Source organism: Callorhinus ursinus, unplaced genomic scaffold, assembly GCF_003265705.2.
Source record: "Callorhinus ursinus isolate GAN/ISIS: 27379988/994484 unplaced genomic scaffold, GSC_fseal_2.0 scaffold3, whole genome shotgun sequence".
NCBI classification, from domain to species: domain Eukaryota; kingdom Metazoa; phylum Chordata; class Mammalia; order Carnivora; family Otariidae; genus Callorhinus; species Callorhinus ursinus.
In genome coordinates this window covers 44,724,070-44,791,468 of record NW_027397065.1, presented here as the reverse complement: position 1 = coordinate 44,791,468, position 67,399 = coordinate 44,724,070, and the positions used below count along the sequence as shown (strand labels likewise).

The 67,399-nt window shown below is 39.8% G+C and overlaps 2 protein-coding genes across 6 annotated transcripts; both read left to right on the top strand.

Moving 5' to 3' along the window:
* Positions 1-30,541: 30,541 nt before the first annotated feature.
* THG1L (tRNA-histidine guanylyltransferase 1 like) lies at positions 30,542-37,831 on the top strand. 5 transcript variants are annotated; one of them, XM_025867135.2, is made up of 6 exons: positions 30,543-30,767; positions 31,591-31,767; positions 32,494-32,663; positions 33,443-33,531; positions 34,900-35,007; positions 36,014-37,810. In XM_025867135.2, exons 1-6 carry the CDS (start codon positions 30,577-30,579, stop codon positions 36,173-36,175), a joined length of 897 nt encoding a protein of 298 aa, XP_025722920.1. In that variant the 5' UTR covers positions 30,543-30,576; the 3' UTR covers positions 36,176-37,810. The 5 variants fall into 5 exon arrangements, with proteins under 5 accessions (XP_025722921.1, XP_025722920.1, XP_073746615.1 ...); XM_073890514.1 differs by having other exon boundaries at positions 30,634-30,767; positions 32,589-32,663; positions 36,014-37,829; XM_025867137.2 differs by lacking the exon at positions 30,543-30,767 and adding an exon at positions 30,981-31,037 and having other exon boundaries at positions 36,014-37,814.
* Positions 37,832-39,197: 1,366 nt separating this feature from the next.
* On the top strand, positions 39,198-53,698 carry LSM11 (LSM11, U7 small nuclear RNA associated). The gene is made up of 4 exons (XM_025867133.2): positions 39,198-39,944; positions 45,680-45,819; positions 47,726-47,809; positions 48,273-53,698. The coding sequence occupies exons 1-4, from the start codon at positions 39,506-39,508 to the stop codon at positions 48,681-48,683; spliced, it is 1,074 nt and encodes a 357-aa protein (XP_025722918.1). The 5' UTR covers positions 39,198-39,505; the 3' UTR covers positions 48,684-53,698.
* The last annotated feature ends 13,701 nt before the right edge of the window (positions 53,699-67,399 follow it).

Sequence of the window (67,399 nt, the reverse complement as noted above, 5' to 3'; positions counted from 1 at the left end):
CATTCTTAATGGTGTCTTTTGAAGAGCAAAAGTTTTTAACTTTAATGGAGTCTAGTTTATCAATATGCCTGTCATCATATCTAGGAAATCTTTGCCTAACCTAAGGTTAAAAAGGTTTTTCTCTCAGGTTTTTCTCTGGAAGTGTTATGTCGCACTATCTTGATTACTACAGCTTTATGGTAAATTTTGCAATTAGGTCAAGTAAGTCCTCAAACTTAGTTCTTTTTCAAAACCATATTAGCTGTTTTTGGTCTTTTGGATTTCCACATAAATTTTAGCGTTAGATTATCAGTTTTCACCAAAAAAAAAAAATCTATCGGTATTTACATAAGAACTACATTAAATCTGTGGATCAATTTGGGGAAAAGAGATATCTTAACAATATTGAGTCTTCTGATTTGCAGATTTGGGGCATATCTGCATTTATTTTGGTCCTTAATTTTTCTTGATACTGTCCTGTAATTTTCAGTATACAGTCTGCACTTCTTTTGTTAAATTTATTCCTGAATATTTTTATACTGTTGTAAATGTAATTTTTCTTAATTTCATTTCTAGTTGGTTGAATATTGATATTATATTTTCTTGCCTATTGCACTGGCTAGAAGCTCCAGTCCAATGTTGAAGAGAAGTGGCAAGAGTGGATATCCTTGTTTTGTACCTAATATTGAGGGAAAACATTGTCTTTTGTCTTTAAGCATGATGTTAATTGTAGGTTTTATATAGCTGCCTTTTATCAAATTGAAGTTTTATTCTATTCCTAGTTTGTCAAGAGCTTTATTATATTTGTTGGATTTTATCAAATGAATTTTCTACATCTATTGAAATGATCATATGACTTTATCCTTTATTTCAGGGGTCAGCAACATTTTTCAGAAAGGACCATATAGTAAATATTTTTGGTTTTGTGAGCTATATGATCTCTGTTGCAATCAATCAACTTTGCTCTTGTAGCATGAAAGCAATTATAGACAACATATGAATGAATGGGCATAATTGTATTCCAATAAAACTTTATTTTCAGAAACAAAAGACATACCAAATTTGGTCTGTGGATGGTAGTTTGCTGACTCCTGCTTTATTCTATTAATATATGCATTGCATTAAGTGATATTTAGATGTTAAGCTAATCTGGGTAAACCTTACTTGATCAAAATATGTAATCCTTTTTATATATTACTGGATCCAAATACTATTCTTTTAAGAATTTTAACATTTATATACATGAAGGGTATTGGTCTGTACTTTTCTTATATCTTTGCAGCTTTGATGTCAGGGTAAAATGAGCTGGAAAGTGTTCCCTTCTCTTTTTTAAAGGGTTTGTATTTAATTGCTATTATTAATTCCTTAAATGTTGATAGAATTCACCAGTAAAGGGGCATCTGGGTGGCTCTGTCAGTTGGGTGTCCAACTCTTGATTTCAACTCAGGTCATGGTCTCAGGCTCCTGGGATTGGGCCCCACATCAGACTCAGCACTCAGTGGGGAGTCTGCCTGAGGATTTCTCTCCCTCTCCCTCTGCTCCTCCCCCTGCATACTCCCTCTCTCTCTTTCTCACTGTCTCTCTCTCTCAAACAAATAAGTGGATCTTTAAAAAAAAAAAAAAAAAGAATTAACCTGTAAAGAAAGAAATAAGTGGATCTTTAAAAAAAAAAAAAAAGAATTAACCTGTAAAGAAAGCCATCTGGGCCTCAACTTGCCTTTATTTTTCAGTAACTCAATTAAATAATTTAATGTCTTTACTTGATATTGGCCCGTTCAGATTTTGTATTTCATCTTGAGTCAATTTGGTCATTTCTGTCTGCAAATTTGCCCATTTCAACTAAGTTGTTAAATTATTGGCATAAGGTTGTTTATGGTATTCATTTATCATTTTTAATTTCTGTAGGGTTCAGAATGTTTCCTCTTTCATTTCTAATTTTGGTAATTCGTACCTTTTCTCTTTTTTTCTTGCTATTTTACTAAAATTTGATCAATTCCATAGGTTTTTTTCAAAGAACTAACACTTTCATTGATTTTGTCTATTGTTTTGCTGTTTTTTAAAAAATTGATTTCTGCTATGATCTTTATTATTTCCTTCATTCTACTTACTTTGGGTTTGATTTGCTCTTCTTTTCTAATTTCTTAAGTTGAGAACTTAGTTAATTGGATTTTTTTAGATTATTGATTTTAAATCTTGTTTCCTTCCTAATACAAGCATTTAAGGCTATAGATTTCCTGCTATGTACTGCTTTACCCATATACCATTAGTTTTGATATATCATGATTTTATGTTCATACAGTAGATATTTTTTCTTGTTTATTTAATTGTATTTTTATTTAAATTCAGTTAATTAACATAGTGTATTATTAGTTTCAGGGGTAGAATTCAGTGATTCCTTTTTTGTTTCTTTTGTTTCTTTTTATTTAATTCAATTAATTAACATATAATGTATTATTGGTTTCACAGGGAGAGGTCAGTGATTCATCAGTCTTATATAATACCCAGTGCTCATTACATCACGTGCCCTCCTTAATGTCCATCACCCAGTTACCCCATCCCTCCACCCTCCTCCCCTCCAGCAACCCTCAATTTGTTTCCTATGATTAAGAGTCTCTTATGGTTTGTCTCCCTCTCTGGTTTCATCTTGTTTTATTTTTCCCTCCCTTCCCCTATGATCCTCTGTTCTGTTTCTTAAATTCCACATATCAGTGAGATCATATAATTGTCTTTCTCTGATTGACGTATTTATACCATCTAGTTCCATTCACATCATTGCAAATGGCAAGATTTCATTTTTTGATGGCTGAGTAATATTCCATTGTATATATATACCACATCTTCTTTGTCCATTCATCTGTTGATGGACATCTAGGCTCTTTCCATAGTTTGGCTATTGTAGACATTGCTGCTATAAACGTTGAGGTGCAGGTGCCCCTTTGGATCACTACATTTCTGTCTTTGGGGTAAATACCCAGTAGTGCAATTGCCGGGTCGTAGGGTAGCTCTATTTTCAACTTTTTGAGGAACCTCTATACTGTTTTCCAGAGTGGCTGCACAAGTTGCATTCCTACCAACAGTGTAGGAGGGTTCCCCTTTTTCCACATCCTCGTCAACATCTGTCGTTTTCTGACTTCTTAATTTTAGCCATTCTGACTGGTGTGAGGTGGTATCTCATTGTGGTTTTGATTTATATTTCCCTGGTGCTGAGTGATGTTGAGCATTTTTTCATGTGTCTGTTGGCCATTTGGAAGTCTTCTTTGGAGAAATGTCTGCTCACGTCTTCTGCCCATTTCTTGATTGGATTATTTGTTCTTTGGATATTGAGTTGGTAGGTTCTTTAAAGATTTTGGATACTAGCCTTTTATTTGATAAGACATTTGCAAATATCTTTTCCTATTCTGTCAGTTGTCTTTTGGTTTTGTCGACTGTTTCCCTTGCTGTGCAGAAGCTTTTTATCTTGATGAAGTCCCAATAGTTCATTTTTGCCTTTGTTTCCCTTGCCTTTGGAGATGTGTCTAGCAAGAAGTTGCTGTGGCCAAGGTCACAGAGGTTGCTGCCTGTGTTCTCCTCTAGGATTTTGATGGATTCCTGTCTGACATTTAGGTCTTTCATCTATTTTGAGTCTATTTTTGTGTATGGTGTAAGGAAATGGTCCAGTTTCATTCTTCTGCATGTGGCTGTCCAGTTATCGCAACACCATTTGTTGAAGAGACTGTCCTTTTTCCATTGGATATTCTTTCCTGCTTTGTCAAAGATCAGTTGACCACAGAGTTGGGGGTCCATTTCTGGGCTCTTTATTCTGTTCCATTGATCTGTGTGTCTGTTTTTGTGCCGGTACCATACTGTCTTGATGATTATAGCTTTTGTAATATAGCTTGAAGTCCAGAATTGCGATGCCCCCAGCTTTGGCTTTCTTTTTCAACATTCATTTGGCTATTCAGGGTCATTTCTTGTTCCATACAAATTTTAGGACTATTTGTTCCAGCTCTATGAAAAAAGTTGATGGTATTTTGGTAGGGATTGCATTGAATGTATAGATTGCTCTAGGTAGCATAGACATTTTAACAATATTTGTTCTTCCAATCCATGAGCGTGGAATGTTTTTCCATTTCTTTGTGTCTTCCTCAATTCCTTTCATGAATGTTCTATAGTTTTCTGAGTACAGATCCTTTGCTTCTTTGGTTGGGTTTATTCCTAGGTATCTTATGGTTTTGGATGCAATTATAAATGGGATTGACTCCTTAATTTTTCTTTCTTCTGTATCATTGTTAGTGTATAGAAATGCAACTGATTTCTGTGCATTGATTTTATATCCTGCCACTTTGCCGAATTCCTGTTTGAGTTCTAGCCCAAAGACTGTAATAAGAGATGAGAAAGGACACTATATAATAATTAAAGGGACTATCCAACAAGAATACCTAACAATTGTAAACATTTATGCCCCTAATAGGGGAGGAGCCAATTATATAAACCAATTAATAACAAAATTAAAAAACACATTGATAATAATATAATAATAGTAGGGGATTTAACACCCCCCTCACTGCAATGGACTCATCTAAGCAGAAGATCAACAAGGAAACAAGGACTTTGAATGACATACTGGACCAAATGGACTTCACAGATATATTCAGAACATTCCTTCCTAAAGAAACAGAATACACATTCTTCTTGAGTGCATATGGAACATTCTCCAGAATAGATCACATACTGGGTCACAAATCAGGTTTCAACTGGTACCAAAAGATTGGGATCATTCCCTGCATATTTTCAGACCACAGTGATTTGAAACTTGAACTCAATCATAAGAGGAACTTTGGAAAGAACTCAAACACATGGAGGCTAAAGAGCATCCTACTAAAGAATGAATGGGTCAACCAAGAAATTAAAGAAGAATTTAAAAATTCATGGAAACAAAGGAAAATGAAAACACAACTGTTCAAAACCTTTGAGACACAGTAAAGGCAGTCCTAAGGGGGAAGTATATAGCAATACAAGCCTTTTTCAAGAAACAAGAAAGGTCTCAAATACACTACCTAACCTAACATCTAAAGGAGCTGGAGAAAGAACAGCAAAAAAGCCTAAACCCAGCAGGAGGAGATATTTAATAAAGATTAGAGCAGGAATTAGTGAAATAGAAACCAAAAGAACAGTAGAACAGATCACTGAAGCTAGGAGCTGCTTCTTTGAAAGAAGTAGTAAGATTGATAAACCCCTGGCCAGACTTATCAAAAAGAAAAGAGAAATGAAGGCCCCAAATAAATAAAATCATGAATGAAAGAGGAGAGATCACAACTAACACTGGCGAAATACAAACAATTATAAGAACATATTATAAACAACTATATGCCAACAAATTAGGCAATCTGGAAGAAATGGAAGCATTCCTAGATACGTGTAAACTACCAAACCTGAAACAGGAAGAGATAGAAAACCTGAACAGACCCATAACAAGCAAGGATACCAAAGTGGTAATCAAAAATCTCCCAACAAACAAGAGCCCAGGGCCAGATGGCTTCCCAGGGGAATTCTACCAAACATTTAAAGAAGAATTAATACCTATTCTTCCGCAGCTGTTTCAAAAAATAGAAATGGAAGGAAAACTTCCAAACTCTTTCTATGAGGCTAGCATTACTTTGCTCCCAAAGCCAGACAAAGACCCCACTAAAAAAGGAGAATTACAGACCAGTATCCCTGACGAACATGGAGGCAAAAATTCTCACCAAGATACTAGCCAATAGGATCCAACAATACATTAAAAGGATTATTCACCACGACCAAATGGAATTTATTCCTGGGCTGCAAGGGTGGTTCAACATCGCAAATCAATTAATGTGATACACTACATAAATAAATGACAAGAACCATATGATTCTCTCAATAGATGCAGAGAAAGCATTTGACAAAGTACATCATCCTTTCTTGATTAAAACTCTTCATAGTGTAGGGATAGAGGGAACATACCTCAATATCATAAAAGCCATATATGAAAAGCCCATAGCAAATGTCATTCTCAATGGGGAAAAACTGAGAGCTTTTCCCCTAAGGTCAGGAACACAACAGGGATGTCCACTATCACCACTGTTGTTCAACATAGTACTAGAAGTCCTAGCCTCAGCAGTCAGACAACAAAAAGAAATAAAAGGTATCCAAATCGTCAAAGAAGAAGTCAAACTCTCACTCTTTGCAGATGACATGATATTCTATGTGGAAAACCCAAAAGACTCCACCCCAAAATTGCAGTAGAGATATTTTTGAATTTCCCTTGTGATTTCTTCTTTGATCCATGAATTACTTAGAAGCATATTGTTTAATTTCCAACTAGATAAAGATTTTCCAGATTTTCTTCTATTATTGGTTTCTAATTTAATTCCACTATGGTGAGAGAACATACTTTGTATGATTTCAATCTGTATAAATGTATTGTGACTTGTTCTATCACCTAGTATATGGTATATTCTAGAGAATCTTTCATGTGTACTAGAAAGAATGTATATTCTACTGTTGTTGGGTGGAGTGTTCTAGTTGTTTAATAGTATTGCTCAGGTATTCTATATCCTTTCTGATTTGCTGTCTAGTTTATTACCAATTACTATTATCAGTTAGTGAGAGAGAAATATTGAAATATCCAACTGCAATTACTGAATAGTCTGTTTCTCCTTTCAAAGGTATCAATTTTTGCTTCACATATTTTGGGGTTCTCTTGTTACATGCAAGTATATTTGGAATTGCTCTATCTTTTTGATGAATTGACCCTGTTATCATTATGAAATGTTCCTCTGTCTCTAGTGATTTTCTTTTTTTTAAGTTTTTTTTTTAAGATTTTATTTATTTGAACAGATACAGAGAATGCAAGCAGGTGGAGCGACAGGCAGAGGGAGAAGTAGACTCTCGCTGAGCAGGGATCCCGACATGGGGCTCGATCCCAGGACCCTGGGATCATGTCCTGAGCCAAAGGCAGCCGTTTAACTGACTGAGCCACCCAAGCGCCCCTCTAGTGATTTTCTTAAAGTCTATTTTAACATAGCCTCTCCAGCTTTCTTGTGACTAGTGTTTTCTTGGTATACCTTTTCCCATCCTATTACTTTCAATCTATTGTATTTTTTAATGGTTCTATCCTATTTAATAATTTTTTCTTAACCTTAAAGGAATGGTACATGTTGGGACAAAGGAAATATGTATTTGAAATTCAGCAGTTGCTCCAGTTTGTCCTCCTTATAGTTTCAGTGAACTTGCATTTAATTCATTTTATTACATTTTTATAAAATGTCATCTCAGCTCCTTTTGAATATGTATCTATCTGCACACTTACAAACTTACAAATTTGTCTGAAATCATGCATACTTAATATAGAGATTAGTCAATTTCTTTTTTTTTAATTTTTTTAAAAGATTTTATTTATTTGAGAGAGAGAGAATGAGAGACAGAGAGCATGAGAGGGAAGAGGGTCAGAGGGAGAAGCAGACTCCCTGCTGAGCAGGGAGCCCGATGCGGGCCTCGATCCCGGGACTCCAGGATCATGACCTGAGCTGAAGGCAGTTGCTTAACCAACTGAGCCACCCAGGCACCCGAGATTAGTCAATTTCTAAAATTTTTATTTTATCATTTTTAAATTGTTATTTTAATTCCAGTGTAGTTAACGTACAGCATTATATTAGTTTCAGGTGTACAATATGGTGACTCAACAATTCCATACATCACCCAGTGCTCATCGCGACAAGTGCATCACCTTAACCCCCATCACCTATTTCACCCATTCCCCTCCCACCTCCACTCTGGTAACCATCAGTTTGTTCTCTACAGTTAAGAGTCTGTTTCTTGGTTTCTTTCTTTCTCTTTGCTCATTTGTTTTGTTTCTTAAACTCCACATATGAGTGAAATCATATGGTATTTATCTTTCTCTGACTTCTCTTAGCACTATACTCTCTAGCCCCATCCTTGTTACAAATGGCAAGATTTCATTCTTTTCTATGGCTGAATAATATTCCCTTGTGTATGTATACCACCTTTTCTTTATCCATTCATCTGTTGATAGACACAGGCTGCTTCCATAATGTGGCTAAGATAAATAATACTGCAATGAACATAAGGGCACATGTATCTCTTTGAATTAGTGTTTTTGTATTTGTTAGGTAAATACCTAGTAGTGCAATTACTGGATGAAATGGTAGTTCTATTTTTTACTTTTTGAGGAACCTCCATACTGGTTCCACAGTGGCTGCATCAGTTTACATTCCCACTGACACTGCAGGAGGGTTCCTTTTTCTCCACATCCTTGCCAACACTTGTTTCTTGTGTTTTTGATTTTAGCCATTCTGACAGGTGTGAGGTGATATTTCATTGTAGTTTTGATTTGTGTTTCCCTGATGATCAGTGATGTTGAGCATCTTTTCATGTGTCTATTGTCCATCGCTATGTCTTCTTTGGAGAAATGTCTATTCATGTCGTCTGCCCCCTTTTTAATTGGATTATTGGAGGTTTTGGGGGTGTTGAGTTATATGAGTCCTTCATGTATTTTGGATACTAACCCTTTATTGGATATGCCATTTGTAAATATCTTCTCCCATTCCATAGGTTGCCTTTTTGTTTTGTTGACTTTCCTTCACTGTACAGGAAATTTTTATTTTGATATACTCTCAATAGTTTATTTTTGCTTTTATTTCTCTTGCCTCAGGAGACATATCTAGAAAAATGTTGCTACAGCCTATGTCAGAGACATTATTGCCTGTGCTCTCTTCTAAGATTTTTATAGTTTCAGGTTTCACATCTAGATTTTTAATCCATTTTGAGTTTATTTTTTGTGTATGGTATAAGAAAGTAGTCCAATTTCGCTTCCTTCCTTCCTTCCTCCCTTCCTCCCTCCCTCCCTCTTACCCTCCCTCCTTCCCTTCCTTCCTTCCTGTTGTTTTACCTGTGAAAAGTGGATTTTAAGGTTTCTATAGACAGTAAACCATTGCTACTTTTCTGCTTTCATTATCTAGAATTCCTTTCAGAAAAACAATGACAATCGCAACAGGTAACTGGACCCAGGGCTTCTCCAAGATCCCTAGTAATGAGTGTGTGATGGTAAAAGCCAAACTCGGGGTGCCTCTCTGATCTCGGTACCAGGGATGCAGGCACTCAGTGGGTGCCGAGAGTGGGTGCAGAGTTAAGCAGCCCGGATCCTTACCTCAGGACGGAGGCCCTCGCTACCCCGCTGCCAGGAGCGCTGACCTTTGGGGTCTGGCCAGGAGTCAGTCTCTGAGAATGGCCCTTAGGGGAAGGATGCTGCCCTGCCCACAGCCACACCCTCCCTGCCTTCAGCAGCTCACCCATCTGGCTTGGTGAGGATGACTCTGATGGCTTTCCCAGCTCCGGAATGCTCCACAGGATGGCCTGAGGCCTTTATCACGACTGCATTGTAGGTCAGCTTCTCCCTCCTTGGACCCCCTTTTCTCTTACTTCCTTATAGGTAGAGATCTTGAGAGCACGCCCCAGTGAAAGCCTTGCGTGTAGATCTCCATCTCAGTTTGTGCTCCAGAGAAGCATAGCGAACCACTGGTGCCAGGAATGGTCCAAGGACGGAGATTCTTACCTGGGTCACCAAGTGGCCCGCTGTCGGGACTCCATTAGTACCACCATCTATGAGCTTATGAGATTAGTTGATAAACTGACATGAGGTCCTGCATAATGTTACCCTGGGCCAAGGATCCCATTTTATAGCAAAAGAAGAGCTATGATGGGCCCATATCCTTTCATTGATGTAAAAGCTTTATATTTTAGTGTGGTATCAATAGTTTATTTTTGCTTTTGTTTTGCTTGCCTGAGAAGATGTATCTAGAAAAATGTTTCTATGGCTGATGTCAAAGAAATTGCTGCTTATGTTTTTTTCTGGGAGTTTTATGGTTTCACGTTTAGATCTTTAATCAATTCTGAGTTTGTTTTTGTGTATGGTAGAAGAAAGTGGTCAAGTTTCACTCTTTTGCATGTAACTGTCCCATTTTCCCAGCACCATTTGTTAAAGAGACTGCCTTTTTCCTATATATATTCTCACCTCCTTTGTCATAGGTTAATTGACCATATAAGTATGGGTTTATTTCTGGGCAATTTATTTTATTCCACTGATCTGTGTGTCAATTTTGTGCCAGTACCATACTGTTTTGTTTAATTAAAAAATGGGCAGATGACCTAAATAGACAAAGATGACATACAGATGCCAAACACATGAAAAGATGCTCAACATCACTCATCATCAGGGAAATGCAAATGAAAATGCAGTGAGATATCATTTTACACCTGTCAGAGTGGCTAGAATCAAAAAGACAAGAAATAACAAAGTATTGGTGAAAATATGGTGCACTGTTGGTGGAAATGCAAATTGGTGCAGCCACTGTGGAAAACATTATGGAGGTTTCTCAAAAAATCAAAAAATAGGAATACCTTATAATCCAGTAATTCCACTACTGGGTATTTACCCAAAGAAAACAAAAACACATATTTAAAAAGATATATGCACACCTATCTTTACTGCAGCGTTATTTCCAGTAGCCAAGTGATGGAAACAACCTGTGTCCGTCAACAGATGAATGGATAAAGAACATGTGTTATATATACAATGGAATATTACTCAGCCATAAAAAGAATGAAATCTTGCCATTTGCAACAACATGGATGGGCCTAGAGGGTATGATGCTAAGTGAAATAAGTCAGACAAAAAAAGACAAATACCATATGATTTCACTCATATATGGAATCTAAAAAACAAAATGAATAAACAAGCAAAGAAAGAAAGAGACAAACAACAACAACAACAAAAACCAGACTTTTAAATACAGAGAACAAACTGGTGGTTGCCAGAGGGGAGGTAGGGGGAGGGGGAGGGGGCGAAATAGATAAAGGGGATTAAGAGGTACAAAATTCCTGTTACAAAATAAATAAGTCACAGAGATGAAAACTACAGCAGAGGGAATATAGTCAATAAGATTGTAATAACATTGTTTGGTGACAGATGGTCACTATGCTTATTGTGGTGAGTGCTGAGTAATGTATGGAATTGTCAAATTATTATGTTGTACACCTGAAACTAATATAACACTGTATGTTAATTATATTTCAATTTTAAAAGCTGCTAATCAATTATCCTTCCAATCAAGGTACATCAAAGTGGAATAGTCACACATAACAATTTGAAAAAATATGTCATTAATAAGTGATTTTTCTGGGAAAAAAAAGTAGTCCAATTTCATTCTTTTGCATGTAGCTGAACAGTTTTCATTTGTTCAGCTTTTTGAGACCAAGACAATTTGTTGAAAAGATTGTGTTTTCCCATGGATAGTCTTTCCTACTTTGTCAAAGATTAATTGACCATATAATTGTGGGTTATTTCTGTTCTATAGATCTATGTGTCTACTTTTATGCCAGTACCATACTGTTTTGATTACTGTAGCTTTGTAATATAACCTAAAGTCCAGAATTGTGATGCCTCCAGTTTTGCTTTTCTTTTTCAAGATTGCTCTGGCTATTCAGGGTCTTTTGTGTTTACATACAGCTTTTAGGATTCTTTGTTCTAGTTCTGTGAAAAATGCTGTTGGTATTGTAGTGGAGATTGCATTGAATGTGTAGATTACTTTGGGTAGTATAGACATTTTAACAATATTTATCGTCCAGTCCGTGAGCATGGCCTGTTTTTCCATTTCTTTGCATCCTCTTCAATTTCTTTCATCAATGTTTTATAGTTTTCAGAGTACAAGTCTTTCACCTCTTTGGTTAGGTTTAAGTATCTTACTATTTTTGGTGCAGTTGCAAATGGGCTTGTTTTTGAATTTCTCTTTCTGCTACTTCATAGAGTATAAAAATGCAACAGATTTCTGCACATTGATTTTTGTATCTTGCAACTTTGCTGAATTCATTTATCAGTTCTAGTAGTTTTTTGGTGGAGTCCTTTGTGTTTTCTATATATAGTATCATGTCATCTGCAAATAGTGAAAGTTTTACTTCTTCCTTCCTGATCTGGATGCCTTTTATTTCTTTTTGTTGTTTGATTGTTGTGGCTAGGACTTCCAGTACTATGTTGAATAAAAGTGGTGAGAGTGGATATCCTTGCCTTGTTCCTGTCCTTAGGGGTTAAGTTCTCAGTTTTTCCCCGTTGAGTATGATGTTCACTGTGGGTTTTTCATATGGCCTTTATTTTGTTGAGGTATGTTATCTCTAAACCTACTTTGTGGAGGGCTTTTATCATGAATAGATGTTATACTTTGTCAAGTGCCTTTTCTGCATCTATTGAAATGATCATATGATTTTTATCCTTTTATTGATGTGATGTATCATGTTGATTGATTTGTAAACCAGCCTTGCATCCTGGGAGTAAATCCCGCTTGATTGTGGTGAATTATTTTTTTAATGTATTATTGGATTTGGTTTTATTTTGTTGAGGATTTTTGCATCTGTGTTCATCACAGATACTGGCCTTTTGTTCTCTTTTTTTGTGGTGTCTTTATCTGGCTTTGGTATCAGGGTAATGCTGGCTTCATAGAATGAATTTGGAAGTTTTCCCTCCGCTTGTATTTTTTGGAACAGTTTGAGAAGAATAAGTATTAACTCTTCTTTAAGTGTTTGGTAGAATTCACCTGTGAAGCCATCTAGTTCTGGACTTTTGTTTGTTGGGAGTTCTTTGATTACCAATTCAATCTCCCTGCTGGTAATTAGTCTGTTCAAATCTTCTGTTTCTTCCTGCTTCAGTTTGGTAGGTTATATGTTTCTAAGAATTTATACAATTTTTCTAGATTGCCCAATTTGTTGGCATCTAGTTTTTAATAATATTTTCTTACAACTGTTTGCCTTTATGTGGTGTTGGTTGTTACTTCTCTTTCATTTGTGATTTTGAGTTCTCTCTCTCTCTCTTTGAGTCTGGCTAGAGGTTTATCATTTTGTTGATCTTGTCAAAGAACCAGCTTCTGGTTTCATTGATCTGTTCTATTTGTTTAGTTTCTGTGTCATTTATTTCTGCTCTAATCTTTATTATTTCCTTCCTTTGTTGGTTTTAGGTTTTGTTCGTTTTTCTTGTTCTAGTTCCTTTAGGTGTAACATGGTTAATAGGTTTCCTAAAGATAGGTTAATACTGCCTAATTCTGATAAAATATATTTCACCAGGAGAATTCCATTTCCTCCTCTTTGCTTTATGCTATTATTATCATATATATTATACCTATATATGTTATAAATGGAATAATACAATAATATATTTATTGCATTGAACAAACATGTTTTTCTAAGAAAAGAGAGAAAAATTACATGGTCTTTTATGCTTACCCACATATGTACTATTTCCCATGCCCTTTTTTCCTTCCTGCAAATCAAGTTATTGTCAAGCATCATTTCCTTTAGTATATCTTGGAAGACAGGTCTGCTAACAACAACTTGTCTCAGTTTTTGTTTCTCTGTAAATGTCTTTATTTTACCTTCATCTTTGAAGACTAGTTTCATTGGATATAGAATTCATAGTTGATCTCTTTTGTTTTTTTCTTTCAGCACCTTGAATCTGTCATTCCACTACCCTCTTTTGTTTCTGAGAAGTCAGCCAGTAGTTATATTTTTATTTCCCCCATACATAATGAGTCATTTTTCTTCTGAAGCTTTCATAATTTTTTCCTTGTTTTTGGCTTTCAGGAGTTTGGCTATCATGAGTTTAGGTGTGGTTCTCTTTATGTTTATCTTATTTGGGGTTTGTTGAGATTCTCTGTAAGTTTTTTGTTTGTTTCTCTTAAATCAAATTTAGGAAGGTTTCAGGCATTATTTCTTCAAATATTTTTCCTACTCCTTTTCTTTCTCTTTTCCTTCAGGGACTCCCATTAACACATGTTTGGATCCTTACTATTATCCTGCAAGTCTCTGATGCTCTGTTCATTTTCCTTCATCCTTTTTATCTATATCTAGTCTTTGGATTCAATCATTTCTTTTGATCTGTCATGAAGCTTACTGATTATTCTACCATCTCAATTCTAATGTTGATCTTATCTAGTGAAATTTTCATTTCAATTGTACTTTTCAACTCTCATATTTTAATTTTTAATAATTTTTACTTATTAATATTTCCAATGTGTTTGTTATTATCATATATTTAATTCTTTGAACATATTTATAATACTTTCTTTGAAGTTTTTGTCTGTGAAATCCAACATTTGGACCCCCTTCACAGTAAATTTCTATTCACAAAAAAGCTATCTTTTGATTTGCTAGTGGGCCTGATAGATTTTTGCTCTCATTTCTCATCTTTCGTGAAAGGGTATCAGTAATTGTCAAATAATATATGGACTTCCATAGTTGTTGTTTTGACAATTTATGTAAGGTATAGCGGGAGGTGTTATTTATTTACTTAATGATGAAAATCTATCTGCAGTGACTGTTTCAATCAGATCCTTGTTGTGGGTTAAGTAGTGTATCCAAAAATTCATGTCCAGAACCTCAGAATATGACCTTATTTGGAAATAAGTTCTTTGAAGATGTAATTTCTTAAGGATTGAGATTAAATCATACTGTTTTTGGGTGAACCTTAAATCCAGTGACTGGTGTCCTTATAAGAAGAGGAGAGGACACAGAGACAGATAGAGATTATGTAAAGTTGGAGGCAGAGATGGATGAGAGATGCCTCTTATAAGCCAAGGGATGCCAAGGATTCCTGGGAACCACCAGAAGCTAGGAAGAGGCATTGGACTGATATTTCCTCAGAGCCTCCAGAAGGAATCAATCTGCCTCCATCTTGATTTCAAAGTACTAGTTTCCAGAATCAAGAGAGAACAAATTTCTTTGTTTTAAGCCACCCAGGTTGTGGTACTTTGTTACAGCAGCCTTGAAAACTAATGTATTCCCTTTTCTTCTCTCTCTTTTCTTAATATAGAATGTGCAACAGAAAATTCTGGGATTGGTCATTTTCTGTGACTGCTACTGTCCATTGACTGAAAGCCTAGAGGAGAGTTTCCAGTCACTGATTAATTAATTTATTCATTCAGCAAATATTTAATGAACCCCTAAAATGTGTTAAGCTCTGTGCTAGGTACTAGGAATATAACGGGATAAAACAATTTCTCTTCCCTTATACAGCTTACCTTTTAAACAGAAATTTTAAATTAATAACAAAGCTGTCTAAGGTCACAAATGTCCCTTAAGAAGTTTACTTAAAATGAATTCACTGAAACAGTATTATAGACTGTATATTTGTGACCTCCTCCCCCCCAAATTCATATACTGAAGCCCTAACTGCCAGTATAGCTATGTTTGGAGATAGAGTCTCTACAGAAGTAAATAAACTTAAATGAGGCCATAAGGATGGGGCCTTGATCCAGTAGGATTAGTGTCTTTTTGAGAAGAGACACCAGAGAGCTCTCTCCTCTTCCCTACCCTCTTTGAGAACACACCTGGGAAAGGCCATATGAGAACATAGCAAGAAGGTAGTCATCTACAAGCCAGGAAGGGAGCTCTCACCAAGAATAAACCCTGTCAGATCTTGATCCAGGACTTCTAGCCTCCAGAACTGTAAGAAAATAAATGTGTTTTTTAAGCCACCCAGCCCGTGGTATTTTGTAAGGCAGCCCAAGGAGTTAATACAAACAAGAACCAAATATCTATGGTAATTGGTGAGAAAGGGGTACTTTTTATCCTTATAAAATTGTGAAATGGACAAACTTACATTTTAGAAAGATAGGTATAATTGCCTCCACATGCTAATTCTTACAACAAACACAGAATGAACCAAGTACTAATTGTTTATGGGGGAAGATGGACATTTTTTTTCTTTTTGGACTTTTAGTATGGATAATTGAGTTCATTATTCTCTACAGTTTCAGCAGAATATTAGCTTTGCTCTGGGCAAGTCCCTGTATAAATTTTCCAATGCTGTTGTAGTCATAAATTTAATGACTTAAAAAAACACAAATTTATTACTTTATAATTCTGGAAGTCAGAAGTCTGAAATAGGTCACATGGAACTAAACCTAAGATGTCAGTAAGGCTGCTTTCCTTCTGGAGGCTCTAGGGAAGAACCTGTTTCTTGATTTTCCCACTGTTGAGAGGCTGCCCACATTTCTTGGCTCATGGACCTCTTCCATTTTCAAAGCCAACAAATGCATCACTCTGACCTTCTAGGCCCCCCTGCTTCCATTGTTACATCATCTTCTCTGGCTCATTTATCTCTCTTTTCCATCTTTTAAATGTCCTTATGATTGCATTGGGCTTACCCAGATAATCTACGATAATATTCCTATTTTTAAATCTTTAACTTAATCATATCCACAAAGTCCCTTTTGCCATGTAAGGTAACATATTCACATGTTGCTAGGATTAGTACATGGATATCTTTGGAGGGGCATTAGTCTGTCTACTTCAGTCCATATTCCCGTTTTATTATTTTATGACACTTCCTTATTCACCATTTTCTATTCCCATTCCAATTCTACTTTCCCTTACCCCCATTCCCAGGCACCCACTTAATCTATTTAGTGTGTCTTTGGTTATATAAGTATCATTGAGTGATATATACAGTGTTTGGTGAATACATGTATTTGTTTTTTTGTGTTTTTTGGTAAAGATTTTATTTATTTATTTATTTATTTATTTATTTATTTATTTGAGAGAGAGAGAGAGAGAATGAAAGCCAGGGGAGGAGCAGAGGGAGAGGGACAAGCAGACTCTGCGCTGAGCATGGAGCCCAACACAGGGCTGGATCACATGATCCTGAGATCATAATCTGAGATCATGATCTTGGTTCGTCCGGAACCAAGAGTTGGACACTCAACCAACTGAGCCTTCAGGTGCCCCACATGTATTTGTTTCTTAGTTTACACATTTCATCTTAGATACAGACTCAATTTGTTTCTTTTTTTTTTTCATTTAGCATAATTTTTTTAAAATTTCTTTTTGGTTATCTGTATTTTCTCCAGTGGATGTGTTTACTGATTTTTTTTAGCTTATTTTTTAAGTGTATACTTTAGTGGTTTTTAGTATGGTCACAACATTGCACAACAATCACCATTTGATTCCAGAATATTTTCATTATCCCAAAAGGAAACCTCAAACCCATTAGTAGTTACTCCCCATTTTCCCTTTCCCCAGCCCCTGTAAACTACTGATCTACTTTCTGCCCTTATGAAGCAGAAAAATCTGTAGAAAGATCTGTCCATGTCATACTGGTACGTCTGGTTCTGAGCTCCTGAATTCTGTATTCTGTCAGGCACTTTTTACTTCTCCATTGCTCTGATTATGGACTCCTAGGATGCCTCCAGCAATTTCCTACCACAAGCAGTGTTATCATGGACGTGTCCCCCATAAACCTGTATAGCAGTTTCTCTGTAGATATACCCAAGAGTGGGATTGCTAGGTTCTAGGTGTGCACATGCACACTTCACTAACAGATTGCTCTCTCAGGTGGCTATTCCACTTCAAACTCATAATGGCAGTGCACAAGGATTTCCTGTTTTCCACTTTTTTACCAACACTTGGTTTTATTCAACACATTTTGCCAATCTTATTGGAGTCTAGAAGTATCTGATGGTTGTTTTAATTTTCACTTCTCTGATCATTAGAGAGATTGACCATTTCATCATAAGCTTACTAGTCTTTCAGCCTTCCCAATTGGTAATTATGCATATTCAGATCATTCATAATTTTATCATTGTTTCTTGCTTTTTTCCATGTTGAGCCATGGGAGTCCCTTGTTTATTATAGATATTCAAACATTGCAAACATCTTTTCTGTGAGCCATCTGTTCATTGATATCCTCTGTTGAACAGAATCCTTAATGCAGTTGCATCCATCGTTTTTGTACCTTATAATTTGTACTTTTAGAGTCTTGTTTAAGAAATATTTTCCCACCCCAAGTATCTCAAAAGAATTCTTTTATATTTTCTTTCATTAGTTTTATAGTTTTACCTTTTATGTTTAGGTCTTTATGAGAGATTTTCCTTTATATATGATGTAAAATAAGGATCCAAGTTCACTTCCTATCTAGTTATCCTAACAATCTGTTTTCTCTGCTACTGAATCTTCTGCCTCCATATACCAAGTATCCCTATGAAGAGGACACAGGGAGAGGACTGCAGCTTCCTGCCAAAAGCCATGTAAGTGAATTATGTTGGAAGTAAATCCTCTAGCCCCATTCAAGCCTCTTCTGATGACTACAGACCCATCTGACCTCTTAATTACAACCTCATAAAAGACCCTGAGCCCAAACCAGCCCACTAGGCTACTCCTGAATTCCAGACTTATAGAAACTATGTGAGACAATACATACTTGTTGTTTAAAGCTACTAAGCTTTGGGATAATTTGTTACACAGCAAAGGATGACTAATACAGTTTTAATCCTGAATAAAGAGCAAATGGAGCTCTTTGGTCTCTATTACATGGTATCCTACAGTTTCTGTTCCATTACTGTCAGAAGAATCAAAGTTCTAGCTTTTCAATTTGAGCTTTCCCTAAAGTAAGATAATTAACAAAGGGGGAAGATGGAAAGAGAGAGAAAGGGAGCTGGGAAAGGAACAAATATCTGAGGTCCCTTACAGTGTGCATACCATGTCTTTTATTATCTTATTTGGTCAAAAGGGCATTTGGTCAGCTGGTAAAAATGTGGTTCTTGCATTTATATTATCTTGGACCTCCTACCACATAAAATCACTATTGACTGAAGCAAAAAGGCCCAAACACTACTGGCTTTGACTTGGTAAGAAATGGAGGTCATAAAAAAGAATGAGGCAAATTTGGAAAATACTGTGAAAGAGACGTACATACATGTTGAATGAAAATTTTTTTCTAATATTCTTTAAGGTCTTTTATCCCTGATATTCTGAGATATAGGTCCTTTGTCTGGGATACATACTTCTATCTACCCTTCAATAGTCAGCTTAAATGTACCATTCTTTAAAAAGCCATCTCTAGTTCTCATAGGCAGAGTGAAACTTTTTTTTTTTTTTGGTCTATTTTTTCCCAGCACTTTCCGTATACCTCTATTTTGGAAGAGGGGTGTGGTAATCAATATTGGTTGCCTACCTTTTAACCATTCTCCTTTTTTCCTTACTAACAAAATCCTGCTTTTGTTTAGAAGACACTGTGCCAAGTACTGTTCTCTTAGTCTGAGATAAGTCTAGAGGTGAGCATGTGACCCAGGTTCTATCCCCTGAGACATAAGGAGCAGTCTATTTGATGCTTCTGAAGGAACCATTTTCCCTAATAGAAGAGAGAGCAGATAAACTAAGAAAGCTCTTTCCTGTTCATCTCCTTTCTGCTTTAGATGTTATAGTATGAGGACATGATGTCTCATGTCCTCATACTATAGTAGCCATTTTGTGAACATAAGGAACGATCTCTTTGATACGGTATGAACTGTGAGGCAGAAGTATTAAGTGTTCGAATGCTTAATGGCATCATTGAGCTACTGCATGGGCCCTGGAACTTCCAAACTCAACTTCCCTATGTGATATAAGTAAATTTTCATATTCTTGAAGCTTCTCTTAGGCTCCTAGTTATTTACAGCAAGAGCATCCAAATTAATAAAAAAGGAATGAAAGTAACATTTGCTGAACATTTGTAATATACTTTAATTTTTTTTAAGATGTTTTTCCCCCCAAAGTTGTTGGTATAGGGACCTTGTCTTTATTCCTAGCACCTTCTATAGCTTCTGATTTAGAATGGCTGCTTAAGAGGTATTTGTGCAGCGGCGCCTGGGTGGTTCAGTCAATCCTCTGACTTTTGATTTCGGCTTAGGTCATGATCTCAGGGTCATGAGATTGAGCTCTGGGTCAGGCTTTACACTGAGTGTGAAGCCTGCTTAAGATTGTCTCTCTCCTTCTCCACTCTGCCCCTCCAATCCCGCCCCTGCTTGCTCTCATAAATAAATAAGTAAATAGAAGAAGTGTTTGTGCCATGAATAAATAAATTAACAACTAATTGAATGGATAAATCCATAAACCAATGTTATGGTGTTATTAGGAGGCAGTATAGGAAAATTGGTTAAGAGCATAAGCTCTGGCATTACATTTCTGGCTTCCCATCCTGGCTATACCATTTACTAGCTATGTGACCTTGGACAAATAATTTAATCTCTATGTGCTATGAAATGTGTGTAACAACAGTATATACCTAAAAGAACTGTTGGGAGTATATTAAGTGTTTTTTTTTTTATTTATTTATTTGAGAGAGAGAGAATGAGAGATAGAGAGCACGAGAGGGAGGAGGGTCAGAGGGAGAAGCAGACTCCCCGCCAAGCAGGAAGCCCAATGTGGGACTCGATCCCGGGACTCCAGGATCATGACCTGAGCCGAAGGCAGTCGCTTAACCGACTGAGCCACCCAGGCGCCCGGGAGTATATTAAGTGTTCTATGTAAACGGCTTGATAAAGTATTTGGCACCTAATAAGCATGTTAGCCATTATTAGAGGAAAATAGAGAAGAGCCAATAATGATTCCAAACTTTCAAGCCTGTTGACTGGGAAAATGAAGATAAATCTGGCCAAAATTCAGTGTGGAAATGGAAAAGATGATGTTCATCTTCAAACATGTATAAAGCAAAGCCTAAATATAGTTCAAGAGTGAAGATACTTTGGTTGTATTTATATAGTTGGTCGATTCTGATTTATACTCAGTGACTCATCATTAAATTCTGTAATTACAGAATTGTACTTTTAAATGTAATTTAAAGAGGCGATAACTCCCAGACTACATCTACGATGAGTCAGAAGGGGGTAGTTATTTGTGAGGTTTTGCCTAAGAACATGTTTTTGTTTTTTTTTTTACTTTACCCACATTTTACTGAGATATTTGTATTTTTTTATTTTATTTTTTTAGTACATTATTAGTTTTTAATGCAGTGTTCAGCAGTTCATTATTTGTGTATAACACCCAGTGCTCATCACAACATGTGCCCTCCTTAATACCCATCACCTGGTTACCCATCCCTCCACCCCCTCCCTTCTATAATCCTTAGTTTGTTTCCCAGACTCCAGAGTCTCTCATGGTTTGTCTCCCTCTCTGAGTAATAATCTTCATAAACAAAATGTCACAGAGAGAAAAAATTTCCTTAAATGGCATGAATGCATGCAGTGTCGGTGATGCAGTACGGTTCAGTCTCTGAAATCCTTTGAATTCTCTTCTAATTTTATGTTTCTTCACATAAGAAGGCACATGGGAATCAATCAATAAGTGTTGAAAGATTAAGATAAACAGAAGCTACATCAGAAATATTTAGGGGTAAAATTCTGGGCATTTGTGCTCAAGAAACCACTTCTGTTCCCCAGTTAGCCAGAACCAGTAGTAAAAATCAAGCATGGGTAGTTTGTTATGCAGAGCTTTGCTTTTTTTTTTTTTTTCATTGTTAAAATGAAAAAGAAGATCTCGTTGAACTCAGATTAGGAAATAATTCTTCCCAAGCAAATTACTCAAAAATTACTTACTGGATTTTCTTTTATCTTTAATTTCCATCACTTAGGAATGAGTAACAGGGTAAGCTAAAAAGAAAGTTCACATTCCAGATTCCACTTTTAGATAGGCATGAAGATTTCAAATTCTTTTTTTCAATAAAGCAGCCCAGCCACTGGAAAAAATTAAATTGAAATATATCTGTCTGTATCAACTCACTACCAACTTACGGCCCATTCAGGCCCAACTCATTATGGGGCACTCAATATGCAGCCTTATAAATAACTCCTAGTTATATGGTAGAATTTATACTTCAGTGAGCACAACTCTGTCTCTGTATCAATAATAATATCTGTAATTATTTCAAGATATCTTAATGTCTTGGCTTTTCTAAAAAGGATTAAAGATCTTTATGATTTAGGACCTCAAAACATTTAATGGATGCCAAATTATTTTTTTTTATCCATCTCTTTCTTTTAGTCAGCACTGTATATCTGAAATATTAAAATAGATTCTCAGTTGGCTTAGCTGCCTCCAGGCTTTTTCACTCTCATTTATCCTTCATGCCATAGCCAGATTAATTTTCCTAAAACACCATTAGATAGATCAAGGCCAAAGTCCTTACCTTGTACTTAATATCCTCAAGTCTGATTTGTCTCTTGTAAGATTTTTTTCCCCCACTCCCTACTTTCCATCTCTCTCTTTTTTTTTAAGGATTTTATTTATTTGAGAGAGAGTGTGAGCTGGGGGAGGAGCAGAGGGAGAGGGACAAACAGACTCTGCACTGAGCACAGAGCCCAACATGGGGCTTGATCCCAGGACCTTGACATCATGATCTGAGCCGAAATCAAGAGTCAGATGCTCAACTGACTGAGCCACCCAGGTGCTCCCCTTCTTTCCATTTCTTTCTGGGTCTCCTCATGTACCTCAATCTACTTTGCATATATTACTCATGCTCTTGAATTTACCCAAAGTGTGATCCTATTCTTCCAAGTTCATCTCTTCTATGTGAATTGCTTTTGATCTAACTCGAACCGATAAACAAGATACTGAGTGGGATTTTCCTGTTGTTCTTAAATTATACCAAAGGCCTAAAGCCTAGAACATAAAGTGTGAAGTAACCCACTTCAAAGTTCCAGGAGCCCCTACTAAGCCAGGTACCTCCCTGAAGGGCTTGCTGAAAAAAGCCAAAACCAGACCTGCTATGTAAACTACCTCTCCGCCCTGAGTTGGCAGAAGAATAGGACTGGGAGGGGGAGAATTGCCCGCATTTGGAGGAGCTCAGTGCTCTTGACCAACATTTGAATACCAACACTAACATGTTTCACCTACTGGGAAGTTTCTTTGAGACACAGAGAGAGAACACAAGCAGGGGGAGCAGCAGGCAGAGGGAGAGGGAGAAGCAGTCTCCTCGCTGAGCAGGGAGCCTGAGGTGGAGCTCAATCCCAGGACCCCGGGATCATGACCTGAGCCGAAGGCAGACACTTAACCAACTAAGCCACCCAGGCGCCCCTGGCCAAGATTCTTTTTTTTTTTTTTTTAAGATTTTATTTATTTATTTGACAGAGAGAGACACAGCGAGAGAGGGAACACAAGCAGGGGGAGTGGGAGAGGGAGAAGCAGGCTTCCCGCCGAGCAGGGAGCCCGATGCGGGGCTCGATCCCAGGAGCCCGGGATCATGACCTGAGCTGAAGGCAGACACTTAATGACTGAGTCACCCAGGCGCCCCTGGCCAAGATTCTTTAAGGGAGTTCCTAACCATCAGTAAAAGAGAACATGAGAGAGCAGTTATTGGGGAAAATGAAGTTATTTATTTACACCCCAATGAATTGAGACTTCTAAAAACCGAATTCCATATACAAAAAAGGAAATTATTGGCTTAATATTTCAAAACTTATTTATTGATTGCTTCCCCAGTGCCAGGCACTATTCTAGGCACAGAGGGTAGAGCTTTGAAAAATATTAGGCAAGGCCCCTGCCCTCCTAGAACTTGTAATACGAGTCTGGGAGCAGCACTGGCTCCAGACCCAATGCTCAACTCAGTGTCATCAGAAATCATTTTCTCTATCTCTTAGATTTTTTTCCTTTTGTATAGGCCTAATTCATGGGCAGGCTCTTCCCTCTTGAAGGCAGTGTGGTCATTTCTAATAGGAAGCAGCATTTCTAATAGGAAGAGAATCTGTTTTTCCTAGTCATTCTAGAAGCATGTCAGACTGTCTTATTGACCTGGCTTGGGTCAGATGCACATCTCTGAACATTACTGGCCAGGTCTCAGTTATTAGTGGGGCCATCATATTTGTGCAGGTTGGTCATTGCAAAGAGGACAAGCAGGGGCTGAAATCTGGTGTGGTCATACTTACCAAAGCTTTGTCTGGTACACAACTATATCTGCTGGAAACAGGGGCCTTTTTCTAATTCACACTGAAACATTACAGTAGTCTTGGTCATGTGCTTACCTTGGAGCAAAGGTCATATGAGGTATTCCCCACATAAACCAAATGGTCTGGCAGGGGAAGGACAGTTGGAGTGCCATTGCCATAACACAGAAAGAGGGATGCTAGGATGCTAGGCAGGTAAAAACAATAGCTATTCACTTTGTTTCTTAAAAACATAGCAAGGCAAGTTGGTAGAGTGGAGATACTAGACGTGGCATCAGAAGGACTGGGTTCTATTCCTAGTTCTGGAAGCCCTTAGATACTGGGCAAATCACTTAACCAGTTCCCAAAAAGTTTGTTTCCTTTCTTATAAAATGGAGAGAATTATTGTTCTGCCTCCCCCACAGACTCATTGAAAGGGAAAAATAGGATAATAGATGAGAATATGGTTTGGAAACTTGGTAAGCTTCTTACACTTGGAAGGCATTTTTAAAAAAATATTTATTTATTTATTTATTTATTTATTTATTTAATCCTCCCAGTCAGTACCTTGTCCAGTGCCCTTATGCATTGAAGGTGCCCAATAGGTGTTTATTAATTGGCTGATCCATGGTATGCAAACTCACATTATTTTAGGTTTTTTCCAAAATTTTATACAAGCAAAATATTTTGGCAAAATATTTATTCAACATTAAATTCAACAATTCCAGGAAGATATGAAGCAAGCTGTCTTTTGACTTCATTATTCAGGTCAGAATTTAAACACTGTTTCCTCAGGGAAAACTTCATGGACCATCCCCAGCTGCCCAATCAGGGCAGGGCCTCCAACCCATTTCACAACACTTAACACAATTCTAGTCCAACAGTTAACTTGTGAAACTCTTTGTTTAATGTCCATCTTCCTCAGCTGGCTATGAACTCCATTGTGGAGGCACCGTGGCTGTATTGTTCGCTGTTGCATCCCATTGAGCATAGTACAAAGTAGGAAATTAAGAAATACCTGCTCAATGAATGAGTAAATTTGCAGGATTAAGTGGTAACAAGGTCAAGTGGACTAGGAAACATACATCTCAATCCCCCTTTCTGTTCCCTAATGTCTTTTTCCAAGCCCTCCAAGTGGCCATATCCTCATGACTTCTGGAACTTCTATTAAGTAGAGAAAGAATGGGTAGTTGACAAAAAAGTCCATTTTAGGACACAATTGATGATTATTTAGAAATAAAATCCATTTACTCTGACTTATGTGAGCTACATTTCAAAGTACAGAACTAATGTATTATAGCAATTTCAAGGCCCTGTAATCATTAATTTATCCTAGAATAATAGTTCTAAATTTTATACCCATGTATATCCTGGTATATGCTAATGTTTTAACGGCCTCAAAATCATGACAGAACTATCAGTCCATTCCTGGAAGTGTATACATTGCTCCCAGCCAGAAATTTGATTAGAGTCGTTCAGAGCAGGAAGGAGACTTTAGAGACAAATTATTCCTTCTTCTTACCCCTCTCCACCCTGAATTTCATTTACATAATGTAGCTCTTAGTACAAATGAAATGAGTCAGCATCAGGGAAGACAAACTGAAATATGACTTCCACACCAAAGGTAATTATTTTTTTCTGTGTCAGTCTCAGTGATAAGTGATCTTCTAAGTAATAGAAATTTTTGGAAATAGAGGTCACTGTCCAGTTAGGTCATAAATATCTGTTGTATGCAGGATTTTAGTTATTTTTAATTGTGGTAAAATACACGTAACATAAAATTTACCACCTTAACCATTTTTAAGTGTACAGCTCAATAGTGTTGTGCATCATTTACACTGTTGTGCAAACAATCTCCAAATTCTTTTTGTCTTACAAAATTGAAATTCTATATCCATTAAACAATAACTCCCCTTCACCCACTCCCCTTATTCCCTAGCATGAGTATGACTACACAACTATTGAGTTTCCAGAATCATACATTATTTGTCTTTTTGTGACAAGTGCCCTCCCTGCAGCCCCAGCACTGGCCAGGCCTATTACTGAAGGGGCTTAGAGTAGGAGACCCTGGGTCTGCTCTTTCACTCTGCTCCCACCCCAACAATCTGAAATGGAGGTAGGAGCCACAGTCTGTTTCTGAGATCCTCTGCATCACCTGGGTTGAAGTGTAGGCAAAGCAGAGGCCTTTTTGTGTAATTGGCCTTCCACCTGGTGCTGGGAAGTCTTCTCTCTTCCTGCATTGGCATGGTACATGGTTATCCTGGGGCCATTTTTAGCACCAGACTAATCTCCAAGGATCCCTTACAGAGGAACAGCCATAGCTGCCTTTGGCCCTTCCAGCTCACTCTGTCTCCAAATCTTCTGCAGGAGGGATGACTTTTATTTGCCCAGTGGTCTCAGAGGCAACTCCCAGCTCCTGCCTTCCCCCACCCCCAACCTCTGAGCTCCTTCTTATGGAACTAATGATGATGATGACCTTTTTCAGGCCCTAAAGGCTGAGGGGGACTGCAGTGAGTTATCCTCATCCTTTACTCAGGCATACCACATTGCTGATCCTTCTCATCTACTGGTCTAGGCTGCCTCAGAAACCTCCAAGTATCATGCAGTCACTGGTGTCTACATTCACATACATCCCCAAACTCAAGGGGAGCAGAAGAGGTAATACCTATCAGGATCTCCCAGTGACTCTCCTGGTACCCTGCTACAGTGACAACACCAGGAAAACTCTGCAGGTCCCCAGCTGGTAAGTAAGGAAGTAGTCCTCCCTTCTTGCCTGCCTTTGAAGCCTCCCCGCTCCTGCTACTACCTGTTCTGGGGGTGGGAGGTGGAGGGACTCAAGGCAGGTGGTGGAGGGCAGTATGGGAAGGGAAGAAAGTAACATCGCCCCTGGAATTTCCAACCAATGCTCTGTCTCTCCTTTTCCTTCTCTAACTTCTTTTCTTATAGACTGGCTGAAGGTGGTAGGAAGAGCAGTCTGGGAGTTAGAGTTCAGGGTACAGGGCCTGTTAGGCTGTGCTTTATTACTCTTGTTGGGTTTTGTGGCAGAAACTTCCAGTTGCCCATGCAATAGCATTCTCCCCTCTTTCTTTTTTTTTTTTTAAGATTTATTTATTATTAATAGTTATTTATAGAGCATTCACATGCATGCTCTCAAGTGGGGGGAGGGGCAGAAGGAGAGAGAGAATCCTCAAGCCCACTCCCTGTTGAGTGGGGAGCCTGATACGGGGTTCGATCCCAGGACCCTGAGATCATGACTTGAGCTGAAATCAAGAGTTGGACGCTTATCTGACTGAGCCACCCAGGTACTCCTCCCTTCTTTTGGAAGGAAGGAAGGAAGGGAGGAAGGAAGGAGGGAAGGGAGGGAGGGAGGAAATATCCTGTATTATTGGAGTGGCCAAGTGCCCAGATAAAAGAACTACATTTCCCAGGCTCCCTTGCAGTTAAGGAAGAAGGAAGGCTCAAAATACATATGCAGAAGTTGTGTAGCTTTAGTAAAAACCTGATAAAGAGAGATGATTTGGCTTGGAGGTGTGAGCTTTGCTCTCTTCCCCTTTCTCCTTTTTCCTTCTTGGAACAGGTAATGCAGTGGCTTGATAGCTCCAGCTCTCAAGGATAGGAGCCACACTCCATTGTTGGAAAATCCAACCTCGATAGGCAGCTATGCAGAATAAATGAGATAGTCATGTAATGTTGCTAGTACAGTACAATATAAAGTTGCTAGTATTTAATGAATGGTACCTGGTATTAAATTCTAAACCTGGGGGGGATCTCAGAGTAGCATTTTTCGTAATCACCCCCAAAATGTAAGCAACCCAAATATCTATTCAACAATACAGTGGATAAACTGGTATGGTTATACTATGGGATACTACAGAAGAATGAAGACAAATGAACTACAGTTACACTCAACACTTGGTTGAATCTTCCAAACATAATGTTGATCCAGAGATCAAATGCCAAAGAATATGTACTGAAGATTTCATTTATATAAAGTTTAAAAATGAACATAACTAGGGTGCCTGGCTGGCTCAGTTGGTAGAGTGTGCAACTCTTCATCTTGGGGTCGTGAGGTCAAGCCCCACATTGGGTGTAGAGATTACTTAAAAAAAAAGAACATAACTAAGTTATAGATGTTAAGAAGGCCATTACCTCTGGAAAGGAGAAGAAATAATTGAAATGGACTCCTGGAAACCGACAATGTTCTCTTTTTTGAGTGGGTGCCGGTTACATCGTGTTTTGTGTACTTTTCCATAGGTATGTTCATTTTCAATAAAAATATTTTTTCCAATAAAAGGATTTAAAAAGAAGAGAGTTGACATAACGAAAAATATTTTAAAAATAAGGTAGCATATGCAAATGACAAAATTCACAGAGGCTGTATATGAATAAATTATGTTTGAGAATTAAGGGATTGGATGACCCATGTACCTGTATGATTTGAGGATTCAGTGAAGTACTCAATAATTGGTACAGGTAGAAACTACTGTGTAGCTGGTGAATAAAAACAGAGAAAGAGAGAGAGAGAAGAGGAGGTAGTAGTAAGGAGTGGCTAAGAGCATAAGCTCTGTAATTAAAATGCCTGGTTTGGAATTCTCACATCACCACCTGTTGGTTCTGTGACCTTAGGCAAGTTACTTAACCTCTCTCTACTCAATTTCCACATCTGTAAAATGGTAATAATGATAGCACCTATTTCTATGCTTCTCTCCTAGCTTCTGGTGATGGCTGACAATCCTTGGCCTTTCTTGGCTTGTAGATGCGTCACTCAAATCTCTGGCTCCTTCACTCAGATCTCTGCCTCCTTCTCCACATGGTGCTCTTCTGTGTGTTTCTGTTTTCTCTGTTCACATGGGCACTCATCATATTGGATTAAGGATCCACCCTAATGACCTCATCTTAATTGATTACATCTGCATTCACTGTACCTTGGGTTAGGACTCCAACTTACCTTTTGGGGTGACACAACCCAGAACATGTAGAAAAATTGGAAAAATAATAAATACCCATATGACCACCACTGGACTCAGTAATTGTTAATATTTTGCCACTTTTTCTTCATGTATCCCCTAAGATTAAAGTTATTCTTCTGCCTAACCACACTGCTATTGTTGTGCCAGTAAAATTAACAATAATTCCCTATTATCAACTAATATACAATTGCAGTAGATTGCACTATTGTTCAAAATTACTCACTTTTTACTTCCCTGTGGGAAGACAATACATCCCTGCCCTATAATCTTTGCAGTTGACTATATTGTAAAACTGTTTTAGCAAACATAATGTGAGCAGCAAGATGTACCCTGTAGTGCAGAAGCCATTTGAATCATTGCCTGGGTTTTGGAATGAGAAGACACATAGTTCAGAACATCTGCCAGGAGCATAGCAGTAGCCAGCTAGGAGCCTATGAATGACTTGAGCAAGAAATAAATATTTATTTTGTAAGCACTAAAATTTAGAGCTGTTTGTAATTGCAGGTTTTCCTGGTGCATTTAGAGCTAATTTTAATATTTTTAGGGCCAGTATGCATTCCAGATTTTCACATTGTATTTGGTTTTTATGTCTCTTAAATCCCTTTTATTATGGAACAGTGTCCTACCTTTTCCCATCCTTCCTTCATTTCACTTTTTTTTATTCTTAATGAAATTTATCTTTTTAAGTCAGGTTAGTAATCTTATAAAAGACCTCACACTGTGAATTTGTGTGATTATTTCCTGTTGGTGTTTTTTAACTTTTCCCTCTAAGTACTTCCTGATCTTGGTTGCAAATTGACATCACCTTGGAATATTATTTTATCAGTGTGTGTAGTATATCCATACCACAAATGGCAGCCATCATGTCCTTTGATGCTCACATTAACTTTAGAGGGAAGCAAGGGAGGAATTGGTGTCTCCACGTAACAAAGGGATCTGAGAGAAAAGTAACTTATGTTAGGTCACCTAGTAAGTGGCAGAGCCAGGGCATAAATCCATGACATTCCCATCCTGCCTTTATTCCTGTTGTTTTGAAGTAGTTTGAGAGAGATAGATATAGATGTAGATATATGTATCTCTCTATCCCTGATTGGATATACAAGCAACTAGTAACAGCGATTGTCTGAAGTACAGAGTTAGGAGTCAGCGAGAGACTTTTCATCATATATTCTTTTATATTATTTGAATAATTTTCGTGAGGGTAAAAAAAATAAGTAGGTACTGAATTCAAAAGAGCTTTATAAATCATAAAGCACCATTAAAATACTAGGGTTTAATGTTACTATTATCTACCAGCAAAAAGAAATAAAAAATTGGGTGTTTGTGAAAAAGTTGAGTAAATTAATTTGGTACGTCCATGTGTTCGAATAAGAGTCCATTTTTCTTTTTAAAATCGGCCTTCGGAATATTTAATAACATTGGAAAGTGCTCAAGGTAAGTGGAAAAATATACAAATTACATAGGTGTATGATTACAATTTTATGTGTTCCCTGTGTAAACATAGATACACAAAGAGAAAAGAGACTGGAAGGAACCATCCACAATGCTTCTAAAGGAGAGGGGTGATAGGAAGTATTTTCTTATATTTTTCGGTATATTCCACATTTTCTTCTTTAGGAAGAAAAAAAATCACAACTAAACTTTCAAACTTGGTTAGAAAGGAATTTTTTTATAACTTCGTAGGCTGACTTGCTGCACGACGGGAGGAGAAAAGCGAAAAATCGTGTGTAGAGCGAAAGGAAAATTGTAACCCTCCTTCCACCCTCGGAAGTGGATTAAGGACTACAAGGAGAGTCGAGAGAGATGCCGGCCTCCACTATGGCTAGAGCGGCCACTAAGAGACAGCGGAACTTCCGGGGCGGGGCTCTGTTGGTCGTTCACCTTCCGCGGGGCGAATGTGGCCCTCTTGCAACGTTAAAGTTCGCGATTTCTGGGCCGGTACTTCCGTCACTCTGAGACGGTGTTTGAAGGTGGGGGCTACTATGGCAAAGAGCAAATTCGAGTACGTGCGGAACTTCGAGGCTGACGACACCTGCCTGGCCCACTGCTGGGTGGTGGTGCGGCTGGACGGCAGGAATTTCCATCGGTGAGTGATTGCGGCTCGCGGCCACATGTTGCGCCCGCGCTTTCTGGGACTCAGACACCGCTCACCGCCTCGCTCACGGTTACCGGATAACGCGGCAGCCAATGAGCGCGCGGCACTGAGCATCACCCGACGTGCTGGCTACTACGTGCCTGAACGCCAGCTGGTTTGAGTAGTTAAACTGAGGCCGAGTGCGCGCGTGGTGAGCCGCCGGCCTGCGTGCCGGTGAGCAGAGACCTGTTAGCAAGCCGTGATGGAAAACGTCACTCCCTGGTGCAGTATTTCATCTCTAGCCAAATGCTTGGCTATTTCGTTAGCTGTCTTTGAGGGCCGACTGTTCAGAGGCCTCTTTAGGTCTTGCTGTGGGCAATACTTTACAGTATGTTTTTGTTTCATTATTAGTAACTGCATCGACTGGACTCGAGGAAACGAGTCAGAAAAAAGGGAGAAGTGTAACACAAATATGGGAATTTAATTCTTAAAAGTGTTATTTTAATAATGGTTATTATAACTAACATTTATTGAGCACTTCCAAGGAGCTAGGCGTAGTTACATTTTTTACCTCTCTAATCTTCAGAACAGCCCTATGAAGTAAGTATACTTTTATCTCCACTTGACAGAAAAGGGAATGGAGACTTAGCATTTATACCCCTTTTCCTCAGGGCAGGAAAAAACTAGAGTTCTTAAGGAAATGAGTCAGGTTGTGGCTAGTAGACTCACAGCACTTTACATATCTTCATCTGTATGCAGTCTTTTTGATATCTGGTGTTAAGGACAAACTCTCTTCCATTCATGCCCGTTTCCCTCTTCTCTTCCCTCTGTGAAGGTTTGCTGAGAAACACAACTTTGCAAAACCTAATGACAGCCGTGCTCTCCACCTAATGACCAAATGTGCCCAGACTGTAATGAAAGAACTGGAGGATATTGTGATTGCATATGGACAGAGTGATGAGTACAGCTTTGTGTTCAAGCGGAAAAGCAATTGGTTTAAAAGAAGAGCGAGGTAATTCCATGGCCTAGCTCCTTCAGAATATTTCCTACCAGCCTTTGCTTTTGCTCTTTTTAATTTCTGACTTACAGACTGCAGATAGAGTCTGCAGTATTTGCAACTGCAGAATGTCTATTTTCTGTTTAGACTGTTGTACTTCGTCTGATATTTGAACATTACATACGCCTCTTTATGTTTCTTTCCCCTCCATTCCTCATCACCTTAGCTTCTAGATAGATCTGGCACTTAATATTAAGACTAGAAACAGAGACCATTAGAATATTATAATATTAATGATTCATAGGTTGGCTCTAGCCAGTGACAGCCTATATGTGCATTACAGTATTGTTTACATTTTTAATTGAGGATCTCAAAATAGACAAATTAGATTTTTCATTTGGCAGTATATTGAAACTCTCACAGAAAACAAAGCATATAATGAATTGGTATGTTTTTAAAACAATGGTTCCCTTCCTTCCAAGACTAAAAGAACCCAAAAACCTCTTGAACCAGAAATTCACATCACATCCTACAGAGAAAAATTTGGCATTAGTAAGTTACTGATAGGACTGGAGAGGGGCAGGCTGCTTAGTTTTTCTTGGCCCAACACATTTTATCTCTTGGCTTGCTGAATAGTTTGTGTAATCACTCTGTTGCACCCGCAGGTCCTGTCATGGTTTTGAATTAATATCATGCATTTTCTCTTTTCTTGCTCCACCCAATGTGCCTTACTTTTGCAAGTAAGTTCATGACTCACGTGGCTTCCCAGTTCGCCTCCAGCTATGTGTTTTATTGGCGAGATTACTTTGAGGACCAGCCCCTTCTGTATCCCCCAGGCTTTGACGGAAGAGTCATAGTGTATCCTAGCAACCAGACCTTAAAGGACTACCTCAGTTGGCGGCAAGCAGATTGTAAGTAAAACCAAATAAACAGATGTAGTTAAAACCACCAATTCCATACATTAGAGGTGGTGATTTGGTTCAGTTTTGGTGCATGTGTATTTTGTTCAGAATGCAATATTTCAGGTTTTTTTAATTAGTTGAAAACAATCGAACAGTTGGGAAATTTATGTAAATACTTCCTTTTTCCAGTTTTTTTGGGAAAATCAGAAGACCTGGCAATACTAGGTCATCATTCAGACTTAGTATTGGACATAACCTGTGCTGGGCAGTGACTCCTGTCTTCACACACACACACAGAAGCCAATGTGTCATAGTCTCTACCATTCTCTCTCGTTCTCCAGGGGTCATCTACTCTGCTTTATGCTTTTATATTCATGGTGGCCTCAGTGGGTGATTTGAGTTTTGACCCCTGCCTTACATGACTATGGCGACATGTTTGTGAGACTTACTCATTTGGTATATCTTGCTTTTCCCAGAAGAAGAACTGGGAAAGTGCTAGGAATAATCTAAATCAAATAACTTTGGAAGTACTCCCAAGTGTAATTTTCAAGTTAACCAGTTTACGTAAAGCATAACTGAAATGACAGAATAAAACTTTTAGGAAATAAGTTTGTTTATACTTAACCACTCCCCCCCCCCCCCCATGTTCCCAGTGTATGGTTCTGGGTACACCACTAAATGTCTCTGTGATCTCTCTACTTAAGAGGGGTAGAGTTCTAATATTCTTTGAAGTGCAAATATTGAATAAAGATTATGTATGTATAAACAGTGCTTTTCTGTTCTCACAGGTCACATCAATAATCTGTATAATACAGTTTTCTGGGCACTTGTACAACAGTCTGGACTAACACCAGTACAAGCCCAAGAGAGATTACAGGTATAAGATCTTACTGCATTAATACTTAGCTGGGGGTGGTTTTCTATACTCTCCCATGGCATTTTGCATTCTTTTAAAGCTCTCTTTGCTGCTTTGTTTTGAGAGGATAAAAATACTAGTAGCAGCTCTGCTGCTTGCTTGCTCTGTGACTGTGGGTAAGTTACTGTCTCTCCCTGGGACTTAGTGTCCTCAGTTGGAAAATGGAATTAGTGATACTGGCTCTACCTTCCCACATGGTAATGCTTGGCCGGGGCTGCCTATCGGTTGCCTTCTTTAGATGGGGCATGTGCTCTTCTTTTTCATCAGTCCCACTTGGCCTCTTCATCATTGCCATTCTCTGCTGGGTGTGTGCATCGGTAAGAGTAGAGGCTCTGGGAATGCAATAATTGTACTCAGGGACTTCTGTTTAATTTTATCTTCTCTGCCTTAGTTCTTTTTTTTTTTTTTTTAAGATTTATTTATTTGTGAGAGAGAGAAAGAGAGAAAGTGTGAGCAAGCAGGGTGAGGGGCAGACAGAATCTTGAGCAGACTCCCTGACGAGCAGGGAGCCTGATGTGGGGCTCAGTCCCAGGACCCTGAGATCATGACCTGAGCCAAAATCAAGAGTCCCTTAACTGAGCCACCCAGGTGAAACAAGAAATAATAGTTCCCACCTCATAAGTTTATGGTGATAATTAAGTGGCGTGATGCATGATGTATGTAAAACACATAGCATAGTACAAAGCACATTGTAAGTACTTTAATAAACACTGGCTTTCATCATTAGATGACAGCGCTGCTTGTAGGATGACTAACTCTGAAATGAGGTGTTGTGTTGTAACGGCTCCTAACTCAGTGCCTGGTACGTTGTAATTACATGATAAATGGTTGTCATTAACGATGATGATGAGGATTTACAGATACCATTAATAGGAATACTGGTAGATTTATCCAGAGTTTGGAAGAGCCGAGTTTAGATTTTGGTTTTTCTTAGAAGAATAAAAGCAATCTTTAGCCTTAGGCAATTTATATAATTTTTCTAAGCTTCAGAGTTCTGTTCTTTCAAATGGAGATGGTAGTGAGGGTCAACTAAGATAACATAGTGTATGTGGTACAGAACAGGTGCTCTTACTGCTAGTTCCTGTCACCCTGTCACAGTTGTGATTTTTGAAGCCAGTTGTTTGCTACAGAAGACAATTTTTTGAATTTATACATCTAAATAAGATTTAAACAGCTCTTACAATGCAGATTCATTAGTATCTATAAGAGGTTTGATAAAACCCTTCCACTTTTTGATTTGTTTGTGGAAATTTAGATAAAGGGTGGAATGGATAGGTAGCGTTAGGGCAGAGAGCAGACATGAAAATCTGTTTTTGTCTATTTTCTCAGGGAACTCTTGCAGCAGACAAGAATGAGATTTTGTTTTCCGAATTCAACATCAACTACAATAATGAGCCTCTGATGTATAGGAAAGGGACTGTGTTGATATGGCAAAAGGTAATGCTGTTTTGTGCAAAGAAAAGTGGAGGTCAGAAAGACCAAAGCCTGTGCCCATCCCAAGCTTTGTCTGGCCTACCACATGTGTGCAGATGGGATTCCAGTCACTAACAGGAATTAGATCTTTTTAAAAATGAAATGCTATATATTATTTTGGATGCTGCTTTTGTCAGCGCTAATTTTGTCAGTTTGCTAGTGATCTTTGTGGTCTAAGTGGCATCACAGATTTTAGAATTAGTACACTTATTTTTCTGGGTCCTAAGCTCTCCAAAATAAAACCCTATAAAGGGGTACACTGCAGATAGAAGGATTTTTGCATTCAAAGAACATTTCTTCCACACTGGATAGTATCATTAAATAGCCCATCCATCCCATGACAACTATAATATGAGGCAGTAAAAGATGTTGTATATGAGGATTCTGTCACTTGCAGAATATTCTGGAGAGTCCCCGGATATTCATACTTAACAAATATTCTGTAATAAGTCTGTACATTTACCTAAATTCTTATTTCCACCAATATTTTCCCTCTGTACCAGCTTCTGAGCATAATGATTTCTCTAAATTTATCTCCTTCCATGTAAAGTAGTTTTTCTTTTTAATGAATGTTTTCAGGTGTTAAATGGTGCCTTAAGAATTAGTCATCCCACTGGCAGCTTCAGCTTATTAGTATTTTTAAAGCACATTTGCTTTTTAGCACAGGCTTGGATACTTCTTCATACAGATGAGAGAGCAGAAATACCTTTAATTCTAAAGTTATTGCTAATAAGGAACATGGAATCACTCCTTTGTTCCTAAGATCTCCTTTCAGAATATAGCAACATAACTTTTTAGAAGTTTTTAATTGTAAACAAATTCATAGATGTTGAGATATGTATACCTGTATATCTACCTGACAAATATATATCACTCAGGAGTAAATAAAGTAAAAGTAAACTTCCCTCATATCCCCCTCTTCTCTCCCAAACCCAGTTAACAGTGTCAATATTTTAACTTTTACCTATAGGTGGGTGAAGTCACAACAAAAGAAGTTACACTGCCAGCAGAAATGGAAGGAAAAAAGATGGCAGTGACCCGAACCAGGACAAAGCCGGTGCCTTTATATTGCGATATAATCGGGGATGCTTTTTGGAAGGAACATCCAGAGATCCTAGATGAAGACAGCTGATGCTTTGCTTTTTATCCCTGGCATGCTTAACCATGCAAAACCCCCTAAGTCTCCTGGCCTTAGGTGCCCTGGGATCCCTACTACCAAGAACAGTGTGCCAATAGTGACACATGACTGGTTCGAAAGGGAACAGGGAAAGAAGGGATGGATAGGGGTGGTTATCTTGTTCTGCTTTAAGAAGAACTTTTTTTTTTACAATGTTGGAACATGGTTCCTTCTGTAGAAGTGCATTTTTTTTTTAATCGTGGTGCTATTTTTATAAAGCAAGAACTATTTTATGCCTTGCAGAATGAATCATTTTTAGATTGTGGCATAAGTCTTATAAAAACTTGTCAAGCTTTTTCCACCTATGATAGAACATGAATCCAAACTTTACTCTCAACCACCTGTTCTTAACTACAAAATCCACTAACCTTGAAAATCTCACCTTTCCTACCCGTGTACTTTGACCTGGAGATAAATAATAGGTTGGTGGCTGCACAAAGCCTCTGAATTCAGGAATTCCAGGGAGAATCCGGGTTTTGTGCTAGTTTCCAAGTTGGCATCTTTGGCTGAACAAATTTGTAGTTTGGAAGTCCTTGTGTAAACATTCCATAGATTGATTTTGTGGAGTTGTCAGCATGATCATTGTCTCACCAAGGGTATTTTCAAGGCCACTTACCTCTTTCTAAAAAGAAAGAGAATTATGTGTATATGAGAAAAAGAAAGTGTGAGGATGAATGAATAATGAGGAAAAAACATTGATTCCGTGTCCTCTAAATACTTGTTTTAAAAGGTACCTTCCTGCTGGACTTCCTGAAAAGGATTCTCAGGTAGCCTCTATGTAATCAGAACACTGACATTTGAATTAGCAGAGTGGTCAACACTCCCCTTGGGGTCACAACTGGCAGGTGTCCTGGACACCTAATAGTTCCACCTGCTGATGGGCCAGTGTAGATGGGGGAGGAGCAGCAGAGAATGGCAGCAGTAATGGCACATTGCCAAGTTGCTGGCCTCTGAAGCCAGGGGTCCCCCCTCTGAAGTGAGGATAGGTGGTGAGAGAACTCACGTTGCCTGTTGTCCTCGTTTCATATTTCAGAGGAAGATTATTTGGCTCTATTAAGAATTATTTAAGGGGCGCATGGATAGCTCAGTCAGTTAAGCATCTGCCTTCAGCTCAGGTCATGATCTCAAGGTCCTGGGATCGAGTCCCGAGTCAGGCTCCCTGCTCAGCGGGGAACCTGCTTCTTCCTCTCTGCCTCCTGCTCTCCCTGCTTGTGCTCTCTCTCTGACAAATAAAATCTTTAAAAAAAAGAACTAATTGAGCGGCAGCCTACACTTTAGTGCCTGGCCTTGCATTACAGAATTTACAGCCACAAAGAAAATGTATTTTTGAAGGCAACGGCTGGTCTCCTCCTTCACTAATTGATACCTCATCTGTCAGAATCATTTTTTTCCCTTCCTGTTCTTACTACACAGGAAGAGAGAATTTGGTACTTGTTTGGTAATTGATAAAATCTCTGGGAAAGAAAAAAGGTTTCAACACCCTTTGCGTAGTTTTTCATTTATTTTTCTCATACAAATACAGTATATGAATCCAACTTTTATATATATGTGTCTTTACATAAGCCAGGATAAATGTACCTTCATCACAGCAGTGATTCACAGACTTCTGCATACAAAAATGTACTTGGAATGCTTGTTTTAAGTGCTATTCCAGCCTCCACCTCTCCCCCTGTGAAGATCTGAGGTTTGCTAATCGGATTTTTAACCAAAAAGGCTTCTGCTGCCTATGGTGGGTGATACATGGCACTTTGGGCATCATGGCCCTCAGTATACTACGATAGGCCACATGAGGCAATAAGGTAATGTAGCTCCTGACTGGCCAGTGTAACATAATGGTAAGTAAATGGATAGCATTATATGTCAAAATTTATATAAATTATATCTATATAGGTATCAATTATATAGATAAATTTAAACATAGGCATTAAAGTACAGACTTTCAGGACAAAACCACCCAAAGAAATGTGCTTCCTGTGGGTGCTGTAATACTACCAAGGCTCAATTTTGTCATAAGATAGGGGGACGAACACTTAGTCATTGAACTAGCAGCAGTTTGCAGCTTTGTTTATTGTTTGGGCAGAAGTTTTGAGCAAAGCAATAGATGTTTAATAGTCCTACCATAACTAAACCCGTAGTGCTCTTAGGAACCCCTTTTGATGGCTTTTCTTTGTTGCAGCATGTGTTTCCAGTGTTTCACAGTTGTGTATTAATTTTCGTCTTGCTTTCTAAGGTAGAGAATAGCATTTTCTTGGGCTTTCCAAAGCTTAAAGAAGTGTCAAAACAAGAAAGAGCTAGTATAGAATTAACACTAGTTGATAGTTTGGGAGAGTGGTGGCAAGGAAGGTGATTTGTATGACTTGTAGGTAACTGGAAACATCTTGGCTGTGCTGGATTGGGGGTAATATCTGGCCTTCTGTATAGACTTTCATTTTAATATCAAAAAGCAAAAATGTTTTGCTGAAGATGCTGTGTTCATGCTAAAAAATAAGTGGTACAACCAGGTCTTGTAAATCTTCATCATCCTGGCTTCCAAGAGCTGTTTTCCTAGTTTCCTCCACTTGCCTAAGCAGTGCTCGGAAAATCAGTGATACAGTGAATTTTCTTTAATACTAAGGTCGTTGTGGTATTAATGCAAATTACTTTTTGCATAGGGTGTCGGAAATGGAGGACTGGGATCCAACCATCCTTCATTGTCTACTTAACCAATACTAGCTAACATAGTTTCATTGTCTACTTAACCAATACTAACTAGCTAATAGAGCATTTATATGCTCTCTATGCAGTATCTCTTCATTCTTAGGAGAATTCTGTAGGTTAGGTAGTATTTCTATCACATTTCAGGTGATAATGTAAAGACCCAAAGAAGCGAAATAATTTGAGCCCAGGTAGACTAACCCCCAGTGAGACTCGCATGAAAGCAGATTGGGACTGCCCTCTTCCAGCCTCTTCCCATCAGCTCTAGCTAGGAGTGTACTGCAGTTTGAGAGCAGAGAAACGCCTAGGGAGGCTTGTTAAAATGCCAATTCCAAGATCCACCCCCGGGGAATCTGGAGTATTACCAAACACCCTAAGTGATAATGATATACATGGGGAAACACTGCGTTCAAACAGATTATAATCTGTTACCCGAGCGCTGTGGCGGGCCGGCGGGGCTGAACGCGAACAGATGCTGCCCTCCGGCGGTCGCGCTGGCGCAGTGCAACCCCAGGCTGCGGCTGCGCAGTGCCGCCCTCTGGCGGCTCCGCTCCTTCTTCCCATCGGCCTCGGCTTGCGGGCCTTTCAAACATGGAGGAGCGGGAGCGGGGGGCGAGGTCGGCTCTCGCCGGGAGCCCCGCGCGCCCGCCCAGCCCGCGGCTGGATGTCAGCTCTGACAGCTTCGACCCTTTGCTGGCCCTGTACGCGCCCCGCCTGCCGCCCATCCCCTACCCCAACGCACCCTGCTTCAACAACCTGGCCGAGTACGAGAGCTTCCTCAGGACCGGGGTTCGGGGCGGCGGGCGCGGGCGGGCGCGGGGTGCGGCCGCGGGCTCAAGGGTCCCCGTCGCCGGGCTCTCAGCCAGAACCCGTCGTCGCCAGGACGCCCCCGCTCCAGACCCTGAGCGAATCCAGCGCCTCCGCCGCCTCATGGTGGCCAAGGAGGAAGGGGACGGGGCCGCCGGGACGCGCCGGCGGGGTCCGGGTCGGAGCAGGAAGGCGCCGCGCAACGTGCTCACGCGAATGCCCTGTGAGTCCGGCGGGGGAGGACGGGGCGGGGCGGTGGCGGGGGGGGGGGACGAGGGCCCAGCCGGCTGCCCGGAAGGTGGTGGCCCACGGGGTGTTTGCAGGGTGCTAGGGGCTTGGCGCAGGTTCGCACGCGTTAGGGGGAGGGTCTTGGTGAAGGTTGCGGAGCTAATCCGCCACCGTGAGGAGGTTCTGCTTGAGTCCTGCGGATAATGGGGACGTGGGGAGGGTCTTCTGGAGTAATCAAAGGTCTGCTTGAGCGGGGAGGTGGGGGTGGAGAGTGCTAAGGCTGTAGAGGTAATAAGGAGCCACGGGAGGGGTCTGTGTGGATAACGGGTGTAGGTCCGCGGAGGTAGCTGGGTCCGTGGAAGTGGCTACAGAGGTGAAGAAGAGCCTGCAACGAGGGTCTGCAACGAGGGTCTGCGGGTGTGATGGGTATCTGGAGAGGTGGTGGGGATCTGGAGAGGTGGTGGGGCCCGGAAACGGGACATCACAGGGAGGATCTGCGGAGGTGATGAGAGGTCTTAGGGACCACAGCCAGAGGGGAGGGGTACAGCCAATATTAAGGAAAGGAGAGTGTTTAGTTAGTGGGATTGGGGATGATGGGACGGAGTGTGGGGAGATCTATCTGTTCAGTTAGAACAGGGAACATAATCGCATAACCCCTGCACATTAAGTGACATCTCCTTCCAGGGTGCTTATAGGAGAGGGGCTACTGGGTCTTGATACACATATGTTTGCATTACCAAGTCACAAGTGCTGGAATGCAGCAGGGACAAATGCCACTAAAACCCAGACACTGTTTCACAGCCACTCTCCCAGTATGGGTGCAGGAGTGTGTCTGTCAGGCTAACATTACCATATGCACAGGTTATTTTAAGTTCTGAAGGTGTAAATGACACAAGGAAATCTCTTGGAGCTTCCTAATAGATCCTTAGAGTAAAGCTGTAAACAGGGAAGGTTGCTAATGTGTGAGTTAGGTCTTAAACAAATGGAGTAAAAACAGCCCAGGGTTATGTCTTTTGTCATCTGGCAAGCATTTCTGACATCTGCCAGTGAACACAATGACCTAGTTAGCCATTCAAAGCATCTGTATCCTGATAGCTAAATTGTAACATTATTAAATCACTGTTTTTAGAATAGAGGGTTGTCCGAAGCAAGGGAATATTTTGTTTCATTCCTAGACGTGTTTATTAAGAGAGAAACATCCTGAAAAGCTGTGTGCTGTTAGATGTATCTTTGTCAGATCATTTACTGTGACACACAATACCAAAGCCTTCTTTCCAAAGCTAGGGTGCCCGCCAGCTTGCTTGCGCAACAGTAACACAAAGATAAAGTATGCATGTTCCTAAAATAAGAGCAGTTTGGGAGACCTTATTGCCACTATCAGATCTTGGAAATGCACTCCAAGTGTCAGATTGTAACATTTATTTCCGTTTTGCCAGTTGTTGCTTTGCTACAGAGATTGTCAAGGGAAAGACATATTTCTTTGTGGGAGTGGTTTTAGCTTTACCTATGGAGCACTCTGCTATATTGGTATGACAGAGCATGAAAACCAGCTTTGTTGATTTCCAATGATTAAATATATGCCTGGAATCAAGATCTCAGAATGTGCCATAGGCATTGAAAATTTTAATCACATCACTAGAAACAGTTGAGTGTACATGATAGAGATGGGTAGACATCACAGAGAACTGATGAGCTTCAGAAAGCAAGAAGAGTACAGGGGTATCTGGATGTCTCAGTTGAGCGTCCAACTCTTGATTTAGGCTCAGGTCATGATCTCAGGGTTGTGAGATTCAGCCTGAGTCCTGCCCTGCCTTGGGCTCCCCACTCAGCAGGGAATCTGCTTCTCTCCCTCTCTCTCCCTCTGCCCTTCCCCCTGCTCACGCACACTCTCTGTCTCTCTAAAATAAATAAATGAATCTTTAAAAAACAAAAAGGAAGAAAGCAAGAAAAGTACAGAAGCAAGGGTGAAGATTAAATTTATTCAGAAAGAGTTCCTAGAAGAGATTGGCTTCAGGTCTCAAAGTTAATTTAAGGAAGTGCATGGTTGAGGATAACAGTAATTATTTAATAGGCTATTGAGGTATAATTTACACATAACAAAATTCACCCCTTTAAAATGAGTTTTTGACAAATGTATAGTTGTGAAATTACCACCACAATTAAGATACAGAACAAATCATCACCCCAGAAAGTTCTCTCATGCCCCTTTTTAAGTCAAGAGACAATTTTATTGTTGCTAATTGTGGCTACTGTTATTTAGCTGGTAAGTGCTGTGCACTTGCCAAGCCCTTTAGATGCATTTTATCTTATTTTACCTTTAGATACTACTTTACAAATGAGGTCCGCTGAGCTTAACTACTTGCCCAGGATCACATGGCTAGTTAGTTTGCATCTGAGACTTAATGCTGGGTTGTCCAACTCCAGGGCCTGTGTGCCAGGGCAATTATGCTAATCTCAGGTAAGGGAAGAGGGGAGTACATTCTAAATTCTCATTTTTCTTTGCTTGCTTCTGAAGAATGGTGTGTGGAGGGTGCCACATAAGTGAGGCAGAAAGGTGTGTGTCTAGAGCAATGAGAACTGAATTTGGGTCCAGAGAAGGATTTGTTAAAAACACTTTGAAGACCAAAGAGTTTCTCTTTGACTTTGTTGATAGATAGTGGGAACCATCGTGTATATTCTTAAGCGAGAAAACTTTTAGGGCAACCTTTCTAATAACTTACTTTCTAGTGGTAAAGTGTATTTGGGGAAGTGTAGACCACAGACTCAAGGGTTTGACTGCTGGCTTTTTTAGTTTTGAACACTGGCTCCTGCACTTTCTATCTGTTTTACAGTAGGCAAGTCACTTAAACTCTTTGGGGCCTCCGTTTCCTCATCTGTAAAGTGAGGACAGTAATAGTATCTACCTACAGTTGTTAGTTGTTAGTTAAGCTAGTTAACCCATTCATAGCTCTTACATGTAGGGAAATTCTCAATGAATCTTAAATGTCACTGCGATTATTGTAGATTATTGTTGTGGTTATTGTTTTAGACTGTCATAATTAAAAACTTCAGGTCAGGATGTATATATACCCTGCCTGTATTGGGTGTTGGCTCAGCTGTTTACTAGGTAAATAACCTTGAGAAATTGTTTAAGTAAACATTTCTGAGCCTTATTTTCCTCATATATAAAGTGGGGCACAATAATAGTACCTATGTGTTAAAGTTGTGAGGATTAAATAAAATAACATGCATAAAGTTAAACTTACCCCAAGGCCTGGCTCATACCGAGTGCTCAGTAATTGATGATAATGATGGTGTCAGGGATGATGTGAGGGGAACTGGGAGACTAGACTAGACAGATAATAAGCCAATCATCTGATAAGGCTCTGGACTATATTATTGATTGGAGAAGGAGAAAGGAAAGGGTATGTCTTAGTTATTGAGAATCTATTGTTTGAGCTTAGTGTGGCCACAAGTAGGGAGAGGAATGGAGTTAAGAATGACCTGGCTTTGGAAGGTTGGGGGCTAAGAATAGTGGCAATGGAGAAGGAGATCTGGAAGAATAACAATCTTCAAAGATAAGGCATATGTTTTTTTGTTGTATTAAATTTTAGAAGACTGGCTCATATATCCATTTGGAGTTTGTTATACAGACTGCTAGAAAGAGATCAGAATGTGCATTCTGATTCAGAATGTGGAGCTCATTTTTGCCTTGGCAGTTTGCTGTGATAGGTGGTGCTAGTGTTATATTTTTGATCGCACAAGGAGTGAGGTGATTCCTGGAATTGCACCTTATTAAATCTTTGGAAGGAAAAAAAAAAGAGAAAAGTACAGATATGAGAGTTGAAAGACCCGAGTTTATCATTTGTTTAACCAGAATAAGGAAACTGTTGTTACCATGTGTGTGTGTGGTTTCTCTCTGGTTTGGGGGCTCGGGGGGGGGGGGAAGTAGTACCTCTATTCATTTACAAGTTAGAAAAAGAATGGTGTTTAAGAAAAGAATGGTCTTTCCACTGTTGGTGGAAACACATGCAGGGGTGAGGGGAAGCAGGGAATGTGTATAGCCAAAGAAACTGATTCAGGCAGTATGATCAGTTTCTAAGAAATTGAATTATAGAGACTTATTCCTGAAATGAATCTAGAAGATAACTAGTCTAACCTCATTTTATGAATAAGGAAACTCAGACTTGTGGAGAAAAAGTTACTCAGACATTCAAAGAATTTCAAAATACGCTATTGCTAGAGCAAGGGTAGATGATGAAGATCAGACCAAGGTGCTTATGTTCCTTTCCAAGGCCTCTGTTTCTGCCACCCTGCCTTCAACTGTGCCTTCTTGCTAAATTTTCAATCTGAAATAAACTCCTGCTTCTCATCTGCTAAGTTACTTTCTTCAAAGAGGATTTTCTTTTATTAATTTATCAGTGCCATCATTTATAAGCTGACCTATGAGTGAGGGATAAGGAGGTACAGAGTAACCTGCTCAGTCATTCAGACTGGAGTTGTCTTTCATGCCACCAGAAAGAAAACAAATCTTTTTTGTGTTTACTATTGATAGCAATAATCAATCTCGAGACTTTCGCCTTGCAAACCTGGGAGGGAAAGACTGAGACTGTGTATGTGTGAGTGTGAGTGTAAGAGTGTGTGTGTGTGCACATGTGGTTTTCTTTTGGAAGGTTTTATATAGTATAGCCATCATATCGTGAAGGCTAAGTTTACGTGGAGTAATAAAAATAAAATTCATCTCTCTTCCCAAGCTCTGAAAAAAAGATCCATCATAGTAAAGACTGCAGTTTATAGTCCCAGCATTCTTCCCATGAATTGTCCTACTCTTTTTATGTGATGCTTATCAGCAATCTCATAGGAGCCTAATGCCTAGCAGGTGCCTTTGTATCAGCCAGGCTTGGAATGCAACCAGGTCTCTAACTTCTACTTTAAAGATGATGTACATTGGAATCCAGTGGCTCCAGAGAGCTTAGGCATGGAGGGTCTTCAGATGGGCGGCCAAAAGTTCATTCTCTCTTAGAGGACTGCACATATTTAAGGGCAGGTGTGTTACATTGTTTATTTCCTTTAAACATATGAACAAGTTGTTTGGTTTTGGGTTTTTTTGGTAAAGAGTGAAGCTGGATATGTGGTTCATGAGAATTATCCTTAAAAAACTTGTCTTGGGACACCTGGGTGGCTCAGTCGGTTAAGCTTCTGCCTTTAGCCCAGGTCATGATCCCAGAGTCCTGGGATTGAGCCCCACATCGGGCTCCTTGCTCAGCAAGGAGTCTGCTTCTCCCTCTGCCTGCCACTTCCCTGGCTTTTGTTTGCACGGTCTCTATCTCTCTCTGACAAATAAATAAATAATCTTAAAAAAAAAAAGTTATTTTACCCAGATACAAAACTGAGAAGAATTTTGCTGCTGATGTGTACATTTAATGTGGGGTTTTTCCCAGAAAAACATTTTTAAATAATGGTGCATCTTAGAATCAATGACATCATAGAACGCAGGATATATGAGTAGTGAAACATTTGGGTGATAGCCAAACGTACCCTTTATCTCCATTCTGGTGGAATCTTGCCTTATTTCAGTGTATGTTGTCTGTACTAGTTATGTTGCCCACTGGGCCTTCCTGTTTCCATAGTGAGGTTGCCACTGCACCATGTTGCCTAATGTTGCTGGAGATGGTTGGGTGGTCTTGGTTGTTAATTCTGGGAATGAGAGCAGATGTTCATGCTATGCTTACTGTTTTTGTCTTGTTTCAGTGCATGAAGGCAGCCCTCTGGGTGAGCTCCATCGTTGTATCCGGGAGGGAGTGAAGGTGAATGTTCACATCCGCACTTTCAAGGGGCTTCGGGGCGTCTGTACAGGCTTTCTCGTCGCATTTGACAAGTTCTGGAATATGGTAATTAAGCCTTTCTCAAGGGGTTGGAGAACCTCCTAGGGATTAAATCTTTTCTATGTCTAAATGACCTGAGTAACCTTATTTAGGAAAACCTATAGAATAACTTCCCAGAAAAACTAGAATTTTTGCATTCTCCTGGCCAACAACAAAAGAGTACTTTCTATTGCTTCCTTTTCTTTAAAGCATTGGCTTTCAACCAGGGTAGTTTTGCCCTTCTCTCCTTCCTAGGGACAATTGGCAATGTCTGGGGACATTTTTTTAATTGTCACAACTGTGGCATGGGGTATTATTGGTATCTAATGGGTAGAGGCCAGAGGAGTTGCTGCACATCCTACAATACACAAGATAGCCCCCCAACAACAAAGAGGTATCTGGTCCAAAATGTCATTAGTGCTGTGGTTAAGAAACCCAGCCATAAGGAATAATTATTTATTTCAGCGGTTTAGTAATTTTATATCAATTTCCTACTGACCATTCTTTCATTCATTTCAAAATATTTACTGATTTTCCACTTTGGCTGGTACTTTACCAGTACTAGGTACAGAAATTTCAGAAAGGAACTTTCACGCTACAGTTTTGGAAAGATAGATGAAGATAGAGGGGAAGCCGGCATACTAATAAGTAAGGTACTTTATATGGTGTTTCCTTATGAAGGAAATGCGCCCCCACTCTCTTAGAGGCTTACTGCCTGCTTACTAGACATTTGTAGGCGTGAACAGACATTATAGCACAACTACAATATGAGGCAGTTAAAAAGAAGAAACACCAGGCTTTCTGGTGTTTCTTTTTCATATGGTCTTCCATCTCCAACTTTTCTTTTTCCTGCGTTTTATCTTCATCCATGCATTCTCCTAGATGAGTATAGTAGTTGCTGCCATTTATTAAGCACTTAGCATTTGCTGGATAGTGTACTAAGGGTTTATCTCAATGAATGAGGTTTACTACTGTTCCATTTTTACAAATGAAGAAATTGAGGTTAGAGATACTGAATGATTGGCCCAAATTACCCTGTTAGTAAGTGGAGGTCCTAGAACTTTATTCCAGGTCTTTCTGACTCCTAAAATCATGTTTTCAACCACTGTGCAATCAGAAGACCTGGATTTGAATCCTAGCTTTACCACTTGGTAGTTGTGTTACTCTAGGCAAGATAATTTCTCTGAGGCCCACTTTTCTTATATCTAAAATGTAGGGAAAAGTACTTTACTGTTAAAATTTTACCTTTGAAGGAATAGTATTTAAGAGAACATCTTTGCTATGATGGTCATAATAATGATCCTGTCAGTTTATATTTGTAGGGTGAGTTATACTTTTCAAATTTATTTATCATACATGATCTCATTTGATCCTAAATAGCTATCCCATGAGGTTTATCTCTCAGAGACAAAAATTCAACAATTCTGTATATAACCCTGGTTGTTAATACCAGTTCATTGCTGTCATAAGACCTAGAAAATGAGGAGTGAAAAGAAGCAGTAGAATAGTGTTTCCTCCAAGTGCAGCCTAGGGGCATCCTACATCACAATCATGGAGTTTCTGGTTAAAACAGAAAATTCCTGGGCTTTATCCCAGACCTACTGAGTCAGCATATCTAGGAAGTAGCTTTGGATTTATATTTTAATAAGCTTCCTAGATACTTATGCACCCTGAAATTTAAGAACCTCTACCAAGCATTTGTAAAGGCCCCTTACCATAGACAAAACCCATATTATATGGTGGTAGCAGTTTGGAAATCTTACTCAGGGTGCCAGGTATTACCATTTTTTTCTGCCCAAGAGTGGAGTCACTTGTTAAGTTTCGTTCTGCTAAATGAGATGTTTATTCTGCTTTTTAAATTTTTTCCTGGAAGCTGTAAAACTAATATTTTTAATTCTGCCAAATTTTTTTCTCCTTTGGGCTGTTTCTCTAGGCACTTACTGATGTGGATGAGACCTACCGAAAACCTGTTCTAGGCAAAGCGTATGAGCGGGATTCTTCATTGACTCTCACTAGGGTAGGCTGTTTCCCCTGACTTCCTGAGTACCCAGTGTGCTTTCCAAGCTTAGAAATGGAGATCACTGAGCCTGGTGAACAGGTTTTCCTAGTGGGAGAGCTCATTTGCTGTCCACTATGTATGCCTGGACCAAGATCTTCATTAGTCTCGCTTCTCATGCATTCAGCTTATCACAAATGAGTCTGCTTTTGACCTGCATAGTATTTGAGCAACAAGTTACCTCTTATAACCTTAAAAGTCTTTCCATTTTATACCACAGAAAAAAGCAGGTGCCTTTTCTCTTGGCATTATTGATTTATCTGTATTATGGCTACACACAGATGATTTATTACTAACTTTTTAAAAATTGCACAGCAAGGAGTCTATAAAACCTAATTAAGCAATCTGGTGTTTTTTTCTATATTGAAAGAGGGATGTTGAAGGCTAAAGAGAAGGCTGATATTTATGATTGCTTTCCTTATAGCTGTTTGATCGTCTAAAACTTCAAGATTCCTCCAGAAAGGAAGCAGATTCTAAGTCTGCAGTTGAAGACTCCACTCTGTCCAGATATTCCCAGACATCTACTTGGAAGATGGCTTCAGTGTGGGGAAGAGAAGATACTGACCGGGGCTCACGCAGGCGCTCCCGCTCCGTCCCTTCTTCCCTGCAGGCGTCTGCAAGGGAGGAGTCCAGGTCAGAGATGTCAGGGAGGACTACACGGACAGAAGGGTCAAGTGCAGGAGGTACCTTTTCCAGGGCTACCACCCTTTCCAGGGGCCAGCCCCGTAAGAAAAAGCGAAAGCCCAAAGTGGATTACCAGCAGGTATTCACTCGACACATAAATCAGATTTTCATTAGAGGCGAGAATGTCCTCCTGGTTCATCTTGCACAGTGACCAGCTTGGCCTCACTGGAGCTTTGGTTTTTAGAAATAAAATGCATGAATTGCTGCTATGCTGTATAATAGTATCCCAGTGAAACTCTGAGTTGGAATGATTCCCTCTGGTCCTGCATGTGCAGAGCATAGAGCCAAGCTCCAGCCCTCTGGAAGATGAGCTCCCTCAAGGGGACACAGGCCTTAGGAGGGTGGGTATTTGCATTAATATCAAGTCAGAAGCTGTACAGAGGAAACAACATGCATCTTATTTGGTGTCATGCTCGAGTTTAGACACTCAAACCAAATATCAAATCTTCATTTGAATTAGGGGTCATGGTATGAATTAAATTCATCCCACAGATACTAAAAGGATGGGAGGGAAAAAACACCTCAAAAAATGATTTCATTTCTAAAAGCTAGTGCCTAAGTACTCATGAATTTGATTCTAAGAGTAGTAATATAAATTTCCCTGTAGTCTTGTACCCCCAACTTGTAACTGACCTTGGAATTTTGCTCTACACCATTCTCTTTTGATCAAGAAATGTAATTTATTACCTTTGAAAATCTATAAAACTAAGAAAGCTACCACCTTATGGAAGAGTAAAATTTGGATAGCTGGTATGCTCAAAGCAACCAACAATGAATATTCTCTTTTTACCCCTCTCATTATTTAAAGGGATACAGGACTTCAGCAGTCTTCCCCACTTAGTAGAGGTAGCTTCTGAGAATGGCAAGCCAGATGGGACTAGAAGATGCTCACGAGGTGGCTTCTTGTCCTTCTCTCACTTCTATGGCATGGTGCTAGTGCATGTACCCAGTGTATTGCCCTTCTGTATATGTAGTGTGAACTGTTCCATGAGCTTTATGGCAGGTGACTATGACCTTCATATCTGGCTTCAAAGAGTTCTGCAGGAACTCAGTAGTACGTATGTATCACATGGTTGAGAGTTCCCTTTCCGGTTAGGGCTGGCCTGTGTAGACTAACTTTCAGAATGGTATTTCCATGAAACAGGAATGGTAGTTTTATTCCCTGGTGTCATGCCGAAGAGGTTCTTACAGAGTACAGTGGGTGGCATCTCTAAGGGACACTTTACTCACAGCCTGGCTTGAGTAATGAGAACACTGTAGCACCCTCTGATACTTCTACTTGAATCATAATATATGCTTTTTCAATCACTAGTACAGAATAGGCTACATCTAGACACAGACTGTTAGGCAATATTGATTTTTTGTTTTGCTTATATTTGGTTTTATTTTAGAATAACTTATGTTCAAAGTGGGAATAAGAAATAGCTAACTAGGGCGCCTGAGTGGCTTAGTTGTTGAGCGTCTGCCTTCGGCCTGGGTCATGATCCCAGGTTCCTGAGATCGAGCCCCACATCGGGCTCCCTGCTCAGCAGGAAGCCTGCTTCTCCCTCTCCCACTCCCTCTGCTTGTGTTCCCTCTCTCGTTGTGTCTCTGTCAAATAAATAAAATCTTAAAAAAAAAAAAGAAATAGCTAACTAGTTAAAATGTTTGAAAAAAAAATTCCCTGCTGTAATTTTTCTGTAACTTAGGTAAGCCTTCTGAGAAGCAGGGTGAATAATGTTGAGGGAGTTAGGACACCTGGTCCTTCTGCTAGCTGGGCCACTGGCTTGTCATGCAATGAAAGGAGAGCAGACTTAACCCCTCCGTGCCTCAGGTTTTCCCATCAGACACCTACCTCACAGAGGCACTGAGACAAAGAATTTATGTCTCTAAACATATTTAAGTGCCATGAGTAACTTTTACTAACTATATTTCATAGCTTGGTAAGAGTTCTATGTCTTATGAGCAAGGTAGGTGCTACATGTGAAAGTCATCTCTGTAGGTGTCATAATTATGAACTTGTCCTCAGAAGGCAGTGGTATCTTCAGGAACTGTTTTCCATAATCCATTCCTTTCTCCTAAAGGACAATGGAAGTTCTTAGAAGACTATCCTCAATAAAAGAAGAGTAACGTTTCTTTGCTGCTTCCCTCACATCCCAGGCCCACCCCTTTTCTGTTCATCGTCAGAAAGAATTCCCCTTTCCCCTGAACTTTTCAAGGGGTTTGTATGGTAGTACCAAAGGGACAATGCACATCTAAAAATGACACATCCCCAAAGGGGAATTGTGGAAGATGTTTTGTTTCGTTTACTTGTTTTTATTTTAAAATGCATTGTAAATATTCCTCTTTAGAGCCATATCAGATAGAATAAACATTTAGAGAGGTTCCATGTTACAAAGTCAAGCAATTATCTTTGGAATCTGCTCATCTAAATCCTCTTCTAAATAGTATGTCTAAAATCTCAGTTCCTCAGTTAATAGTTACCTTGTTTAATCATCAGGCACCCCTGCCTCTACCTCTTTACCAGTCTTTCCTGTTAGATGTCCTCCTCTGTTGCCCTTCTGTCCCTCAGCTAGAAGCTGCAGTAGATACCAGGTTTTCCCAATAAAGTAAAAGTTTGGTATCAAAAGGAACATATCAGTTTCCATTCATTTTAGTGCCTGACTAAATCTAACGTGATTTATTTTAAACACATGCTGCATTTTCATGTTTGTATATAATTTTCATATGTCCAGATAATGATTGGTTTGCTACTTTTCTGTCCAATCTAATAATTCTGGCTCTGAAAATTATTTTAAGCTCATGTGATCATTCTGATGTGCCCATATGCCCCCATTTGTTGGTTTGGTTTGGACAGTGATTCTAGGATGAATACTATTTAGTAAATGTGCTGTTTTGTACAAAGTATGACAGTTCTTTTTCAGGGAAATCAATTTTTAAAATTATTGCCTTTTCTTTATTATTGTAGAAATTTTTCAAAAGGAAGAAAAAATTGGTTCTAATAACCTGTGTGCTGCTCAAAATATGTCATCACCTAGAACATTATAATAAGTTGCTATGAAAATAACTGAAGTCTTCCTCAGGAGAAGGAAAGAAAAAGAGAAAGTAACAGCCAGAATGGTAGAGTTCTGGAGGCCCCCACGAGCTCACTTGAGGGGGGCCCTACACAGCTGAAATGCAACAAAACTGGTTTCTGGCATTCTCCAGGGATTTGGGCTTAGGACAATTGGTAGGAATAGGACTTACTTTTGAACATCCAATTTGGGTTCTTCACACAATCTCTAGACATGGGAATCTGTTTCCAAGACAGTTCATGGGGTGTACCTGTGCCCTTCTCAAGGTCTTCTCAGGAGCACTGAGCAACGGGAGATGTGGTTTCATACCCAGAATGATTCCATGTGCCATTCTTTGTACACAGAGGTGATTCTATGCCTCTACCACCAGGAGAACTTCTGCTTTACATTGTTTGTTCTAGTACTTGGGAAGCATTTATGCTCCGTTCAGAGACCATCTTATGATGGTGGGCCATTTGTGAGATGGTTAGCCAGCGTTAGCAGTGTCTAAGGCAGATGGCTTTAGACTAGTCGGTTCCTTGTTCTCTGTGCATGGTGCATATCAAGTCAGAAAGCCTAGAAACCATTCGCATTAAAGTCTAGATGCATGAGCATCCTTGCTCTGAGTTGTTAGTGGGTCAGGAGGGGCTTCATCTCTCCTTGTGGTAAAATTATCCAGGAGTACCTTTAGAGATTGTCAAGGCATGAACTATGAGCTGTCTTTAATCCTCAGAAGCTGTGTACAGAAGTCAAGGTATACCACTTACCCCTTGAGAGAAAAATAGAACCCTAACTTGATGCTGAGGGGTTTTGTATTTCTATTTGCACTATCCCCATAGCCACTGACATGGGCAAAATCATGAAATAGAATTGATTCTGTAAATTTTCTCTTAATTTTTGCCTTTAGGAAAAATTAAAATTCTTCAAAGACAGTTAGCTGTCACTGGTGCTGCCCCAAAGCTTTCCCATTTGTATGTATTTTTTATGAATGAAATGGTTGCTACAGGAAGGCCAAGGTTCACCTAGGAGTATCATGGTATAAATATAATGGTTTAGCAACTGTTTTAATTTTTCTTTTCCTGTGCCAGATATAGACTACAATCAACCGCTTTTCAGTAGCTTCTGTTCACCAGCCTATGTCTTCCTGGGCAGTAACTCCCAGATGCTTTTCTTAGTGATTATAAAGCGAGAAAATCTTATCTGGGCCTATATTGCAAAGGTGGGTGGTCTACTTTCTGGTAAATTGAGTTGATGGATTTTAGATAAGCCTTTGGGGTTCCTGTCACTGGTTCCTGGGCTCTGAGGAAGGGTTGCACCTCTTTTACTCTGAGTGTTTTGAGTATTTTTCAAGTGTTTGTAAGTTCTCTTACCCTCCTCTAATAAAAATGAAAGCTATCTGTCAAGGAATGGCTTTGGATGGTTCAGAGATCTGGGGGAAAAGAAATAAGTACACCTGAGACATTCAGTTGGTCTTTTATTTATTTAGAATGAAAAGTAGTTTGATAAGCTCCCAGACTTAGTGCTGCTTTAAAAACACTCTCTGAAAAGATGGCAACTGTCCCTCAGGAAAGCCATAAAAGCTACTCCCAATACATCGCAATTGCTTTTGATTTTTAGTCCTTTGGAGCAAATGTCTGATGTTATGTTTTTAGAGCTGTGGGGGGAAAATGTCTAAACAGTTTTAGGGGATAGTATTGAAATGATTATCTGGCTGAATTATGTGTGAACTAGATTCTAGGGCAGCTGTCCAGGTCTTTTTCTGTTGTCCTGACAGTAACACAGGTAGTGAGCCGTGTCTTAAAAAGTGATTTGCTTATTTCCTACTAACATCTAAAGACATTAGCCTTCTGTTTGGCAACCCTGGGGATGCCCCTCTGCACCGTGACTTATTAATGTTTTTTTAGACAAGGCTAACCTGGACGACTCTCTGTATTTCTAATTTCAGTATTCATATACCAGCTGCTAAAAGAAAAACCATAACTTATAATCTTGTCTTGAAATTACTAATTGTGAAGTTCACCTAAATTCTTCATGTTTAGGGAGGATTGCTGCTAGTAATGTCAGTTTGCAGTGTTCTGCTTTAGGTATGTGTCATATGGGAGTCTGGAATCTGTAATAAATATGATTGTATTAATGTACTGACTGCTTTGTCTCTGCTGATTTTGAGGGGTGACGGAGGGGAGGAGGCATGGGAGTCTATGACCAAGTGAAGACACACCTAGAAAGTTAATGCGTTTCAAGCCTTCTGCCATCTCATTGTTGTAACCTTGTACCTTTTCTTTACCAAAGCACACATATCTATATCAACTCTCCTTGTGTGGCTTTGTTCTTCCATGTGTATTAGAAGCTCATGCTTAGAAAAGGAACTTGGCCCACATTGTGAATTATCTCTTCTAAACTCCGAGCAATGGTATTTGCCCTGTGAATTTATTCTACCTAATAGCTCACTGGCATAAACCCCCTCTCTTCGTGATCTGCTAAGATCAACCTTCACTCTGCTCCCTCTGAGGGTTTGACCACATTTGACTAGTTGATCCTCACATGGCTCCGGAAACATTTGAATTTGTCACCAGCTTTCCTCTGTGCATGTACAAGGAAGTTGAACTGTGCCCCAAGATTTGCCACGTGAATTACTTGATCTCCTCTGTGTGCTTCTAGAACTGAGTGACCTGGGTAAGGTAGACAAAAATCACACTGATACTTAGAGAGGGAAAACTCAAGGTAACTGTCAAGACCCAGTTCCCCACTTTCAAAGAATATATTAAGCTGGGCTTAGCTGACATACAAGAAATTTCTGACCACTACAGTGGAGGGAAGGGAGGCAAGACCCACATGCTCTAATTCTTCCCCTTGCTTGTTTGTTTTGTATCTCAAAGACTTCTGATTAAATGAAAATGTCCTCATTAATCAAAAAAAGGCAGAACCGTCAGCTAGCTTGACATTTAAAATGTACAGTGACAGTTAAATATTGGCAGTGGGATGGAAGCCAGTGGAATGAGAGATATCTATTATCTTTCCCTAAGCTTCCTGGATTCCAGTGGCAAGGACAAAAAGTTTATTGCCCCACCACATTCTTTCCTGAATAGAAGTGAAGCGCTCTTCAGTCTGCTCAGCTCCCGCTAGGTGGCAGTGGGTTAAAGAGAACTGCTAAACCGGAGGCCCCAGAAGGACTTGAGTCTCCTGGATCTCCAGTCATGGCTACAATTCATTGTTAAAAGCTCACCAGTCTGAACCGAGATAATCAAGGAGAAACAAGCTATAATCAACCCAAGTGGCAATATAAACGTTTCTTCCCAATATTGGATTTGCCTAATTTGAAGCCTAGGAAACCTGACTGATGGCAATCAGCCAGTGGATGTGCTTGAAGAGTGGTCAACAGCGAGCTTGCCCAGTGTCCCGTGTTTCAGGGGGCTGTCACCGGTCTCACGTCATGGGAGTTCCTTGTTTCTTCTCCGCATCTGGTCAGCTCCACCCAGCCTCTTCCCAGCTGCTGGCTAAGGAGTACCCCGGGAAAACGGTCTCGATGCCCCTGTTTCTCAGCAGTTGTTTCACTTTTGGAAACAAGTCAGTTTCACCCAGTGTTGATGCCCGGGAGCCTGCTTGTAAGAAAGGTTTCATCTGTCTTAAGGTTCCATGATCTGAATGGAGTCTCCACTCTGAGACCAGGCAAATATGCTCCTGAGTCAAAGAAAAACTTATAGTAGACACAGAAAAGTCTATTGTTTTAGGCTGGACTCTGGGGGCAGATGGGGTGGGTGGGCAGTGGTAGTAAGTCTCTTATAGCACTTAACATCAAGGCCCTCAAAAGACCTTGTCCCTTCTACCTCAAGAAATAATTTCTCAGAAGCCTACAGTAGAGAGGAATACAGAATGTGAAATAATAAATAGGTAAGGTCTCCAAATGAATAAAGATAAGATTATAATTAAAAACTATATCTCATGCCTTTTTGGACCATGGCAACTTGTACCACGTTTCACTCAATCATGCTATGTGAAGGGGCAGAGGACAGATCAGGCAATAAGAAATACTGTCATTTTTGAGCATTTCAGCCCTGTGCCAAGCATATTATATGCATTACCTTATTTAAATACAACCACCAAGAGAGAAAGATTTTATCCCTCTTACATATGTGAGGCAACTAAAATAAAGTAACTTGGGACGCCTGGGTGGCTCAGTTGGCTAAGCAAATGCCTTCAGCTCAGGTCATGATCTTGAGGTCCTGGGATCACCCTGCTTTGGGCTTCCCTGCTCAGTGGGGAGTCTGCCTCACCCACTGCCCTGCTTGTGCTCTCTCTCAAATAAATAAATAAAATCTTAAACACACACACACACACACACACACACACACACACAAAAGCCAGAAAGTAACTTGCCAACATCTCTTTGCGAATCAATGGCAAATTTGGGATACTGTCTAGGTCTGTCTGACTCTTGCATTTATTTTAGCTAGCTGTAACTTAAAAATATTAAATTTCTCAGGCATTGACCAGGAAACTGACAAAGCTGAGTCATCCCCTCCAATTAATCAGAAACCAGAGGGTTTAGTTAAAATATGGTTTGGTGATCTGCTTCCAAGTGTCTTGAGTCCCTTCTGATTCATACTGTTATTTAGGTGGAAGTGAACATATACACAGGGCTTCATGGCTTCCAAAGAGGATGAAGGTGGTGGGCACCCCCAGGGCAGCAGGCCCACTGTGGCTCTGGGAGTAGTGGCTACCAAGTGAGCACCAGGAGGTATTTCATCCACCAGTAAGTGTGGCCCTGGAAGGGGTATCAATCCAATAGCCTTGTTAAAAAGCAGATGAGATGGGGTGACGTAGTGGTCTTTCCTAGCTCTTCAGTATGCATTAGAATGTCTGCTGTCCCTTTCCTTCCAGTGTTCTCCAACACTTGGAAAGAATGCGTTCTCTTGGCCTTGACTATATATTCATCTTATTAAGGAAACTCTTGTCAAGGCTAAACTATGGACGTGCTAAAGCTACAGAAAAATAAAGATTACTTGAAGGCTTACAGTCTTTCCCCTGAGACCTAAAAGGGGGCACAGGCAAAAATGTTTGGCAAGCTGTCTGTCCACCTTGTAGAATTTCCTTTCAACTTGATAATGTGTTAATTTCCAGAATACAGCAATCCTGGGAGGAGCTTGATATTGTAGCCTCTTGCACTAATTACTTTGGAGCCTCAATTTCCTGATCTCTAGGGATTATCCTATATCAATCCTACCTCACAAGGTTGGTGTCAGAAAGTGCTTGGTCCAGACAGCAAGCACTTAATGTCATTTACACTGTGATGAGCTTGTTGTGAGATGCTTAGTATTCTTTACTTCTCTGTGCTTGCATTCTGTGTCCTGAGACCTGGCCTGGAAAACAGATGGACAGAGCAGAATGCTGTTGTCATCCTTTTTTCTAGCACACAGGTGTTTGAAAGATTGTTCTCAGGCTTCTTGAGTTCTCTGTGCTTTCTTATTTGGCTTTCCCTGGGTTAAAACTTCAGAATATTATCAACTTCTCCACTGCTGGGAGAGCAGTGTGCTCCCCCAGGAATGACATTAGGCTCCACGGGACATTCATTAGTTGGGGTTATGAGAGGACCACAGGGCACTGGAATGGTAATTTCCTACATGGGACCCCAGTGACCCAGAGCGAGCTAGCTCAGCTGGTCTGAGCATGTGGCTAATGAGGGAAGGGTCATGGTTTCACTCCTGTGTGGGCCAATTAGTGTCACGTGGAAAAGCACACTCCTGGGGCATCAGGCAGCAGCCTTACATGCGTGTGGCACTGGTCTCCAGGATGGCTCAGTGTGGCCATCATCACTATCAGAAACTCAACCCAAAGCCTTCATCTTCTTTCTTTTTATTACATAGCGATTGTTTCCAAAACATGGGTCATTTGCAGAGCACTTTCACAATTTTTGTTTTATCCTGCAGACTACTGCTTATTTATTTGGTATTTTTCTATAAATTAACTCACTTTTTAGCTTACACTTAAAAGGAAGCTGTGCATCACTACTATCAATGGCAAGTTGGAAAATTTGCCCTAAATTGAAAGTACACATTAAAAGAAACTTACAACTATTGAAATTAAAATGTTGGTCTTCATACTATCTGCAGACACCTCGTGAGCCACAAGTGATCCATGTACTGTGTGTTAGTAAATGTTGCATTATATAAGCTTCATGTGTTTTATAATACACACACTGTTCCATAATAAAATGGTCACATCAGCAAAAACAACATTATGAAGCAATTGCTTCAGTGCGAAGTGTTGGGATCAGTGACCGGGGAGTTTCACACATGAAGCGATGAAATTATTCTTGCAGGAATTTCAACACCAAAGGTCTTTCTAAATGCTGTAAATGTATAGCTATAAAACCTCAACTCTGAACAAATCCAGAGTTTAATTTACATCTAGCTTTTGCTCAAAAGTCATGGTTTTTGTTCGCACTCTCTACTCACACTATCATTAACACTGTGCTTCTTACAGGTCCTTATCATTATCAGCTGTTTTATGATAAACAAAGCACAAATATGCAAAGCAAATGTGTTGAGCGCACAACATCTTTGTTCCCCTCCAGTCATGAGCCAGTGCACACTAATCTGCCTAGTTGGCCAGTTCCTTATAGACATCAAATTATAATCAATAGTGGTTGGTGTTGGTAATAAAAATGTATTCCCTAATTAATTGAGCATGTTACATCCAGTCCAGTTATGAAAATGTGCACTGGAGGACAAATACACATAAAAAGATACACACACACACGCCTCTTCAAGGTTGAGAGAGGGCCCAGCCACTTCCATTATTGGAGGCTCCCAATACACTAAAAAAATGAAGAAAGGTCAAAGCCAAGTTGCAAACTTCGTGGTATATTTTAAAAATTCAAGTTGAATGAAATGATAGCTTTCCATCCTCTTTGTGTACCTCTGAGTAGGTGTGTAGCCTCATTTAGAAATAGAACCCCGAGTCTGTATGTGAGGCCTTTGTGAATGTGAAGTCCAGAAGGTTCTCCCTTCCTGCCCTCGTTGGGTTCAAATATACCATAAGGCAGAGCATAACATTTTAGCAACGTAGAAACACAGAGTCATCCACGATGTATTTCCTTCTCCTGTCTCCTCCCTTACCTTGTGGACTCTTGCTAAAACCACTGCTGTTATTTTGGTGCTGCTTGGGTTTCACACTTTTACAGTTTTCTCATCATCCTTGGAAAGCCACTGATTGGTAGCAAGAGGACCAGGCCATTTTGTAAGTGCCAGAACACTTACTTAGATCAGAAAATCAGAATATTAAGAAGCAGGGATGCAGTTATAGTTTTCTTCCACTGCATGTAGACCTGATGAGTACTTTAACCACAAGAAACACTTAATGACCTCACTCTTGTGCACGTGTGCACACACACCCACACACGGTACAGAGCAAGGAAAGGACTCCATGCCGTTAACATCTACAAAGTTCAGTGCCCGATTCTTGCTGAAACAGTATAACTGTGTAATAGGGAATGTTGTGTATGTATTTATGTAAAATAGTATAAAATAGTATTTACTTAAGGATATCTGTTGGGATTCTGTTTGTATGACCTTGTTCTAAGATTAATGCATACTTGTGATCTTTGCCTCTGAGGGCAGAAAGCAATTAGTTCATTTGGTATTCTGTGTGAGAAATCTTAGGCCTATGTACAGCGTCTTCCCTACCCTTGCCAGGTCCAATTATGCCTCAGCTGAGCCCTCTTACCCCTCCTTCTCCCTGGTCCCCAGAGTTCATCTGAGCACATCTGTTGCTCCATGAAAAGTGTTTTGGCAGAAACTTCCCTCCCCTGTGCTGGGAGTCATCTGTCCTCACTGGCTTGGAACTGTTTTTGCTTATTTTATTAAAATATATATATATATATAAAATATACACATACACATATATAGACACGTAGACACACATTTATATATCCTTATATATTAATATATATGTGTCATTTTATTTTCTTTTTTAAAGATTTTATTTATTTATTTGACAGAGAGAGACAGCGAGAGAGGGAACACAAGCAGGGGGAGTGGGTGAGGGAGAAGCAGGCTTCCCACAGAGCAGGGAGCCCGATGCAGGGCTCGATCCCAGGACCCTGAGATCATGACCTTAGCTGAAGGCAGATGCTTAACAGACTGAGCCACCCAGGCACCCCTATATGTGTCATTTTAATAGAGAGACCAACATTGTGTATGACATCAAACCAAAAATAATACCGATTCCAATTCCAAAATGGTTAGGAGAAACTGCTTTAAACCCTCACATGCCAGAGGAGGAGCCTGGAAGGATTCAGAATGTTTCCTTCCAGCTCTCCCTTCCACTTCAGTCCTTCCTACATATAACCCTCAGTGATCATAACTTAAATCTACATTCTCTTACACTGAGTGGGTATTCAAAATTTAATACTAACTCTTCATATTGAAAAATATTGGCAAGGACCTGGTAGACCTATTTCAGGTACAGAGATCTTCTTACCAGAACATAACATGCCTAGGAACCCATCCCACACCAGACTGCCCAAACGGTAAGCCATGGCTTCTTGAGTGATATAACTGATGCCTCGGTTCTCGGGGCACCTAGAACCTCTGGACCAGTCACCTCCAGCCAGAAGCATCAGCAGCTTCATCAGGGTCCCTGGAGGGTGGCTGAATGGAGCAAGGTAGGAAGGTGTAGCCCATGGTCATGTGAACATTGAATCTGGTAAGCCTGATGATATCCAGATTGTTACACTCTGTGTCAAGGAGCCAAACACAGACGCTAAGAAGTTGCTTCATAACTCAGCAGCCAGCGGTAACACATGCCATCGCCCATTGTGGGCAAAGGCACAGCCTGCCTACTACTGGAAGAGTTTGTGTTCCAGGTGCCCCAGATGCCAACACCAGCTACGTAACTTGCAGGGCCAGTGGAAAGTGAAAATGCAGGGCTACTTGGCCAAAAATCATTTCAAGATGCCAACAACAGAGCCTGAAACCAAGAATGGGGTCCTTTGGAGGGTGGGGTCCTGTATGGCTGTCTAGGTCACACACTCATGAAGCTGGCCCTGCAAGAAGCACAGCTCCGGGCCAAAGTACAGCCAGTCGCAAGTTCCACCGGGGGGGCTGGGGGGGTTGGGGGGGCAGTGAAGTTCTTGGCAGGTACAGCGCTGAATCTGTCTTCACACATATTGGATTCTTCCCTCCGTGACTGATGTGCCCTTTCAGAGGTGTCCAAGTCGGCTGTGCTTAATAACTATGCGTGAGTGGTCTATGAATTAAAGCAGTTTTATTATTTTGGAATAATTTGGTTTGAAAAAGTTCCCAAAGATTTGAAATCCAGTCACACAATCTCAAGGAATTTCAATAGGACCATTGTCAGTGAAAGAAAAAGTACTGTTAGATTCTTTAAATATGACTCAAATATTATTAAATTTGAAATGGCTTCAAAAAATGTTTTACTTTGTGGATATTACTAACTTGTATGAACAAAGTTTATTGTTAGTGATGACTATCAAGAATTTGAAGAGACTGTGATTAAAGTCTTTACTATTACAAAAGTCTTCATCAGGAATTGCTATTTGAAGCATAACATCTGTAAAAAGCTATATTCATAAAAAACAAATGCTAATTTCTCATTAAAAATTAAAGACATTATTTTTTGGAAAGTTTATACAAATTCAGTATTTAATATCTTCCTTATATTTTGAATTTTATTTTCTTATAATTATATAATATAAAGAGAAAGGATAATGAAGGCTTTTGCCAAGCCCCATACAGATACCCTAAGTCCCCTTCAGTTTACCCTAGTGTGTACCTTAAAATATTGTCATTTTCTGTGTGTTAGGAAGTAAAAAATGTTGGAAGCAGCAATATAGCCAGCAGCTCTCTCAAGGGGTCAGAAGCAACCCATCTGCTTTCAGCTACAAGTGATAGCAGAGGCTAGTGGACTTCAACTTGGCAAATCAAGGCATGACTGAAACAGAATTCAACCATGGTGACAATTCATAGTATGTTGTAGAACTGTTGAAACGATTACATGAGTACTACACGTAAAGTGCTTAGAACAATGCCTGGAACATGGGAAATGCTCGATTGTTGACAATTACTATTACCTGGCACCGAGGATAACTAGTAAGTTGACAAATTCTGTTGAATTGTGTCCACAATGCCTCAGCTCTGTTCTTGACCTCACTTTCCATTCTTCCTGTTCCATCCCACCGTAGTTTAGTGTTGTATCACTGCTCAACTGGACAATCATATTAGCCTCTTAATTTGTCTTTCAGCTTTCAGTGTCTTCATTTTTGACCCATCTGGTTCAATTAAGATGCTTTAGGTGGCAAGTAACAGAATATCCAACTGAAACTTATTCTTTCATATAGTAGGACATCCAAAGTTTCCAGAGTTGGTTCAGCTACTCAACAATATCAGAGCTCTCAGGTTTAGGGAGTCTGTGTGTGTGTGCGCGTGCACACGTACTGTTTTGTTTGTTTTGCCTTCCCCCCTCATGGTCTCAATATGGCCACTATAGCACCAAGTATTACCTTCATTAATGATGATATACAAAAGCATGGAGGGAAAGTGTGTTCTTGTGTGTCTCTTTTTATCAGGAAGGAAAATTCTTCCAAAAATCCTCTTAGAGTTCCTCAAAACACATCCACCATAAATTAATCCACAGGCAAAGGGCAATGGAATTACAATAATAAGTTTAGAGTTTTCATCATTTATCTCTGGGTCTACATTCCCTAAGCATAGTACTAGTCCTGTAGCCAAACAGAACTGGGATTGTGATAGCCAGGAAAGAACAAAGGTTTACCCAAGGGTAAACAACCAACAGTTTCAGCTGGTCTTTCCTGCACACCACTGGTAGATTCATCAAGGATTTCTTGCTTGAACAAGACTTCTCAGCCTGCTGGGGAAGTCCCTGTCTCTTCACCTGGAAGTAAGTGTTTGGGCCCTTAGCAGAGGAGTTCAGATTTCACCAGCAAAATCCTCTTGCAGTATCCGATACTTTTCCTTCATAGCCTGTTATCACCTTTTGTAATTTACATGCATTTAGGGAAGTGCATGACTAGTATCTCTAGTCCCTAAATTCCATTAGGACTGTGTCTGTTTGGCTCACCATTATACTCAACACTTAACACAGTTCTTGGATGCAGTGGGTATCATAAATACTTGTTGAGTGAATGGATGTCTATGCTTGTCAAAGGGATCAAGCAGCAATTTCAACAGTAAGATATTTAATCTGGCAAAAGCAGGTTTCTATGTAGCTATCAAAAGAGCTTGAAAGAATTTGGTACCTCAACATCGCCAACATTTTGTTAAAGGACTAATTGCCAGGCCCTATGTGCACGTGGGACCATTAGTAATTCTGTAGCTATGCAAATTAAAACAGTGATGTATGATTTATAGCTTTAATAACATTCTGAAGGCTCTTAAATTTTAATCACTTGCAACATCCTTTTTAATATTCAATTACTTTATTAACTAATTAGGTCACTTGCTGAAAAAGCACATAAGGCTGGTGCTATTTTAATATCAGCTGAGCCTCACAAAATACCTTTGAAATGGTGCAAATGGTTTATTTATTTTAAACAGATCATTAAGATGCTATAATTAATAAACCAATTACGAAAAAAAGGCCCGATAGTGATAGATGCAAAAGTACAATAGCAGTGTCCGATGGATTAGTCATATTCATACACATATATTAAGGGGCAAAACTTAAATGAAAACCCACTGTAAAAAGTGCTTTCCTAAATAATTAGTTTGTGCAATGACTGATAACCCTATCACGGCAAACCTAACTTGAGGCTTGTTCATTACGCAAACCTGTAATGTGTACTTTCATTTCATCTAGTGACACTCAGGATGGAAAATCCATGGCACGCTAAACTTGTTGTTCCTTGATTACTTACAAGGCCTTAATTTGCAGACAGAGCTGGGCACTTCATGACTTTTCAGTGCATTGGAGTGAGCCAAGCCTCCCAGAGGAGAATCAGAAGGAGACCGATACAGGGTCGGCAGCATCCCTGCTTATTGATTTCTCAGCACCGTGTTAAAGTCTTCAAAGCAAACAATGTGAACAAAGAAAGCTGAGGCCAAGCCTGTGGGGATTTTTCACCTGCTATTCTCAAAGGAGACTGTGCATCGTAGCACTAAGCCTGCATTGCTAACACACAGATATGTTAGGACTGTGGCTGGGGGTGCAGTTCTCAGGCTCAGAGTAGAATTTTATTTCTAGGATCAGGGAGAAGCAAGAGGAACCAAAACATTTTGCTGGGCTGGGAAAGAACACTGTCATATCCTAGAGGCCAGGTAATTTTTTTGGGGGGGGCTACCAACAACTTAATCATAAAAACATAATAACCACCATTTACTAAGTGCTTACTGTCTACTGACTAGACATGTACTGAACGCCTGTATCATCTTCCTGGATACTTCTGGGAATTTGTTTAGTGGACATTTATTTCGTGAGCACCTTCTGGGACCAGGCACCTTCTAGGCACTGGAGACACTGGGACAAACGGGACAGACAAGTTTCCTGCTCTTAGGGTGTTTACATTCTGTCGGGGAAGTGAGACAAAAGCCATACATCCCCAGGAAACAAGGTAGAAACAACTTCAGACAAGGTACAGTGCCATGAGAGTATCAAGCAGGAGAGTGGGAGGCTGTGACGGAGGGTGACTGAAGCTCAGGGAGAGCTTCTCAGAGGAAAGCAACATTTGTAAAGGGACAGGAGGGTCTGGAGTAACTTAAGAGTTTGTTCTTCCTGCAATGTCCCCAGTTGTTTTCTGCTTAGCGTCCTTTTCAAGCTAGTGCATGTGGATGGGGAAGGCAATTAGGGGAGGGGGCAGCAGGCTGGAGGTGAGAGTGGCCGGTAGGGAAGACTGAAGGAGAGCGGGAGATGGCCCGACTCTGTTGCCATCAGTATCCTGATTGTTCTTTTCCAAGGGCAGGCACTCCGCGCAGTCAGCCTCCAACGCGAACTGGTGCACATCTCGTCGTATGTGTGCTGGGAGGCGAAAAGCTGCAGGGAGAGGGGTTTCTCATCCTTACTTCTCCCTGCCACTGTCATGCTCCGAAAGCGGTTACTGCTCTGCTTCATGTTATCAATGGTTTGTTCTAGCACCTTCGTGATGTGTTGATGGAACTTTAAAATATTCACAAATTTCCACATTGTCCCATGGAGTTAAGTTCTTTGGGAAGAGCAACCTCGCCCAAACAATGAATCTGATGTGGGTGCTGCTCAAATATGTGGGGGAAAATATCCTTCCGCCTGGGTCCCTAAGGGAAAACATCACAAAAGGCCCCCATAATCTCTGTCAACTGTGGACTAAACAGCATTCCAGCAAGGTGTGCCCTTCCCTTATCTAGTGGGCCACTGGGACTTCTTATTACACCCATAGGGACTGATATATAGCCAATTCCCAGCACAAGCTGAATGATCTCTGAGAGGTATGTTAAAAACCTTCTTTTTGAACGACACAAGAAAAGGTTAATTATAAGCAGACCCCTATATAACGAAGAGCTACTTTGGTCGATGAAGTTCTTTCCCCTCTTCTCCGACCCAAAATAGACCCTACCCATGAATGTAAGCAAAAAGAGTGTACTAGTGATACTTTAGTATTGAAGAGAAGAGCTGTGAGTTTTGCAGTGAACCTGGACAAGAAAAAGCTAGTTCTGTGCATCTTTCATGTCCTAGAAGCAGACAAGGGGACCTTTTCAAAGTGTTCACAAAAGTCTCCATTTCTCATTCTTGTGGCTTTCCGTGTGGTTCAACATAAACTATTCTTTTTTTTTTTTAAAGATTTTGTTTATTTATTTGAGAGAGAGAGAATGAGAGATAGAGAGCATGAGAGGGAAGAGGGTCAGAGGGAGAAGCAGACTCCCCGCTGAGCAGGGAGCCCGATGCGGGACTCCATCCCGAGACTCCAGGATCATGACCTGAGCCGAAGGCAGTTGCTTAACCAACTGAGCCACCCAAGTGCCCTCAACATAAACTATTCTTACCCACTTTTTGTTCCATTTAATAACTAGCATTGTAACAGCGTTATAATCTGTAAATTGTCTTTGCAACTATTTCTGCCACACTGAGTATTAAATATATCTCTTCTAAGAAAATGAATTACTATAAACCATTTTTACAGAAAAATAAATTCTGAGTTATAAATGCATAGGAAGAAGATTTGGGAACATAGTCCATTTGTGGCCTGGGTCGTCTTTCCTTTTTTTAAATTTGGAACTCAAATAAGATGGCTGAGTTTTGAGATTTCCAAAGGGCTGTAAAAAGACAGCATATGATTCCTCACGTGTGAGGGAGACCTCTTGGACACCCTTCTTTTCTTCAAGAGTGGATTCTTCAGAGTCTTCTGCCTTCCCTCTGGAATAGAGTGAGAGAGAGCAGATGTGCCTAGAGCAACAGACCGCAAACCCACCAAAAGTGTACCAACCGGGTCTATTGACTTTTTTCTCATATATGGTAGTAACCGAACTTTTTGACTAAACATCTGATTCATAAAATGGTATTTACTGTCCAACCCCCAAATGTACATACTTATAAAATAGATCTGTCCTGTCAGTGTGCATATTAATCATTAGTAAAATTTATTTTTCTATATTTTAGATAAAATAAATACAAATAGGTATCTCATCCTTGTCATGCCACGATGGATCCTCTGGCATTTTCCCAGGGCCTGTGTGATCCTACCTTTGATGATCACCACTCTGAGCAGTTGAGGTAACTTAAGATAGACCTGGTTTCTCGCAGAAATATGCTCCATGTTGATGGGGAACAGATGTACTGTTAGGAACATCTTAAGAGCATTTTGGACATTTCTTACATATGAATCTAGATGGAAAATGCATTAAACAAAACTTCTGGCTTTTACCCTTCCCTGGAGCTTCTCTGGGGATCACTGGTCAAAAGAATTAAAGAGAGGTGCCATCATGTCACATACCTGTGTTTCCCTAAGTTCTACCCTGCTCATATCACCATCACATTTTTGCCTCATCAGCACCATGGTATCGTTATTTTAGAAATACTTTGCTTTAAATTTTCTCATTTGCACTTAAATTAATATATTCAAAAAGATCTTTTATATCACAACCATAAATGGAATGCTGACCTCATAAAGTGAAAGAAATAAAAAAAATAAGTGTGTAATTATTTTAAAAAATCACAATGAGATATCACTTCACACCTGTTAGAATGGCTGTCATCAGACAGACAAGAGATGAGCCTGAGGGGTCTTGAGGTGACAATGACCACAACCGTGACTCTACCAGGAGGAGATGGACAAGGGGAAGCCCAGGTGATGTCGATCTTCATCTGAAATTGTCACAGAAGGGTAAAGGAGAAAGCCTTCATCTTCTGAGTTGCATAAGATAACAAAATGTTAAATGCAAAACCAGCGGATGTTCGTGTTCAGTCACCACTGTCCAAACTCAGAAGGGATCTCCCTTTGCAGGGGTAAATAAAAACAAATGACTTGTAAGTAAAAACAAAACAAAACAGAAGACAAGAGATAAGGGTTGGTGAGGAGTTGGTGTAAAGAGAAACCTTGGGCACTGGTGGTGGGAATATAAACTGGTGCAGTCACTGTGGAAAAGTGTGGAGATTCCTCAAAAAATTAAAAATAGAATAGTATATGATCCCACAATTTCACTTGTGAGTATACATCCAAAAGAAATTAAAACAAGATATTGAAAAGATATCTGCACTCCCAGGTTCATTGCACCATATTCACAATGGCCAAGATACAGAAACAACCCACATATCTGTCAATGGATGAACGGATAAAGAAAATGTGGTATACGGATAGCCTGTGGAATAATATCCAGCCATGAAAAAGACATTT

Coding starts and splice junctions, on each gene's coding strand:
- THG1L (XM_025867135.2), top strand. CDS start 30,577: ATGTGGCCCTCTTGCAACGTTAAAGTTCGCGATTTCTGGGCCGGTACT. Junction 31,768..32,493: donor TGGTTTAAAAGAAGAGCGAG/GTAATTCCATGG, acceptor TACTTTTGCAAG/TAAGTTCATGACTCACGTGG. Junction 35,008..36,013: donor CTGTGTTGATATGGCAAAAG/GTAATGCTGTTT, acceptor TTTTACCTATAG/GTGGGTGAAGTCACAACAAA.
- LSM11 (XM_025867133.2), top strand. CDS start 39,506: ATGGAGGAGCGGGAGCGGGGGGCGAGGTCGGCTCTCGCCGGGAGCCCC. Junction 45,820..47,725: donor TTGACAAGTTCTGGAATATG/GTAATTAAGCCT, acceptor CTGTTTCTCTAG/GCACTTACTGATGTGGATGA. Junction 47,810..48,272: donor CTTCATTGACTCTCACTAGG/GTAGGCTGTTTC, acceptor CTTTCCTTATAG/CTGTTTGATCGTCTAAAACT.